Source organism: Bombina bombina, chromosome 4, assembly GCF_027579735.1.
Source record: "Bombina bombina isolate aBomBom1 chromosome 4, aBomBom1.pri, whole genome shotgun sequence".
NCBI classification, from domain to species: domain Eukaryota; kingdom Metazoa; phylum Chordata; class Amphibia; order Anura; family Bombinatoridae; genus Bombina; species Bombina bombina.
Window position 1 is genome coordinate 1,220,669,825 of NC_069502.1, and position 72,089 is coordinate 1,220,741,913.

Sequence of the window (72,089 nt, forward strand, 5' to 3'; positions counted from 1 at the left end):
ACACCCAGCAGCATGTGCCCAGGTTAGTACAGATGAGATGGCACTAGTCATGTTCCCCTGTACACCCAGCAGCATGTGCCCAGGTTAGTACAGATGAGATGGCACTAGTCATGTTCCCCTGTACACCCAGCAGCATGTGCCCAGGTTAATACAGATGAGATGGCACTAGTCATGTTCCCCTGTACACCCAGCAGCATGTGCCCAGGTTAGTACAGATGAGATGGCACTAGTCATGTTCCTCTGTACACCCAGCAGCATGTGCCCAGGGTAATACAGATGAAGTGGCACTAGTCATGTTCCCCTGTACACCCAGCAGCATGTGCCCAGGTTAGTACAGATGAGATGGCACTAGTCATGTTCCCCTGTACACCCAGCAGCATGTGCCCAGGTTAGTACAGATAAGATGGCACTAGTCATGTTCCCCTGTACTATTCTTCGCACTTTCAGCCCTGTAACTCCCCCTATTGGTGGAGGTCTATATGGCGGTTATGATTACCCTGACAAAGTATAACAACAAGACACGCGGTCTGGGACCCATGGTAATTTTGTTGTGTTAAGTAAAACTTTTCTTATCACTTGAATCCCTCTTACCCCCCTTTTGTTGGAGCTCTATATGGCCTGCATGATTAGCCTGACAAAGTATAATAATAAAACATCTGGTCTTGCGGGGCTGCTGAACCCCCCCCCCCCTTCCTCCCCACCGGGGTCTGAGAGGAGAGCTACGGAAGAGACATGGCTTCTGTCTTCAGGGAGGAGGAACCGCTGCAGCACAGATCTACCGTTCACTACATTGATCTCAAACAGAGCTTTCAGGCACTTATAGATCTAGCCCAATTCATACCGCAAGCCCGGGAGATTCCGCAGCGTAGAAGCACTCAAGTTCCCTCTGACCGGAATAAAAAGAGCCACGTGGGGGATAAAGAAATACCTGCTACACATCACGACTCAGAGATAGTGAGTATGCCACTTCGTGATGAGTCTCTGTGCTCCGGGACGCTCTCTGGCTACCGCCCTTCGACTGAGTTATCCTTGAAGGCTGCTAATAATGAGGCATATATCCCTTACCCCCGAGCATCCTCCAGACAAGACTCAGAGAAGTTTCTCAAAAGGGGAATCATTACAATACAAGTCAGAGTACGGGTCAGGGCACAGGCTTACCCAGGACTTCCCCACCTCCCTGTTAATGTATAAGTACAACCCGGGGGAATTAAGGAACCAACTTTCTGCTTTGATTATATGCTGTCCTGCCTCATCCAGATCGAGCATAGGTTAAACGTTTGTGCCCACATATATAGAGCTTGCTGAGTACAGGCCTGTTAGCTGACAATTTTCTTCTAATATGCTCTGACTGTCCTCCCTTTAGTAAGTGTGCTACAAGACTTGATACTGGAAGATAATTCAGAAGGGAGACCTAACGCCTCAAACTCGTAGTGGGAACCGTTAAGCCATGTTATAAGATATGAAACTATTATATTTATGAAGTCTTTTTTATGGATGCCTAGATAATAGTCGCAGGTTACTCATGTTCATTTAGAAGATTTACTTTTATGTTTTATATAAACCTCTAGGGCCTGGCAATCATTTGTTTCTTATGTCATCTTCCTGTCTGCTTTGTCTTTTTTTTTGTGTTTGAATTGGTCAGTTGTTTTTAACTAAAACTAACACTAAAATATATCCTTATAGGCCATTTCACATGGACTGGCTCGTCACATACTATGTTAGGCTTCAGGAGTCAAACTTGTCGAACTTATCCTTACTCTATCTCATTTAGATATATTGACTGCATAACGCATGAATATTGCCCTTAACTAAAGCTTGCTTATATAATATGTGCCTTCCTAGAGGCCTGGCTATTGCCGATTATCTACACTGTTCCTTACCTATAAGTCTCAGCAAAAACCACCATATTTGAGGTGAAAGAATATTAGTAAACTCCCAACCCCTTATATTCCAAGCAGATACCCAGAAAACTCCCTAGGCTCAAAGTCTCCCTGTTTTCACCACTTACATTGCATTTAGTCCAATTTATTATAGCTCCGCCTCTCTCCCCCCCCCATTTCTCCCATTATACTGGGTTCTTTACCCATTCTTCTTTATCCAAGCGGCTCTTGTCCGCTGAAATCTTGCCTTTCTCTCACATTACTTCTATTGATTATATCTCTTTATTGACACAAGTCTTTTGAATACTCCACAGTTGTGCTATCTTACTATGTTACCACTCTGTACTCACTATAGTTTACAGAGAAAGACCCTTTTGGATTAATTCTCCACAAAACAGAGATATAGTTATGGCAATTTATACTTAGAATTTTCCTCATAACAGTAAAATGAGACAGTATATTCACACCCGAGAAACTTCACCTCTATACCTCTTAGCAAATGAAGAACTATGTATGTGTTAAGTGTCAGAACCTATTATAGCACTACTGTATAAGACTTATTGTTTACCTTTCTATGTCTGTAATTTTTGTGCACATACCAATGTGGAGTTGAACTATCTTATTTTATTTTGTTTGTCTCAATAAAAAATTAAAAAAACAAAACAAAAAAAAAACATCTGGTCTTGGACCCATGGTAATTAGGTTGTGTTTAAGTAGTACAGGTAGCCCTCAGTTTACGCCGGGGTTAGGTTCCAGATGGAATGGTTGTAAATCGAAACCGTTGTAAATTGAAACCCAGTTTATAATGTAAGTCAATGGGAAGTGAGGGGGATAGGTTCCAGGCCCCTCTCAAAATTGTCATAAGTAACACCTAATACATTATTTTTAAAGCTTTGAAATGAAGACTTTAAATGCTAAACAGCATTATAAACCTAATAAAATAATCACAGAACACAGGCTTCACTTGCATTTTTCTGCAAACAGTTCTTTCTATGCATTCCAATCTGGACTGATTTATAGACAGGAAGATCTTGTTCCTTTGAAATCTGCTTGATAGCTCAGGTCTGGTTAAACTGATTAATTTCAGCTTGCTTGGTTTGCTGCAACACAAGCGGACAGCTCCACCTACTGGCTATTTTAATAAATGAACTGCTTCTCAGTGCTTTTCCAGAGCAGTCACATGACTGGAAAAAAGGTTGTTATTCTGAAACGGTGTAAATTGAACCGTTGTAAAACGAGGGCCACCTGTACTATTCTTATAACTGTAATCCCTGTTACTCCCCCTATCAAGGGACGTCTATATGGCCTGCTTGATTACCCTGACAAAGTATAACATCAAGACACACGGTGTTGGACCCATGATAACTTGCTTGTGTTAATTAGTACTTTTCTTAGCAGTTTAATCCCTGTCCCCCCCCCTATCGGGGGTGGTCTATATGGCCTGCCTGATTACCCTGAAAAAATATAATAATAAGACATGCGGTCTGGTACCCATTTTAACTAGGTTGTGTTTTAAGTACTACCATTCTTAGCACTTTAATCTCTGTAACTCCCCCTATTTGGTGAGGTCTATACGGCCTGGATGATTACCCATACAAAATATAATAATAAGACATCTGCTCTTGGTCTGCGACCCATGGTAACTATGTTGTGTTAATTAATAATGTCCTTAGCATTTTAATAGCTGTTACTCATACTCACCCTATCAGTGGAGGTCTATATGGCCTGCATGATTACCCTTACAAAATATAATAACCAAACATATGCTCTGGGACCCATGGTAAGTAGGTTGTGTTAAGTAGTACTGTTCTTTGCAGTTTAATACCTGTTACAACACCAAATGGTGGCAGGTTTATCTAGCCTTCATGATTAGCTGCACCCAAACCCAAAAAAAAACCGAGTGGTCTTAGACTAACACCCATGGCTAACTCGGTTGTTTCAATTAGTACTATTCTTAGCACTTTCATCCCTGTTACGGGTGGTCTACATGGCCATCATGATTAGCCGAACAAAATACTACAATCCAACCTTTGCTCAGTCTTCATAGGCCCTTCATTGGCTGTATTTTGATAGTACAGTTCTTATTATTTTTATAGCTGATACAACACCGAATGGTGGCAGCTCTATATGGCCTGCATGATTAGCCGCACCCAAAACAAAAATAAATCCAAGCGGTCTTGGATTAACACCCATGGCTAACTCTGTTGTTTCAAGTAGTACTATTCTTAGCACTTTCATCTCATCATCCCTGTTACTTCCAGGACTCTCGGTGGTGGTCTACATGGCCATCATGATTAGCCTAACCAAATACTACAATCCAACCTTGGCTCAGTCTTCATAAGGCCCTTCATTGGCTGTATTTTTTTTTCAAAAAAAAATATTTTTATTTTCATTAGAAAGTAAGCTTGATATCAACAATTACAGAGTAATTAACTTGTTTTATACATAGAGATTCAACAGAAGTCTTAGTAAAAGTGTCTCCATGGATAAATACAGGTAATATCAGGTATATAACAAGGTTCTCCAGGTTACAAAAGCATAGAAAATGGACAGAATGCATTAGCTGGACCTGAATGCTGTGGTTGTTGTATTACTACAATCTATTCCTGAACATAACAGTGCAATAATTTCAACTATTCAGTTTAAGGAAAACCTTTACCATGGTTGTCTTAGCGACCCAGGGGGTCATTCGTGATGTATGTCTCCAGGCGGGGCAAAGAACCCCAGAAAAAGAGGGTTAGAGGGAGGGGGGGGGAGCAGGGGATGTGGAAGGGATAGTAGGTTACATATTATGGGGGGGGGAGGAGATTGGGGAAGGGAAAAAAGGTGCAGAGAAGGAGGGAGAGAGAATGCAAGCCGGCAAGCCCAGACCAGAGGAAGCAGATATGAACCCTTCCTCAGTGGTCGACGTGGATATGCATTAGCTGGACCTAAAAGTTATGTTTGGAGTAGCATAATGATCTTAGGTATGGACACCACAGTGCATTAATTTCAACTATTCCTCTTAAATAAAACCTTTACCATGTTTGTCTCAGCGGCTCAGCGGACCATTCGTGGTGTGCATCTCCAGGCGGGGCAAACAACTCCAGTGAAAGAGAACTAAGTGGGGGGAGGGGAGTAGGGGGTGGGGGAAGGGTAGTAGGTTGCACATTATGGGGAGGGAGGGAGAAAGAGGAAGGGGAAGAATAAACAGAAAGTAAGGAGTGGGAATGAAGGCCGACGACCACAGACCAGTAGAAACATATGTGGGACAGTCATCAGGGGTCCGAGTACTATCATACTGTAGGGTTAGGATCTATTGGTGTGGGTGTCTGGGGGCCCCCTCTCACGGATTTCCCTGCCTACACTCTTCCCGATAGTGAAACCAGGGTTCCCAAATTTGCCAGTAAAGATCTTCTCTATCAGCATTAAAGTAAATTAAAATAGCCCTGCTCCATCTTAGCATAGACTTGTATTATGGCTGTGATAGCTGCAATGTCTGGGGGTTGCGTCTGTTTCCAGGCTCTCGCTATCGCCAACTTCGTGGCCGCGAGTATGAAGATTAACAGCTTAGTTAAAGGGGTCGGGATATTACGCGGGAATATATGTAGTAAGGCAATTTCAGGGGTTAGTGGTATTTTCATCCCGAGACTGAGGCAAAGAGTAGATACTTGAGTCCATGTGGGTTTTAAATTAGGGCAATCCCACCATATGTGCATGTCTGAACCTCGTAGTTTGCATCCTCTCCAACATATAGAGGTTGCTGTAGGGAAAATCTGCGATAGTCTGGAGGGAGTGTAGTACCATCTCAAGAACAGTTTCATATAAGATTCGAGAGTGTTCGCACAGTGTAGAGTCTTTTTGGTTAGTGTCATAGCGGTGTGTAGGGTTTTATCAGAGATTGGTCTGGATAGATCTCCTTCCCAGGCTCTAAGTTGTCAGGGTCTGTCTTTATTTGTGGATGACTGTAGCAGGTTGTAGTGGAATGATATGAGTCTAGGGGTTTTAACCTGGAGCTGCCACAATTTCTCCCAGTTGGTCAGGGGTCTATTAGGGACTCTAGGAAACCCCCAAGAAATCAAGAAGGCATATAGTCTGGAGTATTCAAAAGTAGTCCACGTGGGGGGATCTTGTATGGCAGATCCAATCATCTCTGGGGTGAGCAGAGTGCCCGAGGGGTATAACTGGGAGACCAGCTTCAGGTCCCAATCTCTCCAGTGCTGGACATGCGTATCAGGTAAGGCTGCAAGCAGGGTGGGTAGGGAGTGTATCATTGGCTGTATTTTGGTAGTACTGTTCTTATTAGTTTAATACCTGATACAACACCGAATGGTGGCAGCTCTATATGGCCTGCATGATTAGCCGCACCCAAAGCCAAAAAAAAGCCAAGCGGTCTTGCACTAACACCCATGGTTAACTCTGTTGTTTCAAGTTCTACTATTCTTAGCTCTTTCATCTCATCCCTGTTACTTCCAGGACTCTCGGTGGTGGTCTACATGGCCATCATGATTACCCTCACCAAAATATAACAAGAATACGTGCGTGCAGGGAACCATGGTAAGGTTACTTCCTTTCGCAAAATCGAGTATAACAGTTGCAGGCAGAGGTTCTGACCCTGCATTATGGCTGCACCTCTCCCTAAAAGAGGCATGCGTAACAGAATCTGTGGGCATGTATGCAAAGAGCTGGCCTGTCTAAAAAGAGGAGCAAGGCTGTACAGGTTGTTCTCCTTCAGCCGTTTTATACACTGTCCCACGGCCATGACCCTCAACAACCACAACAGAATGAAACACCACATATGCCATCCTTTTGAACAACAGAGTACAGGTATGACATTGATTTTAGTTACACGGCGATATTTATTATGAACCGTGAAATTGAAAACAAAAACATGATTGGACACCCAGTACAGTACAGGTCGTTCTCCTTCGGCCTTTTTAGAATAGTGTTCTGGATCCCCAACAAAAACAACAGCAGGAAAGAGGACATATGGCATCCTTTTGAACAATAGATGACAGGTAAGGCATAGATTTTAGAAAGCCATAGATAATTTTTTTGCAACTTTGAAATAAAAAAAAACATTGATTGGACACCCAGCACACTTCTTTATCCTTGGGCCTTTTTATAAGAGGCTCCCGGAGCCTCAACAGAAACAACAGCATGAAAGAGGACATATTGCATCCTTGTGAACAATTGATTACAGTTAAGGCATTGATTTTAGAATCCCAGAGATCATTTATATGACCCAGGAAATAGAAATAAACATTGATTGGACACCCAGTACACTTCTTTATCCTTAGGCCTTTTTATAAGAGGCTCCTGGAGCCTCAACAGAAAAAACATCATGAAAGAGGACATATGGCATCCTTTTGAATAATAGATTACAGGAAAGGCATAGATTTTAGAAACCCAGAGATCATTAGTTGCAACCGGGAAATAGAAAAAAACATTGATTAGACACCCAGTACATTTATTTATCCTTAGGCCTTTTTAATTAGAGGGTCCCGGAGCCTCAACCAAAACAACAGCATGAAAGAGGACATATGGCATCCTTTTGAATAATAGATTACAGGAAAGGCATTGATTTTAGAATCCCAGAGATCATTTATATGACCCGGGAAATAGAAAAAAACATTGATTGGACACCCAGTACACTTATTTATCCTTAGGCCTTTTTAATAAGAGGGTCCCGGAGCCTCAACCGAAACAACAGCATGAAAGAGGACATATGGCATCCTTTTGAATAATAGATTACAGGAAAGGCATTGATTTTAGAATCCCAGAGATCATTTATATGACCCGGGAAATAGAAAAAAACATTGATTGGACACCCAGTACACTTCTTTATCCTTAGGCCTTTTTATAAGAGGCTCCCGGAGCCTCAACAGAAAAAACATCATGAAAGAGGACATATGGCATCCTTTTGAATAATAGATTACAGGAAAGGCATAGATTTTAGAAACCCAGAGATCATTAGTTGCAACCGGGAAATAGAAAAAAACATTGATTAGACACCCAGTACACTTATTTATCCTCAGGCCTTTTTAATAAGAGGGTCCCGGAGCCTCAACCGAAACAACAGCATGAAAGAGGACATATGGCATCCTTTTGAATAATAGATTACAGGAAAGGCATTGATTTTAGAAACACAGAGATAATTAGTTGCAACTGGGAAATAGAAAAAAACATTGATTAGACACCCAGTACACTTATTAATCCTTAGGCCTTTTTATAAGAGGGTCCTGGAGCCTCAACCGAAACAACAGCATGAAAGAGGACATATGGCATCCTTTTGAATAATAGATTACAGGAAAGGCATTGATTTTAGAAACACAGATGGCTAGATTTGGAGTTTGGCGGTAGATGGAGTGCTAACGCTACACGTGGTTTATGTCTAACGCACGGCATTGTTTGACTCCGGTATTTAGAGTTCAAACAAAACCTTCTAACGATACTCCTAACGCGTGTATTTCACACGCGGAATCATGCCCGCGTTAGACAGTCTCCCATAGAGATCAATGGAAAAACAAACAAACACGCTTTTTTCACCTAACACTCGATCTCGCGAGAAATACGCACAGCTCGGTCATATGACGCATACCACATCATGCACAACAATAACACGCCGCAAATGTCACAACAACAATCACTAAACAAAGCACATAAGCATTACACATTCACAAGCGGGGGGAATTTTAATAAAATAAAATACAGGGAATACGCATATACTTTAAGATGCGGAAATACGCAAAATAACAACAAGGGAAAAAAAAATTACATACACTAGCAAAATACTCGCATTCAATATCACTATATATTAGGACAAACATACATATACAACACTTCACTAATACCACACCATCGCAAATTAACATTTAAACATAATACTATTGGTCAATGTTATAGAAAACGAGCACTATGACATCATCGCATTCTACACATTCCACAAATACTAACTCAAAATGAGCATGCGCAAATTCACACACCTAATACACATTGCACAAATAATAAGTAAGAATAAAGCACACCTGAACACAATTTACAAAGCAAACCGGTACATCATTAAACATTTACACAGGGTATATAAGCACCACACAAGCATGGCTTCTTTCACTGTGTTGCTGGTGGGTTTTTGGAGATTGGAGCTTAGAGATTTTGTGCATTATTGTGAGTCAGTTAGTGGTATTGTGAGTGAGTTATTGGTAGTGGGAGTTATTGAGAGTTAGTGGTAGTGTAAGTTAGAGAGTTAGTGGTAGTGTGAGTTAGAGAGGTAGTGCTAGTGTGAGTTAGAGAGGTAGTGGTAGTGTGAGTTAGAGAGTTAGTGGTAGTGTGAGTTAGAGAGTTAGTGCTAGTGTGAGTTAGAGAGTTAGTGCTAGTGTGAGTTAGAGAGTTAGTGCTAGTGTGAGTTAGAGAGTTAGTGCTAGTGTGAGTTAGAGAGTTAGTGCTAGTGTGAGTTAGAGAGGTAGTGGTAGTGTGAGTTAGAGAGTTAGTGGTAGTGTGAGTTAGAGAGTTAGTGCTAGTGTGAGTTAGAGAGTTAGTGCTAGTGTGAGTTAGAGAGTTAGTGCTAGTGTGAGTTAGTGAATGACAGTTGGTTTGGGTGAGTGTGCGAGTGCTTTTTCTGTACACTTAACACATTTACACGCAAACACATTCAATACATACATACACTTATCAATAACACTACATACACTCCATACCCCATACCCTCTCATACTACACTCCATACCCCATTCCCTGTAGTCCCATTCCCTTTCATCCCATTTACTCTTATCCCATACCCCATCCCATACCCATCCCCTAGTTACATTTAGTTTACATATCCTCCTTTTAGTCTTCTTCTTCATTTTGTTCATTTAAATACTCCTTACCCTCTTTTATTTATATCCCTTTCACACTTTCAGCACTTTTTTTGGTCTTTTTAGTTCTTTATTTTGACCCCCTTTCATTTGATCACACTCACTTTTTGTTTGCTTAGTTGGGGTTTAGTTTAGGGAAGAGATGGAGGGCAGGCAGGGGAGAGGTAGAGGGGGGAGGAGAGGGAGGGGGAGAGGAACAGGGCAGGAAGGGGGGCAGGAAGCGGGGGTGGAAGCGGTGTGTGGACCCAGCCACTTGGTTCAAGATGAACAAGTGGCTGGGCCCAGTGGCGGACAGAGTAGGGCTTCACAGTCCGGGAAACAGAGGGCATCGTCACAGGGGAAGGCCAAGGCGACTAGGGAGGCGAGGTTTTCGATGGAGGAGAAGGAGGCCCTCGTAGAAGCCTATATGGCCAGGTATAGGAGGCTGCAGCATCAGAAGACCACCCCGACTGAGAAGAGGAAGCTCTGGCATGAGATAAGGAATGCAGTCAATGCAGTGGGATATGGACTCTATTAAACATCGATACCGGGACTGCAAGATGGATCTTAAGAAAAAGTTGAGCCTGGAGGCCCGACATGCCGCAGGAACCGGTGGCGGCCCTGCACTGGAAATCGCTTACTGCCGATGGGAGGAAATGTTGCGTCCCAGCATCTCCGAGGTGGATGTAGTCAGTATCGGAGGAATTGATACCGGGAACCTGCCATTCTCATCTGACGGTAAGCTCATTTAAGAATAAATTCACATACGAATGTATTTCAAGGGACACTATACGTAGGACCGTCTTTAACACAGGGCAAAAGGGGCAGCTGCCCAGGGCCCAGTTTCTGTTGAGGGGCCCAAGAGTCCTAAAGAAATTTTTTTTTATTTTTTTTATTTTTTTTAATGGTTCATACCAGACTGGTGATGTGACATGGGGAACACACACATTCAATCCTAATACTGTCACAGTCAAAAGTACTCTGTTTATATATATATATATTTTAAAACTGTGCTTGTGTCTTGTGACATGCCAAGCTATTGCCATGTGCTGTTTTAGATGTGCACTGTGCAGCACTGAATGCAAAGCCCTAACTCGGCATCCAGCCATTCCCACTGTGTCAGAAAAGGTCCTACTGGCGTTACCACTGTTACCAGGTAACTGCTCTGGTGGTGGGGATTGTTTCTGGGTAAGGCTGACTGTAGGCGCATGCAGCAGAAAGCTGGAGCGGCAGGCACGTGAGAATTTGAGCATCTGTGCAGCTGCATACACTGCTCTCTTCAGTCTTGAGGCTGTGTGACTCATCTCACACTGTATCCATGCAGCCTTGGACAGACAGCATCCAGTCTGCTGGTCCCCTTAGCCCTGCTCTTTCTGCTGTGGCCCTAAGATCAACTAACTGAAGTTTGTTAGGGGAACAGTGCTTTGTAGAAAGGTGTCAGTGGGAAGAAAAAAGTGAGTGCACACACACCCCTCCCCATGCAGCATTGTCTAGTGCAAGGTGAGAGGGAACTTGTTCCTAGCAAAGAAGTGACATGTGCTGCTGTGGCTGATGTATAGTGTCATGCTGATACTTCACACATTAATGTAAGGTTTATTTTTATAGTTTTTGTTTTCTCTCTGTCTCAGATTTTACAGCTTACCATAGTTGTTCTGCTGTTCCAGTCAGTAAACTTACACTGCACCTCCATGCTTCCTCCTCAGTCTTTACCTTGCTTTGCTCCTGTTGGCTGCCCTAAATCTCTTTAACCAACTAACCTCACACCAGAATCACATTCAAAAGAATATTAAATGAATCCACAGTGGAGGAATTTATATATTTATTTACTTATTAGTATTGCAATTTATTTCATTTTTTTAAATGATTAGCTCAGTAGTGGATAATCCACTGCTGGGCTAATAATTAAAAAAAAATTGATTTAGTTGTTTTTTGGGATGTTGGGTTGGAGAGCGAAATTGCATGGGGGGGGGGGCCCAGAAAATTTTCGCCCAGGGTCCAGTCAATATTAAAGACGGCCCTGACTATAAGCAAACCTTTACTTTCATGATTGAGGTAGAGAATACAATTTGACAAAACATTCAAATTTACTTATATTACCTAATTTGATTCATTCTTTAGATATACTTTAATGAAGAAATAGCCATGCACATGGTGAACCAATCACAGGAGGCAGCTATATTCAGCTACCAATCAGCATCTTCTAAGCATATTTAGATATGCTTTTCAGCTAAGAATATCCAGAGAATGAAGCTAATTAGATAAGAAAAGTACATTAGAAAGTTGATTATAATTGTATGCTTCTAAATCATGAAAGATAAAACATTGGGTTTCATGTCCCTTTAAGGATCAGATTAATGCTATAACGTTGTTTACACGCATTCACAATTACTTTGCGGTTACATCAGTATCTAGGCTATAGGTTAGGTGTGCATTTAAACAGACTGAAAACAAACGCTAAAACATTCAGATTGACCAGAGATATCACAAACACGGTTTAGAAAATGCGGAAATCGTATTGATTGTTAGATTTCAAAGTGGATTAATGAGGCTGCATTTATAATTGTATCGTAAGCTAAGTCATTTAAAGCTTTATTTGGAAATATGCTAATATATACATTTCTTTCTTTTTCAAATATACAGAGTCTGGGGAGGAGGCAGCACAGCAAATACAGGCTCCTCCTTTTCCCCGGGATGAGAGTGGTGGGGATGAATCTCCACCTCGGAGGGAAGAGGCCCCCCGTGACGAAGAGGCCACGGAAGCAGAGGAAGAGGCCCCGGAACCAGAGGAAGAGGCCGCGGAACCAGAGGCCCCTCAAGGACCCGCACCCCGCCGTGCACGGGCACCCCGCCAAGCACAACAAGAGGAAATAGCGGAGGTGCGGGTTCTACTAGACTACATTGACCAGATGCGTAACACCCGGATACAAAATATAGAAGGCAGAACTAGAATTCTTGAAGGACAAAACAAAATCATTGAAGGCCAAAACCAAATAATAAACATCCTTACTCGAATAGAAGAACCTTTAATCTCCAACAAGAGATGTTTAATTTCTTCTGGGAGGCGCATGCTGGTCTACCTCCTGCTGCTGGGCCTCCTGCTGCCGGGCCATCTTCTCCTGCCGGGCCATCTTCTCCTGCCGGGCCATCTTCTCCTGCCGGGCCATCTTCTCCTGCTGGGCCATCTTCTCCTGCCGGCCCATCTCCTCCTGCCGGGCCATCTCCTCCTGCCGGCTCATCTCCTCCTCCTCACCTTGGTCGTCCCAGTACTCTTCCTTCCACTCTTCCCACAACATATCCAATGAGAACTCGTCGGAGTCGGCAGTTGACCCTCCCAGAGCCTCAGCCCCGTGGGAAGAGGGGAAGGAAGAGGAAGTAAGTATTTGTTTTCATGTTTAATGTTATTTTTATTTAATGTGTAATGGATAGGTATGTAATGATGTGGTTTTCATACACTTGTGGACCACACTCTGTATATAATCTACTTCTATGGGACCGGGTCCATGGAGGCAGATTGTTTGCAGAGTGTGGGTTATAAGTGTGTGAAAACCACATCACATACCTATCCTTGTTCATGATATTGATTGGTTTCTGTGATGTGATATCCAAACTGTTTCCTGAATCGCAAACAAAATTACCATTACAATTATCCATGATGGCATATTACTGTTTGAATGCCAATAACACAGCTTAAAGGGACAGTCAGAAAATTATTGATTACAAAGAAAACACTGTATTATGCATTATCAAGTTGGAAACAACAAAACATGGAGAAATACGTGTGACTTATGTGCTTACCCTTGTATCTATGCCTATGAAAAATGACCACTTATTTGTTGTTCTGACATAACAACATTTTAGACATCAATGATCAATACATGGTAAATATGCTGTATGAGCACCAGGTTTTAGATATACAAATGCTATCCAAATGCCCTCTAGTGGTCAAATTGCATAATGATTACATGCACTCTTCAAGCTCTAAGAAATGAGCCCACGAACCTCATAGGTTTAGCTAGCAAATTAAAATAAACACAGACAAATGATTAATTGGTGAGAAACCTTTGATATCATTGATATTACAAAATTGACTTTTATAATAATGCAAAACATGATTTGTTTTCTAAACTGTCCCTTTAACAAAATTACATATGCTAACATATATTTGAAGATTGTTGGTATATCTACATGTACTTGTTCAAACAATAAATATTGAAATCAGATTTATATTGACGTGTTAAATAAAGTCTATTTTCTTAAAGAGACATTATTGTGTTAATTTATTTTTATAAAGACATTTGTTTTAACAATGAATATGGTTTAAAGTCCTTTTAGGAGTGGGGGGTGAAAATATGCTAACAATAATATATTTGGAGATTAACCAATGTGGAACTCATACATGATACAAAAATAAACATTTGCATTAAAGGGACAGTATACTATATTTTTAACAGAACTGTATGTAATAGACACTACTAGAAACAACAAGATTAACATATACTGATATCAATATTACAAAGCTTTAAACACTTTCAAAGAAAATCGGGTTAGCTCTATTGAAAATATAGATGAACCCCCATTACAACCGTAAAACAAGACAATACCCCATCATTAACATATGAAAAGACCCTTTACACAAACAGGAGAAAGCTGGAGATGGTACTCACATGAAACTTAGAGGCTTGGCGAGGAGTCTGAAAATTACTTACATTTTATTTGAACAGAAGCAAAATGAGACGTGTATTTGTTAAACAATGGACTATCTAACTAGAGACCAAATAAAATATTTTGATTTATAATGTGAGTGTCTAATGATCCTTTAATAAAATATACAACGAAATTACATTTAGAAGAAGTCGGCATCATATATTTAGCATATGATAAAGATAAATGCATATTGATTACTTTATTCTAACACAATAGCGCATATTTATGAATTAGATATCTTTAACATTAAACACAACAGTAATTTTTCATAAAAAGGAACATATTGTTGACAAACATATTAAACAACATGGACTATAGAGATTTGCACTTGCCTCAAAATATCTTATGCATGAAAACATTTTGCTTTCGTTCGTTTATTCAACCAGACATCCAGCAAAAGAGAATGTGGTGGTCTTTATCAGCTATGGGTCAACAATGTAACATGATGCAAACAATCCATATTCGACATGTTTTTAAACTTGGCTTCATTCACAAACGTGTTTAACGTGCACAAACAAATATTGCGGGACTACGTAATACAATCAGACGTTTTTTTACCTTTGCATGTGACGTCTTAATTAACATGGCGCTTCCTTAATCACGTAAGAATGCAATCCAATAAAAGGCACATTCTTGATCACGTAAGAACGCAAACCAAAAAAAGGCGCATCCTTGATCGCGTAAAAACGCCATCCAATAAAAGGTGCATCCTTGATCGCGTAAAAACGTCAGTCAATACAAGGAATCATTGGACAGCCTGGCAGGTGACGTCTTAAGCAACATGGCGCATCCGAGATCGCTGAAAAAACGCAGCCAATACAAGGGGGGCTAGTTATCAAGCCGTCTACTTTTCTGGCTTCGCCGGCCCAATACGTCCGCCTAAGCTCGCCTACCTTCGCCGCCGCGGACCTTGAATACGTTCGCCTAAGTTATCAAATAAAGCTGTCAAAAAGCCGCGGGGCGATGAGCAGCGGACTGTGACAGTTATCACTCATCCGATCTCGCTGCCCTTCGGCTTTTTCCCAGCTTTATTGTTAGCCTGTCACTAAGCACTCACACTAAACTGCACTGTTCTGCCCCCTATACCGGCGCCCCCGGAGCCCCCCGCAACTAAATAAAGTTACTAACCCCTAAACCGCCGCTCCTAGACCCCGCCGCAAGTCTTATAAATGTATTAACCCCTAAACCGCCGCTCCCGGACACCGCTGCCACCTACATTATACCTAGTAACCCCTATCCTGCCCCCCCTATACCGTCGCCCTCTATTATAAAATTATTAACCCCTATCCTGCTGATCCCGCACCTCTCCGCAACTAAATAAATAGTTTAACCCCTAAACCGCCGCTCCATGAACCCGCCGCAACCTATAATAAATTTATTAACCCCTATCCTGCCCCCCACTACGCCGCCACCACTGTAATAAAATGATTAACCCCTAAACCTAAGTCTAACCCTAACCATAACGCCCCCCTAACTTAAATATTAATTAAATAAATCTAAATAAATTAACTCTTATTAACTAAATGAATCCTATTTAAAACTAAATACTTACCTTTAAAATAAACCCTAATATAGCTACAATATAAATAATAATTATATTCTAGCTATCTTAGGATTTATATTTATTTTACAGGTACCTTTCAATTTATTTTAACCATGTACAATAACTATTAAATAGTTATTAACTATTTAATAGCTTACCTAGCTAAAATAAAGAGAAATGTACCTGTGAAATAAATCCTAACCTAAGTTACAATTACACCTAACACTACACTATACTTTAATAAATTATTCCTATTTAAAAATAAATACTTACCTGTAAAATAAACCCTAAGATAGCTACAATGTAATTAATAATTATATTATAGCTATCTTAGGATTTATATTTATTTTACAGGTAACTTTGTATTTATTTTAGCTAGTTAGAATAGTTATTAAATAGTTATTAACTATTTAATAACTACCTAGCTAAAAGAAATACAAAATTACCTGTAAAATAAATCCTAACTTAAGTTACAATTAAACCTAATACTACACTATCATTAAATTAACTAAATAAACTACCTACAAAGAACTACAATGAAATACAATTACATAAACTAACTAAAGTACAAAAAATAAAAAAAGCTAAGTTACAAAAAATAAAAAATTAAGTTACAAACATGTTAAAAATATTACAACAATTTTAAGCTACTTACACCTAATCTAAGCCCCCTAATAAAATAACAAACCCCCCCAAAATAAAAAAAATCCCTACCCTATTCTAAATTACATAAATTTCAATGCTCTTTTACCTTACCAGCCCTTAAAAGGGCCATTTGTGGGGGCATGCCCCAAAAAGTTCAGCTCTTTTGCCTGTAAAATAAAAATACAACCCCCCCCCAACATTAAAACCCACCACCCACATACCCCTAATCTAACCCAAACCCCCCTTACAAAAACCTAACACTAATCCCCTGAAGATCATCCTACCTTGAGTCGTCTTCACTCAGCCGAGCCACCGATGGAACTGAAGAGGGCATCCGGAACGGAAGAAGTTAATCCTCCAAGCGGCGCTGAAGAAATCTTCCATCCGATGAAGTCATCATCCAGGCGGCGCTGAAGAAGTCTTCGATCCGGCCGATGTCATCTTCAAAGAGGCGCTGAAGAGGTCTTCTATCCGGGCGAAGTCATCTTCCAAGCCGGGTCTTGAATCTTCCTTCCGCCGACGCGGAACCACCTTCTTCACCAACGGACTACGACGAATGACGGCTCCTTTAAGGGACGTCATCCAAGATGGCGTCCCCTCAATTCCGATTGGCTGATAGGATTCTATCAGCCAATCGGAATTAAGGTAGGAAAATCTGATTGGCTGATGGAATCAGCCAATCAGATTCAAGTTCAATCCGATTGGCTGATCCAATCAGCCAATCAGATTGAGCTCGCATTCTATTGGCTGTTCCGATCAGCCAATAGAATGCGAGCTCAATCTGATTGGCTGATTGGATCAGCCAATCGGATTGAACTTGAATCTGATTGGCTGATTCCATCAGCCAATCAGATTTTCCTACCTTAATTCCGATTGGCTGATAGAATCCTATCAGCCAATCGGAATTGAGGGGACGCCATCTTGGATGACGTCCCTTAAAGGAGCCATCATTCGTCGTAGTCCGTCGGTGAAGAAGGTGGTTCCGCGTCGGCGGAAGGAAGATTCAAGACCCGGCTTGGAAGATGACTTCGCCCGGATAGAAGACCTCTTCAGCGCCTCTTTGAAGATGACATCGGCCGGATCGAAGACTTCTTCAGCGCCGCCTGGATGATGACTTCATCGGATGGAAGATTTCTTCAGCGCCGCTTGGAGGATTAACTTCTTCCGTTCCGGATGCCCTCTTCAGTTCCATCGGTGGCTCGGCTGAGTGAAGACGACTCAAGGTAGGATGATCTTCAGGGGATTAGTGTTAGGTTTTTGTAAGGGGGGTTTGGGTTAGATTAGGGGTATGTGGGTGGTGGGTTTTAATGTTGGGGGGGGGTTGTATTTTTATTTTACAGGCAAAAGAGCTGAACTTTTTGGGGCATGCCCCCACAAATGGCCCTTTTAAGGGCTGGTAAGGTAAAAGAGCATTGAAATTTATGTAATTTAGAATAGGGTAGGGATTTTTTTTATTTTGGGGGGGTTTGTTATTTTATTAGGGGGCTTAGATTAGGTGTAAGTAGCTTAAAATTGTTGTAATATTTTTAACATGTTTGTAACTTAATTTTTTATTTTTTGTAACTTAGCTTTTTTTATTTTTTGTACTTTAGTTAGTTTATGTAATTGTATTTCATTGTAGTTCTTTGTAGGTAGTTTATTTAGTTAATTTAATGATAGTGTAGTATTAGGTTTAATTGTAACTTAAGTTAGGATTTATTTTACAGGTAATTTTGTATTTCTTTTAGCTAGGTAGTTATTAAATAGTTAATAACTATTTAATAACTATTCTAACTAGCTAAAATAAATACAAAGTTACCTGTAAAATAAATATAAATCCAAAAATAGCTATAATATAAGTATTAATTACATTGTAGCTATCTTAGGGTTTATTTTACAGGTAAGTATTTATTTTTAAATAGGAATAATTTATTAAAGTATAGTGTAGTGTTAGGTGTAATTGTAACTTAGGTTAGGATTTATTTCACAGGTACATTTCTCTTTATTTTAGCTAGGTAAGCTATTAAATAGTTAATAACTATTTAATAGTTATTGTACATGGTTAAAATAAATTGAAAGGTACCTGTAAAATAAAAATAAATCCTAAGATAGCTAGAATATAATTATTATTTATATTGTAGCTATATTAGGGTTTATTTTAAAGGTAAGTATTTAGTTTTAAATAGGATTCATTTAGTTAATAAGAGTTAATTTATTTAGATTTATTTAATTAATATTTAAGTTAGGGGGCGTTAGGGTTAGGGTTAGGTTTAGGGGTTAATCATTTTATTACAGTGGCGGCGGCGTAGTGGGGGGCAGGATAGGGGTTAATACATTTAATATAGGTTGCGGCGGGTTCAGGGAGCGGCGGGTTAGGGGTTAATACATTTATTATAGTTGCGGTGGGCTCCGGGAGCGGCGGTTTAGGGGTTAATATGTATAGAGTAGCTTGCGGTGGGCTCCGGGAGCGGCGGTTTAGGGGGTAATAACTTTATTTAGTTGCGGCGGTGTAGGGGGGGTCAGATTAGGGGTGTTTAGACTCGGGGTACATGTTAGGGTGTTAGGTGTAGACAGCTCCCATAGAAATCAATGGGATGTCTGTCAGCAGCGAACTTGTACTTTCGCTATGGTCAGACTCCCATTGATTCCTATGGGATCCGCCGCCTCCAGGCTGGCGCTTTGAAAACCAGGTACGCTGGGCCGTAAAAGTGCCGAGCGTACCTGCTAGTTTTTTGATAGCTAGCAAAAGTAGTGAGAATGTGCCGCACTTGTGTGCGGAACATCTGGAGTGACGTAAGAATCGATCTGTGTCGGACTGAGTCCGGCGGATCGAAGCTTACGTCACAAAATTCTACTTTTGCCTGTCTCGAGCCTTTGATAACTAAGGCGTATCAGCCTCGCCACAAATACGCTGCGGAATACGCAGCGTATTTGAGGTTGACGGCTTGATAACTAGGCCCCAAGGACTCAGTTGACAGCTTGGCATATCACTAAGAAACTTATTTATATTTTAGTAACTAGTATGTGTCTAGATTGCTATCTAGGAATGTCACGAAATCATGAATCATCTTTTCGGACTTGACTGTCCCTTTAACTATAGCTATGGTGTATATCTTTAACATTTAAAAGATACACATGAGAAATACATATGCCATTGATGTTTTAAGATATGTTTAGATTGTTTTGGAATAACAATAATGACACATGTATTGATCAAACGTGTCATTTATTCAAGTTGAAATATGGTCAGCCTACCTATAGCCATATATGGGAGGAGAAGTATTTTTTAACAATATTTGGAAAAACATATTCCTCATCTAAAATATGCGCATTACACACAGAGATTGATTTGGTTACACTTTTACAATAAGATAGAATTGAAAATGAAATACATGTGCTGTCAACATTACAATAAGATTGTTTATTAATAAGATTATATGTCCTTGTTCATGTAAAAAGGACAAAAACGCTTTAGAAATGGAAATCCATTCATTAACAATTGTGCTCACCATCACCTAAAGGGACATGATTTTTATTTTTAAAAAGAGGATACACAGAGACAATACTATTTCAATAAAATAAACACTTTACAGGGATTATATCATTGTATCAATCCTCAGATCATTTGTTAAAGGTGCATCAATTCATGCAGAGTTTATAAATACACACATGGATGTGAAATTTGAAATATACATATACAACAATCTATATATACAATCTATATATACATATATAAAAGAATTACTATGCTAATCATAATCATGCAATGATAAAGCTTTTAGAAAAATATATAAAGACAAAAATTAAAATTACATTGGAGATGTTAATCTTAAAGTCATTTACAATTGTATTACATATATGATTCAGGAAACACCATTATTTTTGGTAGGTCCCTTTAAGGATCAACAAGATAAACTAGAGATTTCAATCAATGACATGAATAAGGAGGACAAAGAATCGTGCAATGACATGTCTTTTATTAGTATGTCAGAAAACATCAACAACGTTTATAAATAATCTGGTAAAGATCAGGAAAATTGGAGCCATATGACAAGGTAACAGAGTGCATCACAGTCCATGAAGAGAGTTGCCAAGGGCCAGCATAGCCCCATTGGAGACATCTGACAAGGTAACAGAGTGCATCACAGTCCATGAAGAGAGTTGCCAAGGGCCAGCATAGCCCCATTGGAGACATATGACAAGGTAACAGAGTGCATCACAGTCCATGAAGAGAGTTGCCAAGGGCCAGCATAGCCCCATTGGAGACATATGACAAAGTAAAAGAGTGCAACAGGCACAACAATAAACAGAAAAAAAAGGCCAAATGGCAACCATAAAACCAAACATCAACATGTGGACGGAGGATTCTTATCAGCGCCCTTGGAGCATCTCGAGATCCTCCACTTACTGGTCATCCCCTTCATCGTCCTGTGCCTGTCCAGCTACAGATTCAAGCATTGAGTTCCACTGCCTCATCTGACGTAGAGTCATATGCTGAACCTGTAGCTGGGCCTGCATGGTGTCGGCCATCCCTCTCAGGACAGCTGCGTTCCTCAACACGGCCTGCTCTATGCGTGATAGACCTTCGAGCATGAGCCATGTTGAGTCACAGCCTAAAATAAAGAAAAGAACAAATATTAATGATAATTACACAACAGACAAAATAAAAAGCAAAGATACATTGTCATCATAAAGACAAATCATTCTTTAAATTAATTTGTTGACATTGATTATTTACACATGAAATATGTTCTTCAGACAGACCTAAACCATTAAATGGACATTTTAATCCAAAATGTTGTCCCCTTTAATTGGTTTTTGACGATCCACTTTTACAGCTTGAGTGTCTAAAATCTTGTTAAAGGATTTACATTGTACTTACATTAGCAATTTAAAGATTTTTGTTATACTGTGGTAGGCACACCTATCCTTAAACATTTTGGCGTTGAGGACAAGCTGTGTAAACATAGCAACCAGAAGAAATTACATTCCCACTGGGTTATACAAGAGATAATGTATGAACATTTGTACATACATTGTTGGATCCAAATAGTGGTGATTGGTATATGTAGTGATATCAAATTAAAGGGACAGTAAACCTAAATATTTTAGTTACTGATTCAGATAGAGCATGACATTAAAAAAAATAAAAAATGTACTCGTATTCTTTAAATGTTAGAATTCTCTAGCTATATTTTAAATGCAAGAATGTAAGTTTTTAGGGCAGGCCATTTTTGGTTATCAACTTTGGTTGTCCCTGCTGATTGATGGATACATTCATCCAACAATAAAGAAAGATGTCCATATTTTATTGGAATAAAAAAAAATATAGGCATTTCTTTGTTTCAATAAAGATAGCAAGAGAATGAATAATAATTGATAAGAGTAGTAAATTATAAATTTGATTAACATTGAATGCTCTATTTGAATCACAATTGAAAATTTTTCATTCAGTGTACCTTTAAGTATCTTATAATGTTGATTTTGAATGATACTTACAGCTGTGCCTGGGAAGGACAATCCGACACCCAGGACAATGAAGGTTGAGACGGGGGGAGGGATGGGATTGGGTTGTGGAGGGATGGGATTGGGTTGGGGAGGGATGGGATTGGGTTGGGGAGGGATGGGCTGCTGCTCTGGGGTAGCCCGTACAGCTGGGGAGTGGTGAGTTGGGGGCTGGGCAGCTGGGGTAGCTGTACGGGCCAAGAGACGGGGAGAGCGGCGAAGGGGGACAAAGGGGCGTTTTTTGGGAGGTATAGAACAGGACAAATGGGAAGGGCCGGGAGGGGCAGGGGGCTGGGCAGTGGGCTGGGCAGGGGGCTGGGCAGGGGACTGGGCAGGGGACTGGGCAGGGGGCTGGCCAGGGGACTGGGCAGGGGAGGAACAATGATGACCAGAAGCGGAGGATCCATCTGAAATAAATATAATAAATATTTTAACATCTCATACATAATGAAATCAAATCAACGCATTTCAAATTGATTATGTTTGCAATATACTTAGAAGTGTGTTTGAATTTCTAAACAATGATGACATGAGGATATGTATGCATATAGGCACTCAGATGAATAGCAATGACTGTCTGTACAATTATAAAATTATTATTGTGGTTTGGCCTAGAATATGCATGTGACATCATGATGGCATGAATTTCAAATCCAAATATTTAAAAAAAATCCAAGCATATCTTCATGATGCCTGATATATAAAGGGGGCAGTAGTGTATTTGAACAGACAAATAATATTCCTTTTTAAAGTGCAAAAGCTGTAGACTTTGAATGTCTTCAATAAAATGATTTCCAATAAAGCAACATGTTGGAAACATGTAAGATATATTTCACATACCATCAGACTTCAAGAGAGTCTCTTCCTCCTCCGTCCCACATGTTAAATCAATCTCTGTAAAACATAACATGTTGTGTACACGTTAAGATCAGATATTATAACATATGTTACTGTTGCTCAAAGACACATATCAATGTTGCATTAAAGATATACACACCCAAAGTTATGATTTACATCATTTTGATGGAGCATACAAATGACATTAGATTTGTTATTCTCAATTATTCAGATTTTCAATTTATTGTTTGTATTAATTTTTAAATCATAAAAGCATAGTACATTGAACATTTAAGATTTCTCATGTGTGTATCACTTGATGATTGTTGTCAAAAATGAACATGGAAACAAACATATGCTATACATCTTCTGAATAACAAAGGTGTAGACTAAGAAAGTTTTAATTATTAATCTTTCAATATTCAAATAAAATGAATATATTATCAGAGGAGTAAATTATATGTTTGTTTCAAATATTATGCTTCATCAGAATCATGTTCATAATATTGATTAACAATACACCTTCAATGACATATAAATGAGTCAATGGACTTACCAGAAGACCGCAAGGGCATCTCTGCGTCAGTGCTGGATTCCTCTGGACTCCCCACACCAACTCTCTCTATGAATGATATAGATATATATTAGTGAACACATTTGGGATATCACTAAATCACATCTGTATTGATTTATACGAATAATCAACTTGAAAATGTGAAGAATAGAGCAGTCATTATAAAAAAAATGCTTGATTGAATCAAGGGGATTCTGTAAAAAATGATGTATTGAACATATGTTTAATTTCTGACTATATTAGACATCAAACTCATCTCATACGATGCTATTGCATATCTAAATATACCCATTGAGCAATGTTCTTAAAAGAATACACACAAACCACATTTTGAATAACAGCTGTTGACAAATATAAACAAAGACATGTGGCACATCGAGCCATTTGTGCAATGTACAGTAATCTTGTTTAGGACACAACACATATTGATCACAATACCAAACCAAATTGATTAGTACAAATATGTAATCATGGTGCTGTTAGAGTATGCTTATATCTATAAAGTAACTCCAACAGTGAATATGTGAATTATATATCAATATTGTCTAATCCAAAGAATGTAAGGATTAATTAATCTATTGTTTATTAAAGGGACACTGACATGATTTTTTTCAATCATTGATTTCACTGTTCAAAGTGTTCCAAATGATTTAACATTGACTCCTATTATAATTTTAATGTTGCTACATTTTAATCTTAAAGGCAGATAAGCAATATTGGATTCAATAAATATTGTTTGTTGAAGGTATCCACCAATCATCAATAAAAACCCAGGTTTGTCAACCAAAATTGAGCTGCAGATAAACGTACATTCTACATTTTAAAATACATTTAGCAATAGAATATTTCACATATGATTATAGTATTATATTTAAATGTTGCTTAATATTGCATGCTCTATCTGAATGACAATATTAATAATTTTAGATCAGTGTCCCTTTAATATAAAAATATATTGATTTGACAATGTTGGTGTTAATGAATTCTCCCTCATATGTTGATGTAATGAATGTGATTGAGCATGCAATTCCAATCTAATATGTTATTTAAGGATATCCTAGGAATTATTTAATTTTCATCTATTAAAGGGACATGAAGCTCTAAAAGTGTAATTGTATACTTTTTGAAACTATGTACTACTGTTATCTGAACACATGATTTTAACTTTTGACCCAATGCCAATTTATGCATAAAAAAGCAGGATAATACCAGTAATGCATTGTTTAACCTAAACCAAAATCAATATGTTTTTAGAAGAACTAAAACAATAGACTGAACCAATGTAGCTCATAAAATGTTTAAACAAAACAATAAAATCACGTTTAAAAATCATTCAATGTAAAATTTAGTTGGCATGTCATTTAAATGATGTGATCAATTTCAATAATGGAATCTATATTTTTAAAATCAAATCATATGCAAAAGTGTGTGAATTTTTTCAAAATGTATACAAATAAGATTAAGCAATACACAAGGGAAGAATATAAATTGGACATTCAAAGAATCTTACATTAAAATTAAGATATCCAGAATAGATGGGATATCTTAAATTTGAAAAAAATTCAGAGTAGTCTTACAATGTAATCCTATGTTTTTTTTTGTTTATTCTTATTTGTAAAGATTTTAATAATCCATTTTGCAGATACATATAAATATTGAACAATGTGGATTTATTATGTAATGTTCTGTCCATGTTTCTAAGACAAATGTCAATTAAAATGAGACATACCATAATGTGACAAGCCCTGGCTTGAGGATCCAGCACCAACATCCAGATCTGTAATATATTAAATGAGGATTGGATATCATTAATACAAATCATGCCATGTTTAAAATCTTTACATTATTAGCAAATCAATTAAAAACTATTAATCTTTTGGTAGTCCCATGAGTTAATTGTTTCCTCAATTAAATTCATGATAAATATATCCTGTACTCTTATTTTCAATCATTTGTGTTGTTTACTGTAGCTTTAATTATTTTTTAGTGTTATTTCATTCTCATCAATTGATGGGCATATGTTATTATTTTTTTGTATTCTGCTATTTTGTTTTTATTATGTATAATATTGAAAATAAGAATACTGTATTCTTCACATATATAATAATTCACATTTCATTTTGACCAACATGTATAAAGCAATGCCGCTTACAGCAAACCCATGTTAACGTGTATGCGCAATTCCATTTTCGCGATCATTGCGCAATGATTCCAAGCGGAATTACGCATCCGTCATTTGACCAACATGTATAAAGCAATGCCACTTACAGCAAACCCATGTTAACGTGTATGCGCAATTCCATTTTCGCAATCATTGCGCAATGATTCCAAGCGGAATTACGCATCCGTCATTTGACCAACATGTATAAAGCAATGCCACTTACAGCAAACCCATGTTAATGTGTATGCGCAATTCCATTTTCGCGATCATTGCGCAATGATTCCAAGCGGAATTACGCATCCGTCATTTGACCAACATGTATAAAGCAATGCCACTTACAGCAAACCCATGTTAACGTGTATGCGCAATTCCATTTTCGCGATCATTGCGCAATGATTCCAAGCGGAATTACGCATCCGTCATTTGACCAACATGTATAAAGGAATGCCACTTACAGCAAACCCATGTTAACGTGTATGTGCTATTCCATTTTCGCTCTGTGACGCATATTCTGTAGAGCGCAAGAAACATCATTCCTATTTCATGAGTCACTAATCTAAAATCAGATATCTAAACATCATATGTAGTGTATGTTGTGAGATCTGTATAGGTTTAGTATCTGACTATATACACATTTTCTAAAATTCTAATCAAATATTAAGATATTATATGAAGTTGTATAGTTACCTGGTTCAGATTCTCTTTCATCTCCTCCCAGGCCACCGGACGGAGAAGCAGCTGCCCTGGCCCCCGTGTCAGGACTTTCAGATCCCGCAGCTGGGAGGGAAGAAGAGGAGGCCGAGGATGGCGAGGATCGAAATCTTTTGGGGACCCGGAGAGTGAGGAGCTCGCATAAAGTCACCTCATAAGGGAGTAGGTATAGTTTCCGCGGGGCCTTTCTTTGGCCCCCTCTTTTATGGGCTTGTACCCAGTCCCTTATGAGGTTGACTTTTTTTGACAAGCGCAACCTCATATCTCCGAATCTCCTCATGATTTGATCCTGGCTCCTCTGGACGCCACACACCAATTTAACCACATTGGTGATAGACTCCCAGAGGGCCTTCTTAACAGGCGCATCTGTCGACCTCCTCTTGTTCCCAAACAGCTGGGGATAAAAGTCCTTGACGGCGTGGACCAGTGCAGTGCTCTCCTGCTTGGTGAACCTGGGAGATGACATGCCTGCTGGGTTGTATAATAAATCCCGGTATATTATAATTAGAATATATACTGCCTGCAGGCATTAGAGAACTGACAAAGATGGCAACGTGTAAAGGACTTTTATATGGTGAAGTAAACATGAGATGCACCATGGGACAAGTTATCTGTACATCTGATTGGATAAAAGTTTGAAATATTGTTAGAATGTCTGTGAGACCATCCTGACTCAAGTTGTGTTTGTGTGATGAACTCTGATTGGCCGTTCCTTAATGTTTCATATCTTAGTAACTTCCTTACACATACCTCCTGGTGGTGCTGTTACTTCATTTTTGATGTAGACTTATTTGTAACTCATGGGCCTGTCATGCGGATATGTGTGACGCAGATTTAATATCCGTGATCCATTAAATCTTAATGTTTAAATTAACTTTAAAATCTAATACTGTCACATTATTAAATGTTGTATAAATTTTTCGGTTTAATAACAGTCTGTTTCTTTAATACAAATACACATTTAATATTGTATGTCTTTATTGTTCATAAAATCAATTTTTTGACTTATTGTGAAGTATTGACATTGCTCTATTAAATGTATTTTAGAATGCACATTGATTGTGTGCTATTGCGTGACATTAGACTCTAATGTTTTAAGATGCAAATCTGGTGTTTCAAGATCCGTTTCCCACGCAACATTTCTGAATGTTCAAATTCAGGTTATAATGTCAGTAACTTGGATAATCTGTTTATAGATGTTAAACTACACGTTTGTTTGTTATTAGTAAATAAACCTCAAGCTTGTATTTGTCTGAACTGCTCATATATGTTATTGTGCAATGGCGTCTTTATTTTTAAATAGACATTACAAACAAACAATTGTATCAAATGATCTGTAGAGATATAAAATTGTTTAGACTTTAAAATGTAACTCAATTGATCTTTGTATTTAGATATCCTCAACAGAAGAAATTTAAATGCACATGGTTGAGCCAATCACATAAGGCATCTCTGTGCATCCACCAATCTTCATCTACTGAGCCTATCTCGATATGCTTTTCAAGCAAAGTATGTCAAGATAAGAAGAGAAGTAAATACACTCTTTAAATCTCTTAAAGGGACACTGTCCAAAAATTTTTTGCGTTCGTGATTCAGATTGAGCATGAAATGTTAAGCAACTTTATAATTTAATCCGATTCTCAAATGTTAAGAATTATCTTGTTATCTTTCTTAGCAAATCAATAATGATATTTTAGATTACGGACTATTTTTAAAAAAAACCTGGGTTGTCCTTGATGATTGTTGGAGAAATTAATCCAACCAAAAAAAAAAGTTCTGTCCAGAGTACTGAAGCAAATAAATAATCAATTGAATGCCTTATTTTTAAAGTAATGATAGCAACATCACGAGGAACATTGATAATATGAGACAATTTATAAAGTTGCTTAAAATAGAATACTCATTCTGAATGTATAAATCATTACTTTTTTAACTGTCTCCCTTTAAGTATATTTTGAGTTCATGTCCCTTTAAAGAGACATTTCACAATAATGCTTGAAAAATCAGAAACCTAGGCACCTTCCTTTTGCTAAATTAGTATAACATATGAGTAAAGCATATTTAGATTAACTTCTGGATTGTTTTACACACTGACTGAAATATATATTGTAATGGATGTATTTCGCAGTCTTCAGCTTAGAGGGACATTAAGCTATATGTAAATGTTAATGTTAAGCAACTTTATAATTTAATCCGATTCTCAAATGTTAAGAATTATCTTGTTATCTTTCTTAGCAAATCAATAATGATATTTTAGATTACGGACTATTTTTTAAAAAAACCTGGGTTGTCCTTGATGATTGTTGGAGAAATTAATCCAACCAAAAAAAAAAAGTTCTGTCCAGAGTACTGAAGCAAATAAATAATCAATTGAATGCCTTATTTTTAAAGTAATGATAGCAACATCACGAGGAACATTGATAATATGAGACAATTTATAAAGTTGCTTAAAATAGAATACTCATTCTGAATGTATAAATCATTACTTTTTTAACTGTCTCCCTTTAATTATATTTTGAGTTCATGTCCCTTTAAAGAGACATTTCACAATAATGCTTGAAAAATCAGAAACCTAGGCACCTTCATTTTGCTAAATTAGTATAACATGAGTAAAGCATATTTAGATTAACTTCTGGATTGTTTTACACACTGACTGAAATATATATTGTAATGGATGTATTTCGCAGTCTTCAGCTTAGAGGGACATTAATCTATATGTTATTTATGCATTTTGGATAAGATTATAATATTTGAACAACTTAATATGTTTTGGTATTCAATCATTAGATTGTAATTATATATATTCTTGGATTAAATACATATCTACATAGGCTACTTTGATGCTGATTGTTGGTTGCACATAGATGCCTTATGTAATTGAATAAGATATGTGCATTGATGTATATTTTTCGAAGTATATTTAAAGACTGAATGTAATTCTATAGTACTTTCTAAATATGTTTAAATTATTTTATGATTTTTAAAAAATCAATACACAATATATTTTGTGAATGTCCCTTTAAGGACAAAAACATTCGGAATGCTGATTTAACATTGTCGAAAGAAACTAAAGGGGAATGAAAATTATATATAGATATGTGATGTCTAACCCAAGAGGTAAGATTTTAAAAACTACATAATATTAATAACTATAGTTAAATGTCCCTTTAAATGACTCCACTAGAAAATAAAAACTATTAACATGGCATCCAATAACTAGCTTGTGCAAAATATGAAGTTAAATGACCTAACATTTATAAATTTAACAATTTATACATTTTATAAAATAATGTTTTGAGATACAAGATCTTATAAAATTAATTTTACATTCAACAACACTGTCACTTTAATGTAAGTGAACCACTTCCCCTTCTTAAAAGTGAAAAAAATAAATTTAGGTCAAATTCTGAATACATATCCGAAATTATTTTAACATCTAAGATTTTCACAAGAAAAGCATCGATGGATCTCACTCCCCAATTAATTTAAAAAAGATAGTTTAATTTAATATTATCTGAATCAGTGGATTTTCAAAAATTAATGCATAATTTGATCTTATGCATGTGCTTGTCAAATAGACAACTACCAGTCATGGGAGTCAAATTGTTTTTTATTGACAGATTATATGGATATTTATTATAATCTGTTCAAAAGAGGGTATTTAATAATAAAATGTTGATTATTACCATTTAAAAATAAAATGTTTTTTAAACAAAACCAAAAACAAAAAAATATTCCTGGAAGTCATCAGATGACAATCTGAAATTAAAAAACAAAATTTGACAAAGTTAATACACACTTCATAAAATATTCATAAAATACATTTACAATCATCTTGTGTCTATGCTCTAACTTTGTGCATAATTTTATCAAGATATTTCTGATTAAAATTTAAAAATTTATAAAACAAACATACACCATTATATTGTGTAATAATAAAAAAATTAAAATATCAGAATTTCTAATTATACATAATAATGTATATCACATTTCAATAATAAATATATATGTATGCTGAACATAAATGTAATATTTCATGTCCATTCAAATACCTCTATATCAACTATAATATGTATTCCTTTGTCTGATTGTGATACCTAAATATCTAATTATGAACTAAGTATGACTAATGTATGTAAGCTACTAATATTCAACATTCTTCCTGTGATTCTTAACTAGCATGCATTGGTAAACAAACCTGGATAATGCATGGTCTTTGAAAGTCAATTCAGGGGTAAACAGTTGATCTTCAATAGGTGTCTTATTCATCATTTCATAAATAGAGGACTGAAATACCAATCTAGAAATTAGAAAATCATCTATGTGTCTGATTGTGATACCTAAATATCTAATTATGAACTAAGTATAACTAATGTATGTAAGCTACTAATATTCGACATTCTTCCTGTGATTCTTAACTAGCATGCATTGGTAAACCAACCTGGATAATGCATGGTCTTTGAAAGTCAATTCAGGGGTAAACAGTTGATCTTCAATAGGTGTCTTATTCATCATTTCATAAATAGAGGACTGAAATACAAATCTAGAAATTAGAAAATCATCTAAGTGTCTGATTGTGAAACCTAAATATCTAATTATGAACTAAGTATGACTAATGTATGTAAGCTACTAATATTCGACATTCTTCCTGTGATTCTTAACTAGCATGCATTGGTAAACCAACCTGGATAATGCATGGTCTTTGAAAGTCAATTCAGGGGTAAACAGTTGATCTTCAATAGGTGTCTTATTCATCATTTCATAAATAGAGGACTGAAATACCAATCTAGAAATTAGAAAATCATCTAAGTGTCTGATTGTGATACCTAAATATCTAATTATGAACTAAGTATAACTAATGTATGTAAGCTACTAATATTCGACATTCTTCCTGTGATTCTTAACTAGCATGCATTGGTAAACCAACCTGGATAATGCATGGTCTTTGAAAGTCAATTCAGGGGTCAACAGTTGATCTTCAATAGGTGTCTTATTCATCATTTCATAAATAGAGGACTGAAATACCAATCTAAAAATTAGAAAATCATCTAAGTGTCTCCAATAGGATGCCTCCACAGCCTTATTCTATCAAATAGTTGGCACTTACCATGTGAACATGTCTTTGTATGGTTTTCAAGGTCAGCAGATTTGAAAGATAATGCCAGACATGATCCCATTGGTATTCTTCAATTTCAATCTTGTCTTTTCCACTGTCAGTCTGGGAATTCTTCACTGTCATTCTTCGAATTCTTCCCCTTTCAGTCTTTACATGAAGTCATCTCCCTAATGGCATAATTTATTTTTTTTTAAATTACTAATACAAGTGTGTGAATCAGTTCTGTACCCCTCTCCCACCCCCCATTTCTGAATCAATTTCTGTCACTAGCTTACTAAGCGTGTGTAGCATCTTGTGTTATGTTCTATGAAGTGTGAAGATGAGTCATATTGAGCAGAACTAACCTCTAATGTGTGACATTGAACCATAGTCATGCTAGAGGATAGTTATGCTAGAGCATCCCTTGCTGAGTATTTACATTTTAAGTAATGTGTAAACTAAATACTATTTTCGAAAATGTATGCCATATGATGTATTTGTGTACAATTCATGCCAGCAACAATCCATACATCTATACTTACCAGCTGATGTCCTCTTTAAAAACCAGGTGGCAAAGACTTGCTACAGGACCCAATGACCAGAGCATCACCTATATTAATACATGAAACACATTTTTAGCATTTGATGAACAATCCTAACATGTTTGCACAATTCTCTACTTGTCATTTCCCTAGAGTTCACATCTATTGACAATACTCCAATCTAACTTCTATTATTTACCGTCTAAAGTGGCGGTTGATGATGTCTGCTCTGACATTGAGCCCCTCGTCCCGGAATGGCCCCTCTAGAACAGGATCATCCTCCTCATCTCTGAGGAGGTTTCGGTGCGCCTGGACGCCCTGCAGCATCCCAGCCCGCTGTGCAATATTATGCAGGACACTACAGGCTATAACGATCTTAGCCACCTTCTTTGGGTTGTACTGGAAGGCTCCTCCCAACCTGTCCAGGCACCTGAACCTCATCTTCAGGAGCCCGAACATTCGTTCAACCACCGCCCTGGTTCTCTTATGAGCCCTATTGTAGCGCTCCTCAGACACATCAGTCGGGCTACGCAAGGGGGTAATAAGCCAAGGCCGGCTCATGTACCCAGAATCACCTATAAAAGATGAACAGAACATAATTCAAACTGAATCCTCAAAATAGTATTTTGAGTCCAAAAAAAGTTTGTTTACACGATAATCCACTAACAAATGTTTTATTTTTACAAGAATAATCTAGTTCAATATTATTATCTATCTTTCCATTTCAGCCAAGACATGCTACATATACGTATTTCTCCTAAACCAAACCTTGTGTAAAATAAAAACTAAATGGTTACATTGCATTCTCTGAGCATTTAAGGTAAGACATGCTACATATCTGCATTGAACTAAAACTAGACATTAGCGGAAAGAGACAATGACATGGTTAAATTGCATTAGCTAATATCTTCCCATTTCAGCTAAGACATGCTACATATGCGTATTTCTCCTAAACCAAACCTTGTGTAAAATGCCAACTAAATGGTTACATTGCATTCTCTATCTGAGCATTTAAGGTAAGACATGCTACATATCTGCATTGAAGTAAAACTAGACATTAGCGGAAAGAGACAATGACATGGTTAAATTGCATTAGCTAATATCTTCCCATTTCAGCTAAGACATGCTACATATGCGTATTTCTCCTAAACCAAACCTTGTGTAAAATAAAAACTAAATGGTTACATTGCATTCTCTGAGCATTTAAGGTAAGACATGCTACATATCTGCATTGAACTAAAACTAGACATTAGCGGAGAGAGACAATGACATGGTTAAATTGCATTAGCTAATATCTTCCCATTTCAGCTAAGACATGCTACATATGCATATTTCTCCTAAACCAAACCTTGTGTAAAATAAAAACTAAATGGTTACATTGCATTCTCTATTTGAGCATTTAAGGTAAGACATGCTACATATCTGCATTGAACTAAAACTAGACATTAGCGGAAAGAGACAATGACATGGTTAAATTGCATTAGCTAATATCTTCCCATTTCAGCTAAGACATGCTACATATGCGTATTTCTCCTAAACCAGACCTTGTGTAAAATGGCAAATAAATGGTTACATTGCATTCTCTATCCGAGCATTTAAGGTAAGACATGCTACATATCTGCATTGAACTAAAACTAGACATTTGCGGAAATAAAAATAAATGGTTAAATTGCATCCTATAGCTGAACATTACGCTAACATTTTAAAACTACAGTGGCAATTGTCAAACTAATTAACCATGTTATGCACAAATACTCACCAACGAGATAACCAGGGGGCATTTGTCTTTCCTCAAACGGTCTCCACAGGGACGACTGAGCGAGTATGCGGGCATCATGACAAGATCCTCCAAAATTCGCACACACATGCATAATCTTCATCTGTGCGTCACAAACATACTGCACGTTGAGGCTATGAAAATGTTTGCGATTTCTGAAGGGCAAGTCATCAATTGGAGCACGCAGCGCAATGTGGGTACAATCTATGGCTCCCAAGACATTGGGCAATTGAGCAATATCAAAGAATTCCCGCTTCAGGCGCCTCCAATCACCATCATTCTGTGGGAATCCTATGTATTGCTTACTGATACGTACCATGGCATCCAGAAAGTTATCAAACAGCACAGAGAATGTACCTTGAGCCAGGCCATGCATGTACATTTCTCCGGATTGAAAACTCCCGGAGGCCAGGACGTATAGACAACTTAGCATCTTACTCATGGCGGGAACAGCAGTCCTTATTCTTATACGTGGCTCCAAATGAGGTTTAAGAAGATCGTAAAGGCCAATGAGCTGTTCGCGATTGAGCCGATACTTATCATAAACCTCAAAGTCGCTCATGTTTTCCAAGGTGGGTCTCACCCTGTAGACAAGAGGACCTCGAACCAGACGAGCCCTTCGTCTCAGTCTGAGCCGCCGAGGCTGCCTGATTCGATCAACAGCTAGTTCGCCAATAGCAGCACCAGCAGTGTCTACCATGTCATCGTCATCCATCTTTCAAAACAGCGTAACAAGGTATGCACTTGATCTGATGTGGATCACAAGTGATGCATTGGCCATGTTGTTTGGGGCATTTATAGTACAATTAGTCCAATGGTAGTGAGTTTGTAATGATTGCTAATTGTATTCACTTGTTTGTATGTGAGCGGCGCGAATGCTTTCACAGTGGGCGTTTTTTTGTTGTTTGCTGAAATGTTATTTTCCCACAATGAATCTCAATGTGAAAGTGTACAATATCACACATACAGTGCATGTTTGTAATGTTTGATCATATGCGTAATTAATATTTCTTAAACGCGATCTTATAGTAACAAGCACACGTCCAGGCTAACATGAATGAAAGTGCATAGTTGTGTATAATGTGCATCAAATGTGATCGATCAATGTTGCTGCAACATTGTTTGTAAACGATAAAGTAACATCTGCCATCTGTAGTATTGTATATATAAGTGATTGCCGAGCTGTCAATATTGTATGCGTCCCTTTCAAATCGCAATAATAATTCAGAACTTCCCGTCTGCCATCTGTAGTATTGTATATATAAGTGATTTCCGAGCTGTCAATTTTGTATGCGTCCCATTCAAATCTCAATAATACTGAATAACTTCCGGCTGTCATCTGTAGTATTGTATATATAAGTGATTGCCGAGCTGTAAATATTGTATGCGTCCCATTAAAATCGCACTAATACTGAAGAACTTCCCGTCTGCCATCTGTAGTATTGTATATATAAGTGATTGCCGAGCTGTCAATATTGTATGCGTCCCATTAAAATGGCACTAATACTGAAGAACTTCCGGCTGTCATCTGTAGTATTGTATATATAAGTGATTGCCGAGATGTCAATATTGTATGCGTCCCATTCAAATCTCAATAATACTGAATAACTTCCGGCTGTCATCTGTAGTATTGTATATATAAGTGATTGCCGAGCTGTCAATATTATATGCGTCCCATTCAAATCTCAATAATACTGAATAACTTCCGGCTGTCATCTGTAGTATTATATATATAAGTGATTTGCGATCTGACAATATTTATTAATTGTCCCATTCAAATCTCCCTAATAATGCTGTTCCAAACTGTTATTTACGTATATGTTGTATTGTAGTATTGAGTGTTAAAGTTCAGAAAGGGGCGGTACAGTCGTGAATCTGTAATGTGTATGGTTGAATCTTCTAATGACGTCATGATATTATTAACCTGCCTATGTAGTTCTGAAATCCTCATTGTGTTGTTGTATTGTGCTACATTGTTATTGTGTGCTGAATAAAATCTAAATGTGTGCTTTGTGGTTGCGTGATGGGTGATGCGTGTTATGTAGATCTACGTATATATTGTGATTGTGTCCCACATATGCTGACTTCTATATAGCAGTCTGGCATTGTTGTTCCTTCCCATAAAGTGACATCTGTAATCTGGTGTAATGATGTTCTTCTTTTACGTAATTCCTAATGGTTTATTGTGATGGAATCATGATGTTAAAAGTACAGTAAAATCCATATGTTCTGTTTTGTGATTCCTAGAGAGAATGTAATGTGTTTTTCCCCCATCATTTGAATGCACATGTATGAGTGAATGCTAAAAGTTATGTATGTGCATCAATGACTGATCATGTGTTAAGCCTATGTAGATATGCAGTTGCTGCAAGCATATGAGTTGAATAAATGAAATGCAATAATAAAGGTAAACGAGAGGTGTTTCCCATTGTGTACTGTTTGTGAATCCTGAAATTTTAAAATTATTTTTGTGTCCGTTTAAATGTGATTTTTTGGTTTAAAATGTTTGTTACTAGTGATGTTGATTTGTAGTTGATGTAATATAAAAGTATGAAACAATTTAATGCTGTTGTGAATATTCAATAAGTACAATCCATAAGTCCACCATAGGGAAATAGTCATTTCTTGATCTATTTATCATAGCTGGGTCTAACGCAGAAAAGCATGTATTTTTTTCCTATTTCTAGCGCTGGTATTTGGAGTTTTCAGGTCTACGCTATTTGCGTGCGTTAGGGAAATCTGTCTTTCGCGTGCACGAGCACGTCTTCCCCATAGAAGTCAATGGAGGCTCTAAATTTTGGTAATTTTTTTTTCAAAGACTGGTTTTCCTTGTAAAGTGAGTGACGTCATGAGCTTGTGTAAAAAAGTAACTAAATCGTGTTCATTTTGTAATAAATAACTTTTTTGTGTATGTCATGTGGTGTATATTGTTTGTATGCATCGATGAGTGTATGTTTGTGATAATCTTATTAGTTAGATGTAGCTATATGAGGGTCTTTTCCCGTGTGTCAATGTAAGTCAATGGGAAAATAGATTTGTGTTGTTTTTTTTCTAACACCCGAGATCTCGCAACTTTGATCCTTTGTATTTTGATGAAAAATTATTAAATCTGAAAAAAATATAGTGTAGTGTTTGTATGAGTGTAAGTATACTTTGTGTAATATTTGTTTTGTGATTCGTGGATGTTTATTTTGTCGGTATATGTTAACTACTGGGTTTGAGCTGTCGGTAGAGATTTGAGCGTTGGGTGATTTTTGAGTGTCGGTAACTGAACTCTAAATACCGGAGTCCGTAAAAAACAAGCGTTAGGAGCCTCTAACGCTGGTTTTGACGGCTAACGCCAAACTCTAAATCTAGGCCAGAGATAATTAGTTGCAACCGGGAAATAGAAAAAAACATTGATTAGACACCCAGTACACTTATTTATCCTTAGGCCTTTTTATAAGAGGGTCCTGGAGCCTCAACCGAAACAACAGCATGAAAGAGGACATATGGCATCCTTTTGAATAATAGATTACAGGAAAGGCATTGATTTTAGAAACACAGAGATAATTAGTTGCAACCGGGAAATAGAAAAAAACATTGATTAGACACCCATTACACTTATTTATCCATAGGCCTTTTTAGCAGAGGCTCCAGGACCCTCAACAAAAACAACAGCAGGGAGCTGGGCATAGGAGTACAAGGGAGTGTGACAATAATAATGTGAAGGGGAAGATTGCAGAGTTGTGGAATTTTAATTTTGTTATCGTGGGAAGTACTTGCAATGACCTTGCTCTGGTGAATCCATATCACAAATGTCTTTTTTTAAGGCACTGTTTGTCTATTTTTTGAATATCAGCATTTGGTAAATGAAGCGCAACTTAAGGCTGGTGAGAACCGACCTTTCTTCTGGCTGTTTGCAAATGTTGTGGCTCTGGACAAACATGTGAATAAGGGGCCATCTGCCATATTCTGCACGCAACCCCTTTGATGATTGACGATAAACATGTGTCACCTGCAAGCAGAGCTTGTTACTTCTGTCTAAATCATCTTCCTGGTATGGACAGGCCACTGTTTCCCACAGCAAGTCCGAAGCTTGAACTACAAGATTGTCTTGAGTATGGTAGGAAACCAAAGTTTATTAAATTCTGTACTATCACCACAAAAGCTGAACTTCTTGAAGCAAGGAAAATGCCAGCAATTTCATGTGCTTATGGATGACAAGGACGTCCTGTCCTGTGGTGCACAGAGATGGAGAGGATTTTGGGCCTCCCTGTACACTACCCAGATGTCTCCAACATCACCAGAAACACAAGACAGCGACTCTTGGGAAGTTCCTGGAGTGTTCCGGTAGCCATCTCTTTGCGCCCCGAAAGGAATACTTTATCAGTGTTTTTGTATACATCTGACAAAAGCTTTGGAGACTGTGGTGACGCACATGTTATTTACTGTTGTTCCAGCTGTAGCAATATCAATTGGCATTAAAAAGGTAAGATTTGGAGACTAGTGACGCACATTTTATGCACCCTGTGGCAATTGCAATTTGCATTAAAATGAATCTGCTAACAACCACTACCTAGGACCACACCTGACTCCTGAAGTCATGCTTCAGTTAGTAACTCAAGTTAAATTAATTTTTTATTTTTTTTTATTATGCTCAGCAGATTCAAAACATACCATTCTTCTAGTCATATCACACGACATGTCAAAATGCTGCATGGAAAATGGCAGTGTGCAAAGTCCTAATCTTAGTGAACCTATAAGTGCATTAAATTTTCTAAAATAAACAAAAATACCGAGAATAAAAAAGAAAAAAAAAAGGAAAGAGGACATATGGCATCCTTTTGAACAATAGATTACATTTAAGGCATTGATTTTTAGAAACCCAGAGATAATTTGTTGCAATTGTGAAATCTAAAAAAAACCTTGATTAGACAACCAGTACACTTATTTATCCTTAGGCCTTATTAGCAGAGGCTCCAGGACCCTCAACAAAACCAGCAGCAGGAAAGAGGACATATGGCATCCTTTTGAAAAATAGATTTCTGGAAAGGCATTGATTTTAGAAACCCGGGGATAATTTGTTTCAACCGGGAAATCTAAAAAAACATTGATTAGACACCCAGTACACATATTTATCCTTAGGCCTTTTTAGCAGAGGCTCCAGGACCCTCAACAGAAACAACAGCATGAAAGAGGACATATGGCATCCTTGTGAACAATTTATTACATTTAAGGCATTGATTTTAGAATCCCAGAGATCATTTATATGAACCTGGAAATAGAAAGAAACATTGATTGGACACCCAGTGCATTTCTTTATCCTTAGGCCTTTTTATAAGAGGCTCCCAGAGCCTCAACAGAAACAACAGCATGAAAGAGGACATATGGCATCCTTGTGAATAATAGATTACAGGAAAGGCATAGATTTTAGAAACACAGAGATAATTTGTTTCAACCGGGAAATCTAAAAGAACATTGATTAGACACCCAGTACACTTATTTATCCTTAGGCCTTTTTAGCAGAGGCTCCAGGACCCTCAACAAAACCAGCAGCAGGAAAGAGGACATATGGCATCCTTTTGAAAATTAGATTACAGGAAAGGCATTGATTTTAGAAACCCGGAGATAATTTGTTGCAACCGGGAATTTGAATCAAACAAATGATTCGATGGACACCCAGTACACTTCTCTCTCCTTAGGCCTTTTTATAAGAGGGTCCAGGACCCTCAAACAAAACACCAGCAGGAAAGAGAATGTATGGCATCCTTTTGAACAATAGAGTACAGGTACAGCATTGATTTTACAAACCCAGAGATAATTTTGGGCAAATGTGAAATAGAAAAAAAAATTGAGTGGACACCCAGTACACCTCTTTCTCCTTAGGCCTTTTTATAAGAGTGTCCAGGACCCTCAAACAAAACACCAGCAGGAAAGAGGACGTATGGCATCCTTTTGAACAATAGAGTACAGGTACAGCATTGATTTTACAAACCCAGAGATAATTTTGGGCAAATGTGAAATAGAAAAAAAAATTGAGTGGACACCCAGTACACCTCTTTCTCCTTAGGCCTTTTTATAAGAGGGTCCAGGACCCTCAAACAAAATACCATCAGGAAAGAGAACATATGGCATCCTTTTGAACAATAGAGTACTGGTACAGCATTGATTTTAGAAACCCACAGATAATTGTTTGGAAAAGTGAAATTGCCCCAAAAACCATGCTTGGACTCCCACTCCAGGTCGTTCTCCTTCAGCATTTTTATAAGAGGATCCAGCGCCCTCAACAGAAACAACTGCAGGAAACACCACCACATATGCCATCCTTTTGCACTAGCAAGTACAGGTATGGCATCCATTTTTGAAACCCGGAGATAATTGAGAGGAACCAGGAACATTTTTCTAAAAATTTGCTGGGGCACCCATTACAGGTCGTTCTCCTTCAGTCTTTTTATACCATGGGCCACGATCCGCAACAGGCACAACAGCATGAAACACCACATATGCCACCCTTTTGCACAATAGAGTACAGGTATGGCATAGATGGAACACGGAGATAATTTAGAGCAACCAAGAGACGGATAAAGATGCTTGGTCGGTCCTCCTCCTTCAAATTTGTGGCATTTTGCGTTCAATTTAATGGTCCACCAGATATGAGTGGTGTGCTAAGTTGTACTATTCGTAACAGTTTAATCACTAGTGTTATGTGCCTTATTTTTTTTATTTGAGTTTTGTACCCACAGAGCTGCAGCAGAGGCCAGAAAAATTAGGAATGTACAAATGACTGAAAAATTTGGGTATTGTTGTAGCAACTGCTGTAGCAGCGGCCAGAAAAATTGATGTTTGTAAAACATTTATAAAGTGCCCTCTAAGCTTGTGGCTTGAACACTAGTTGTTGGCGGATAAGTCAAACAAGTCCTCCGGCTTTATAACAAAACAAAAAAAAAGGCCTTTTTTATTCAAATGTATCGCTCAATGTCAGTCCCTTCGGGATCCAGCCCTCATTCATTTTTATAAAAGTGAGATATTCAAGGCTTTTTTGACCTAGGCAACTTCTCTTCTCAGTGACAAAACCTCCTGCTGCACTGAAAGTCCTTTCGGACAGGACACTTGAAGCGGGGCAGGCCAGAAGTTCCATTGCAAATTGGGATAGCTCAGGCCACAAGTCCAGCCTGCACACCCAGTAGTCAAGGGGTCCATCGCTCCTGAGAGTGTCGAGATCTGCAGTTAAAGCTAGGTAGTCTGCTACCTGTCGGTTGAGTCTTTCTCTAAGGCTGGATCCCGAAAGGCTCTGATGGTGCATGGGAGTTAAAAAGGTACGCATGTCCTCCATCAACAAGACGTCAGGAAAGCGTCCTGTCCTTGCCGCCGTGGTCGTAGGAGGAGGAGGATTAATTTCATCTCTTCCCCTGTTACATTCCTGTGGTGCTGTGACATCACCCTTATACGCTGTGTAAAGCATAGTTTTTAATTTATTATTAAAATGCTCCTTCCTTTCCGACTTGCGGGAATTTGATAACATTTCAGGCACTTTATGCTTATACCGGGGGTCGAGGAGCATGGACACCCAGTACAGGTCGTTCTCCTTCAGCTTTTTTATACGAGGGTCCCTCAATGTAAGATTCTCTTATGTTTTTCTTAAGCAGGATCGCAACTGCCGAATCTGTTACTTTTATATGTATCACTCTAATCAACAGACTATTGTATTAGCATAGGCTGTGGTTTTTTAGAGTGAAATTTTATCAAAAATGACTCGTTGGTCAAAAGTAGGAATAAAGTACTATTCACTAAAAGATATTATTCCTTTAAGTCCCACTGTAATAGGCAATCAAATAATATCAACTTTCACTGAATAATCCTGTGTTTGTCTGTAACGTCTTGTCAAGAGCAGCTGCTGACAGGCTACAGTGTAACTTGGAAGCGGAGCAGTGTAACTTGAGACCGCAGGTAGAGGCGTGACTGATAGCAGGGGGATTCCCTTTCGGTGACGTCACACTAGCAGCGTAGAGATGTAACGGAGCTGGTATTTCAAGTAATTAACTCCGGATTTAAAATTAGTTGAAGGTATGCAGTTAAATAAGCAAAACTGTATAGCATGAGAGTAAAATGGAAAATAACTCACTTAGTAGTTGCGGTGGAAGTTCCGGTAGTTTCCAAGTTGAAAGTAACTTGCAGAGTCGATATCCTCAGATTAAATGGCAGAAGTACTGCAGTTAGCAGGCAGTGGAACTAAATGGATACTGCGCGAACAAACAGGCAAGGTTGTAGAAATATAGCAACCCAGGCTATATACGAAGGAGCAGACCAGTAATAACCCAGATAGAAGTTATATTTGTAATCCAAATGTTTGCTTATAATCTGTTAGTAAATTATATAGGCAAAAGGTACTCTTTTAAGAATAGAGCAAACAGCTTAGCTGTACTGAACACAATAACTAAGCACTTGTTTAGGGCGGAGACATGACTTAAATACAGGTGTGTGTAGGTGAGCTGCTGTAGCAAGGAAAACCAGGAATGGAATCCTTACAGTACCCCCCCCTTCAAGGAAGCCGACCACGGCTGCATGTTTAGGTCTGTGTGGGAAACGTCTATGGAAACGTGCAACCAACCTTGCAGCATTTATGTGATTATGAGGTTCCCAGGAGTCCTCATCTGCAGAAAAACCCTTCCATCTGACAAGATACTGAAGTACTCCATTAGAATATCTTGAATCCAGAAGATCTTGCACTTCATAGACATTACTGTCCAGGCTTACAGGATCAGGAGGAAGAAGGGGTTTAAAAGGGACCTGGCCAACATAAGGTTTGAGTAATGAGACGTGGAATGTGGGGTGAATTCCTAATGAATCAGGCAGGTCCAAAGTAACAGCATTCTTATTTATGATACATGTAATTTTGAACGGTCCGATGAATAGACTGGCCAATTTTTTCTTTGGAAGGTGTAATTTGATGTTCTTTGTAGATAACCATACGAAATCTCCTATGACATACTTTGGAGCGGGTCTTCGTCTTAGATCATAGTATTTTTTCTGGGAAGCTTGTGCTAGCTGTATATTGGTGCGTATATGTTGGAAGTTTTCGGCTAACCGTTGTATTAATTCATCAACAGAAGGTGTATCCTCTGAGGAGGAATGTTGAATACTAAATCTAGGGTTAAATCCGAAAGATGCAAAAAAAGGAGAGTATTTGGTGGTACTATTGATAGTGTTATTGTATGAAAACTCAGCCATAGCAAGAAAGAATGTCCATTTATTTTGATGGTAAGAACAGTAACAACGTAGATATTGTTCGAGCCATTGATTTAGCCTTTCAGTTTGTCCGTTCGTCTGAGGGTGAAAGGCTGAACTCAAACGTTGTTCTATTTGGAGAGACTTAGTGAGTGCTTTCCAGAACTTTGAAGTGAACTGAGTACCTCTGTCAGTGGTTATAACAGTTGGTAAGCCATGATATTGTACTACGTGGTTTAAGAACAAATGGGCAGTTTCTGCAGAAGTAGGCAACTTGTGGTAAGGAATAAAATGAGCCATTTTAGTGAAGTGATCTGTTACTACAAGAATGGTTGTGAGTCCAGAACTTGGTGGTAAGTCTACTATGAAATCCATACCTAAATGAGCCCAAGGTGAAGAGGGGATTTCCAAAGGCAAAAGATGACCGTATGGAGGTTGTCTCTCAGGTTTGGATACTATACAACTGTTACATTGCTGAAGGTATTCTTTGATAGTTCTTTCCATAGATGGCCACCAATACGTTCTGTTTATGAGCTCTTTGGTGCGTCTGATTCCTGCATGACCTAATAATGGAGGGTCATGGTGTTCCTTAATGATCTGTACTCTAAGTTTTTCTGGAATATATAAATTAGAGCCATGGTAATAAAAGCCATCTTTCTTAACCAAAGAGTTCAATGGTGTATGTTTGTCAGAAGAAAAGGCAGCTTCATAGTCTTGAACTGAGATTGGAAGTAAAGCGAGGAATCTTGAGGGTGGCAAAATACAGCTAGGTGCCACTTGTTGAATGGGTCTTTGGTCTCTACGAGACAGTGCATCAGCTTTTCCGTTTTTTGATCCTGGTCTGTACATGATTTGAAAATCAAAACGACTAAAAAAAAGACTCCATCTCACCTGTCTGGCAGATAACGTTTTGTTGTTTTGTAGGAATTCAAGATTTCTGTGGTCAGTATAAATAATAATAGGACTGGAGGTACTTTCCAAAAGGTGTCTCCAAAATTCCAGTGCTCTTTTTATAGCCAATAATTCTTTATCTCCTATGGAGTAATTCATCTCTGCTGTAGACATAATCTTGGAATAGAACCCAATAGGGAATAGAGGGTCCTTAATCGTTTTGCGTTGTGAGAGGACTGCACCAAGTGCATAGTCAGAAGAATCAACTTCTAAAACGTACTGAAGGTCTGGATCAGGGTACTTTAGAATAGGAGCGGATGAAAAAGCTTGTTTTAGAAAACTAAAAGCAACATCAGCTTCTTTTGTCCAACAGAAGGTAGAATTAGGACTGGTAAGGGTAGTAAGTGGCTTGGAAATTCTAGAAAAGTTGCGAATGAATTTCCTATAATAATTACTGAATCCTAGGAATTTTTGAAGGTCCTTTCTAGTGAGAGGAGTAGGCCAATTTTTCACTGCATCAACTTTGCCCTCTTGCATCTGAATACCCTCGGGGCTGATGGAATAACCTAGGAAATCTATAGTTCTAGTGTGAAAAATACATTTTTCCAATTTGGCGTAAAGACGGTGGACCTGGAGTCGTGACAGAACCCAACTAACATGTTTTATATGGTCAGTTGTATTAGAGGAATAAATTAAAATGTCATCTAGGTAAACTATGACACAGATATCGAGTAGATCATGGAAGATATCATTTACAAAAAACTGGAAAGTAGCAGGTGCATTAGTGAGGCCGAAAGGCATAACCAAGTATTCGTACAGCCCATATCTGGTTCTGAAGGCAGTGAGCCATTCATCACCCTCTCTGATGCGTACTAAATTATAAGCTCCCCTTAGATCCAGTTTAGTGTATATAGTAGCATGACGTAATCTCTCAATGAGCTCTGGAATGAGTGGGAGTGGATATCGGTTTTTAATGGTGATCTTGTTTAGTTGTCTGAAATCGATGATAGGACGTAAGGACTGATCCTTGTTACGGACAAAAAACATCCCAGCACCTGCAGGAGAGACAGATGGTCGAATAAAACCTTTCTTCAAGTTCTCATCCAAATAAGTTTTAAGGTAGTCTAACTCAGATTGACATAGTGGATATAAATGGCCAATAGGTGGGGATGTTCCAGGTTTTAATTCTATAGGACAGTCATAAGGTCGGTGAGGGGGAAGTGTTTCAGCCTCCTTTTTACTAAAGACCTCCGAGAAGTGAGTATATTCACTGGGAATAACAGACTCAGTAGTAGGGTTTATAGAAAGTAAAGACTGTCTAACACATGTTTGTTGGCAATACTTTGAATTCAACTGTATTTGGAGAGATTTCCAAGAGATCTGGGGTTCATGTAGTTGCAGCCAAGATAAACCCAGAACTATTGGAAATAGAGGGGATGTAATCACATCAAAAGAGAGATGTTCATGATGATTTTTCAGGGTAGTTACTGAGAGTGGGATAGTGTGGTGTGTAATAGGTCCAGAGGCAATCTCTGAGCCATCAACAACTCAAAGTGAAATTGGAGACAATTTTTTTATCAGAGGTATTTTATTTTCAGATACTATAGAGCTGTCGATGTAGTTCCCCTGAGCTCCAGTGTCCACGATGGCTGGGATGTTCATCTGCTTACTTGCCCACTGTAATGACAAAAGTAGAGAACAGTGAAGTGGTTTGTTACGTACTATCTGAGAGATAAAGTCAGTGTGGCACTTACTGTTCTTTTTCTGAGGTATAACAGGGCAATCCTTGAGAGTATGGGAAGCAGTACCACAATACATGCACAGGCCCCTGGTCTTCCTTCTTATCCGTTCCTCTGGAGAAATGGGACCCCTGAAGATGTTAATGTCCATGGCTTCAGCTCTGCCAGAACTAGGACTGTTAGGTCTGCGAATAGGCGTACCAGGAGTGGAGACTTTTTTGTACCCCTGATCAGAGTATGGCCTTTCTGATCTTCTCTCTCTCAATCTTCTGTCAATTTGGCTACTTAGTCTCATAAGAGCTTCAAGGGAGTCTGGTAACTCGGTTCTTGCTAATTCGTCCTTGACAGCGTCAGAGAGACCAAGCCGGTATTGATTTCTGAGGGCTATGGCATTCCATTGAGAGTCGATTGCATATTGTTTGAACTCTGTTATGTATTGTTCCACGGGTCTAGAACCTTGTTTTAATTTCCTCATTTTACTCTCAGCAGTCAACTGCAGGTTGGTATCGTTATAAAGTTCATCCATAACGTCAAGAAAAGATGAGAAAGATGACAGAACCGGATTGTTACTCTCAAAAAGAGTGTCAGCCCATATTCGTGGTTCTCCCCTTAAGTAACTAATCATAGTAAGAACTTTTACCCTATCATTAGGATAGGTTTTGGGTTTAAGACTGAAGTTAAGGAGGCAAGCATTCTTAAAATGACGATATTGGTTTCTGTCTCCATGGAAGAAATCAGGTGGAGCCACGAAAGGCTCAGGAGATGACTCTAAAGATGTTTGTTTTGAAGTGATACTGTCTTTTATAACTTTTCTAAGTGTCTCATTCTCCAGTTGTAAGTCTCTTAGTCCCTGACTGAGTTGGTCTACTCTTTGGGACAAGTTGTACACAATTTGAGGGAGTTCGGCTGGATCCATAATGTGGCTTAGTTATTCTGTAAGATTCTCTTATGTTTTTCTTAAGCAGGATCGCAACTGCCGAATCTGTTACTTTTATATGTATCACTCTAATCAACAGACTATTGTATTAGCATAGGCTGTGGTTTTTTAGAGTGAAATTTTATCAAAAATGACTCGTTGGTCAAAAGTAGGAATAAAGTACTATTCACTAAAAGATATTATTCCTTTAAGTCCCACTGTAATAGGCAATCAAATAATATCAACTTTCACTGAATAATCCTGTGTTTGTCTGTAACGTCTTGTCAAGAGCAGCTGCTGACAGGCTACAGTGTAACTTGGAAGCGGAGCAGTGTAACTTGAGACCGCAGGTAGAGGCGTGACTGATAGCAGGGGGATTCCCTTTCGGTGACGTCACACTAGCAGCGTAGAGATGTAACGGAGCTGGTATTTCAAGTAATTAACTCCGGATTTAAAATTAGTTGAAGGTATGCAGGTAAATAAGCAAAACTGTATAGCATGAGAGTAAAATGGAAAATAACTCACTTAGTAGTTGCGGTGGAAGTTCCGGTAGTTTCCAAGTTGAAAGTAACGTGCAGAGTCGATATCCTCAGATTAAATGGCAGAAGTACTGCAGTTAGCAGGCAGTGGAACTAAATGGATACTGCGCGAACAAACAGGCAAGGTTGTAGAAATATAGCAACCCAGGCTATATACGAAGGAGCAGACCAGTAATAACCCAGATAGAAGTTATATTTGTAATCCAAATGTTTGCTTATAATCTGTTAGTAAATTATATAGGCAAAAGGTACTCTTTTAAGAATAGAGCAAACAGCTTAGCTGTACTGAACACAATAACTAAGCACTTGTTTAGGGCGGAGACATGACTTAAATACAGGTGTGTGTAGGTGAGCTGCTGTAGCAAGGAAAACCAGGAATGGAATCCTTACACTCAACAGGCACGACAGCATGAAAGAACCCATTTGAACAAGCTTGGATGCCGAGCTAATCATGTCCCGTTCCTCCTCCTCACTGATCTCACTGATGGTATCTTCTTCCCCCCAGCCATGTACAACACCACGGGTACCAGAGAGGTGACAACAACGAGCACCCTGGGATGCCTGTTGTGCTCGGTCTTCTTCCTCCTCCTCCTCCTCCTCAAAGCCACATTCCTCCACATTCCTCCTCTGACTCCTCTTCCTCACAATCCTCTTCCTGCGTCCAGCAAGTGATGCTGATTCGGCTGTTTGTGGGGGTGATGGACACCACAACTATTCCGCTTCCTCTTCACGCTCATCTACTGCCTGATCCAGCACTCTTCGCAGGGCACGCTCCAGTAAGAAAACAAATGGTATGATGTCGCTGATGGTGCCTTCGGTGTGACTGACAAGGTTTTTCACCTCCTCAAAAGGATGCATGAGCCTACAGGCATTGCGCATGAGCGTCCAGTAATTTGGAAAAAATATCCCCAGCTCCCCAGAGGCTGGCCTAGCACCCCGGTCATACAAATACTCATTAACAGCTTTTTCTTGTTGGAGCAGGCGGTCAAACATTAGGAGTGTTGAATTCCACCGTGTCGGGCTGTCGCAAATCAAGCGCCTCACTGGCAGGTTGTTTCGACGCTGGATATCGGACAAGTGCGCCATGGCCGTGTAGGAACGCCTGAAATGGCCACACACCTTCCTGGCCTGCTTCAGGACGTCCTGTAAGCCTCGGTACTTATGGACAAATCGTTGTACAATTAGATTACACACATGTGCCATGCACGGCACATGTGTCAACTTGCCCAATTTCAATGCCGCCACCAAATTACTTCCATTGTCAGAAACAACCTTGCCAATCTCCAGTTGGTGCGGAGTCAGCCACTGATCCACCTGTGCGTTCAGGGTGGTCAGGAGTGCTGGTGCGGTGTGACTCTTCGCTTTCAGGCAAGTCAACCCCAAGACGGCGTGACACTGCCGTACCCGGGATGTAGCATAGTACCTGGGGAGCTGGGGGGGTGCCATAGATCTGGAGCAAGATGCAGAAGTTGAAGAGGACTCAGCCGAGGAAGAGGTTATGGAAGAGGATGGAGTAAAGGAGGTAGCAGCAGGCCTGACTGCAAGTCGTGGCAGTGTCACCAACTCTTCTGCAGAGCCACGCATTCCATGCTTGTCAGAAGTCAGCAGGTTTACCCAATGCGCAGTGTAGGTGATATACCTGCCCTGACCATGCTTTGCAGACCAGCTATCCGTGGTCATATGGATCCTTGCCCCAATGCTGTGTGCCAGACATGCCATAACTTCCTTTCTCACAACAGAGTACAGGTTTGGGATTGCCTTTTGTGAAAATAAATTTCTGCCAGGTACCTTCCACTGCGGTGTCCCAATAGATACAAATTTTTTGAAAGCATCAGACTCCACCAGCTTGTATGGTAAAAGCTGGCGGGCTAAGAGTTCAGACAAGCCAGCTGTCAGATGCCGGGCAAGGGGGTGACTTTGAGAAATTGGCTTCTTACGCTCAAACATGTCCTTGACAGACACCTGACTGTGGGCAGATGACCAGGAACTGCTACGTAAGAGAGACTGAGTGGAGGATGGTTGAGAGGGGGCAAGGAGGACAGCACTGGTTGACGTGGCTGAAGATGCTGGAGCAGGAGGAGGAGGGCGGCTTTCACTTTGTGTGCTGCTTCTACTCATGTGTTCTTCCCATCGGCCTTTGTGATGGGAGACCATGTGCCTTCGCAAAGCAGTTGTACCTAGGTGGCTGTTGGACTTCCCACGACTCAGTTTCTTTTGGCACAGGTTGCAAATGGCATCGCTGTTGTCAGAGGCAGACACACAAAACAAATGGCACACTGCTGAGCTCTGCGATGACGGCATTCTGGTGGTGGCAACAGCATGCGTTGATGGGCGTCGGCGTGCTGTCTGGCTGACCCCTGGTGATGATGCATGCTGTCTGACTGTGCCACTAGCTCCTTGAGACGACCTCCCCATGCTTCCAAATTGTCTCCTCCTCCTCTTCCTCTCTGTCTCCCCATCTGAACTTTCCCCCTCTTCTTCTTCTCTTCTAGCAGGCACCCACGTGACATCCACCGACACATCATCATCAACCGCTTCACTTGTATCTGAAACATCAAGAAAGGAAGCAGCAGCGGGTACAACATCATCATCATCATCACACCGTACCTCCATGTCGGTAATGCTGCCTGACTGAGACTGATCACTATTATCTACATCCTCTGTCAATGATGGTTGCGCATCACTCATTTCTTCCAAATGATGTGTCAATAACTCCTGTGACAGATCAAGTGAAGCGGCTGTGGTGCTAGTGTTGGTGGTGGCGACAGGCGGGGGAGTGGCACTGGTCACTTGAGACCTGCCCAAAGCACAGCTGGACTTAGATGGTGCGTCAAGGTTAGGAAGACTAGCAGCGGAAGCTGAAGAAGATTGGGTGTCCTGTATTAGCCATTCAACTAGGTCCTCCTCAGAAGTTTTTGCGTCCCCCCTGGCACCCGGCATCTGAACAATGTGCATATTTGTAGGGTCTAAAGGAATCACAGCACCATGACCACGATCACGGAACCTGCGGGGTGGCCTGCCTCTGCCTGTCATTTTTTTTAAAATGGACACTAACAATACTATTACACCAATTGAGTGGTGGCACTGTGAAAGTGGGCACAGTATACGCTGTGAGACTGACAACAACAAAAAAGACATATGTTTTAAAAATCACAAATTGTTATTTTTTTTAAATATTACAAGTATTGTGACAACAAATATGATTGTTTCGCACTAGTTGGCAAATGGGCCTGTCTGGCACACACGCTGGGAGAAAGGAAACTGCAATTCAATGGCACTAGGAGACTGAAGAATCACAGTCAAAACAGTTATGATTAACAAAAAATCCAATCCTGTTACAATAAATATGATTGGTGGCACTAATTGGCTAGTTGGGACTGGCACACAGGCAGGCAGGAGGAAAATTAAATTCAAGGGCACTAGTAGACTGCAGATTGACAGTCAAAACAGTGATGATTGACAAATTTTGCAATACTGTTAAAAGAAATATGATTGCTGGCACTAATTGGATAGTTGGGCCTGGCACACAGGCTGGCAGGCAGTAGAAAAGTGCAATTCAATGGCACGAGCAAACTGAGGTTTAAGATCAACAATCAAATTTTTTTTAATTTTAATTAGTAACTATACTGTGACAGCAATTATGATTGGTGTAAATAGTTGGCAAGATGGCCTGGCACAAAAGGCTGGCAGGCAGGAGGTAAATGCAATTCAATGGCACCAGCAAACTGAGGATTCACAAAAACTATTACCAAAAATTTTAATTTTTAATTATTAAGAATACTGTGACAACAAATATGATTGGTGTAAATATTTTTCAAGTAGGCCTGGCACACAGGCTTGGAAGGCAGTAGAAAAGTGCAATTCTAGGGCACGAGCAAACTGAGGATTAAGATCAACAATCAAGAATTTTTTAATTTTAATTAGTAACTATACTGTGACAACAATTATGATTGGTGTAAATAGTTGGCAAGACGGCCTGGCACAAAAGGCTGGCAGGCAAGAGGTAGATGCAATTCAACGACACTAGGAGACTGATTACTGACAGTCAAAACAGTGATGATTGACAATTTTTGCAATACTGTTAAAAGAAATATGATTGCTGGCAATAATTGGCTAGGTGGGCCTGGCACACAGCAGGCTGCAAGGCAGGAGGAAAGTGCAATTCAATGGCACCAAATTACTTCCATTGTCAGAAACAACCTTGCCAATCTCCAGTTGGTGCGGAGTCAGCCACTGATCCACCTGTGCGTTCAGGGTGGTCAGGAGTGCTGGTGCGGTGTGACTCTTCGCTTTCAGGCAAGTCAACCCCAAGACGGCGTGACACTGCCGTACCCGGGATGTAGCATAGTACCTGGGGAGCTGGGGGGGTGCCATAGATCTGGAGCAAGATGCAGAAGTTGAAGAGGACTCAGCCGAGGAAGAGGTTATGGAAGAGGATGGAGTAAAGGAGGTAGCAGCAGGCCTGACTGCAAGTCGTGGCAGTGTCACCAACTCTTCTGCAGAGCCACGCATTCCATGCTTGTCAGAAGTCAGCAGGTTTACCCAATGCGCAGTGTAGGTGATATACCTGCCCTGACCATGCTTTGCAGACCAGCTATCCGTGGTCATATGGATCCTTGCCCCAATGCTGTGTGCCAGACATGCCATAACTTCCTTTCTCACAACAGAGTACAGGTTTGGGATTGCCTTTTGTGAAAATAAATTTCTGCCAGGTACCTTCCACTGCGGTGTCCCAATAGATACAAATTTTTTGAAAGCATCAGACTCCACCAGCTTGTATGGTAAAAGCTGGCGGGCTAAGAGTTCAGACAAGCCAGCTGTCAGATGCCGGGCAAGGGGGTGACTTTGAGAAATTGGCTTCTTACGCTCAAACATGTCCTTGACAGACACCTGACTGTGGGCAGATGACCAGGAACTGCTACGTAAGAGAGACTGAGTGGAGGATGGTTGAGAGGGGGCAAGGAGGACAGCACTGGTTGACGTGGCTGAAGATGCTGGAGCAGGAGGAGGAGGGCGGCTTTCACTTTGTGTGCTGCTTCTACTCATGTGTTCTTCCCATCGGCCTTTGTGATGGGAGACCATGTGCCTTCGCAAAGCAGTTGTACCTAGGTGGCTGTTGGACTTCCCACGACTCAGTTTCTTTTGGCACAGGTTGCAAATGGCATCGCTGTTGTCAGAGGCAGACACACAAAACAAATGGCACACTGCTGAGCTCTGCGATGACGGCATTCTGGTGGTGGCAACAGCATGCGTTGATGGGCGTCGGCGTGCTGTCTGGCTGACCCCTGGTGATGATGCATGCTGTCTGACTGTGCCACTAGCTCCTTGAGACGACCTCCCCATGCTTCCAAATTGTCTCCTCCTCCTCTTCCTCTCTGTCTCCCCATCTGAACTTTCCCCCTCTTCTTCTTCTCTTCTAGCAGGCACCCACGTGACATCCACCGACACATCATCATCAACCGCTTCACTTGTATCTGAAACATCAAGAAAGGAAGCAGCAGCGGGTACAACATCATCATCATCACACCGTACCTCCATGTCGGTAATGCTGCCTGACTGAGACTGATCACTATTATCTACATCCTCTGTCAATGATGGTTGCGCATCACTCATTTCTTCCAAATGATGTGTCAATAACTCCTGTGACAGATCAAGTGAAGCGGCTGTGGTGCTAGTGTTGGTGGTGGCGACAGGCGGGGGAGTGGCACTGGTCACTTGAGACCTGCCCAAAGCACAGCTGGACTTAGATGGTGCGTCAAGGTTAGGAAGACTAGCAGCGGAAGCTGAAGAAGATTGGGTGTCCTGTATTAGCCATTCAACTAGGTCCTCCTCAGAAGTTTTTGCGTCCCCCCTGGCACCCGGCATCTGAACAATGTGCATATTTGTAGGGTCTAAAGGAATCACAGCACCACGACCACGACCACGGAACCTGCGGGGTGGCCTGCCTCTGCCTGTCATTTTTTTTAAAATGGACACTAACAATACTATTACACCAATTGAGTGGTGGCACTGTGAAAGTGGGCACAGTATACGCTGTGAGACTGACAACAACAAAAAAGACATATGTTTTAAAAATCACAAATTGTTATTTTTTTTAAATATTACAAGTACTGTGACAACAAATATGATTGTTTCGCACTAGTTGGCAAATGGGCCTGTCTGGCACACACGCTGGGAGAAAGGAAACTGCAATTCAATGGCACTAGGAGACTGAAGAATCACAGTCAAAACAGTTATGATTAACAAAAAATCCAATCCTGTTACAATAAATATGATTGGTGGCACTAATTGGCTAGTTGGGACTGGCACACAGGCAGGCAGGAGGAAAATTAAATTCAAGGGCACTAGTAGACTGCAGATTGACAGTCAAAACAGTGATGATTGACAAATTTTGCAATACTGTTAAAAGAAATATGATTGCTGGCACTAATTGGATAGTTGGGCCTGGCACACAGGCTGGCAGGCAGTAGAAAAGTGCAATTCAATGGCACGAGCAAACTGAGGTTTAAGATCAACAATCAAATTTTTTTTAATTTTAATTAGTAACTATACTGTGACAGCAATTATGATTGGTGTAAATAGTTGGCAAGATGGCCTGGCACAAAAGGCTGGCAGGCAGGAGGTAAATGCAATTCAATGGCACCAGCAAACTGAGGATTCACAAAAACTATTACCAAAAATTTTAATTTTTAATTATTAAGAATACTGTGACAACAAATATGATTGGTGTAAATATTTTTCAAGTAGGCCTGGCACACAGGCTTGGAAGGCAGTAGAAAAGTGCAATTCTAGGGCACGAGCAAACTGAGGATTAAGATCAACAATCAAGAATTTTTTAATTTTAATTAGTAACTATACTGTGACAACAATTATGATTGGTGTAAATAGTTGGCAAGACGGCCTGGCACAAAAGGCTGGCAGGCAAGAGGTAGATGCAATTCAACGACACTAGGAGACTGATTACTGACAGTCAAAACAGTGATGATTGACAATTTTTGCAATACTGTTAAAAGAAATATGATTGCTGGCAATAATTGGCTAGGTGGGCCTGGCACACAGCAGGCTGCAAGGCAGGAGGAAAGTGCAATTCAATGGCACCAGCAAACTGAGGATTCACAACAACTATTACCAAAAATTTTAATTTTTAATTATTAAGAATACTGTGTCAACAAATATGATTGGTGTAAATATTTTGAAAGTAGGCCTGGCACACAGGCTTGGAAGGCAGTAGAAAAGTGCAATTCTAGGGCACGAGCAAACTGAGGATTAAGATCAACAATCAAGAATTTTTTAATTTTAATTAGTAACTATACTGTGACAACAATTATGATTGGTTTAAATAGTTGGCAAGACGGCCTGGCACAAAAGGCTGGCAGGCAAGAGGTAGATGCAATTCAAGGACACTAGGAGACTGATTACTGACAGTCAATGATGATTGACAATTTTTGCAATACTGTTAAAAGAAACATGATTGCTGGCAATAATTGGCTAGGTGGGCCTGGCACACAGCAGGCTGCAAGGCAGGAGGAAAGTGCAATTCAATGGCACCAGCAAACTGAGGATTCACAACAACTATTACCAAAAATTTTAATTTTTAATTATTAAGAATACTGTGACAACAAATATGATTGGTGTAAATATTTTTCAAGTAGGCCTGGCACACAGGCTTGGAAGGCAGTAGAAAAGTGCAATTCTAGGGCACGAGCAAACTGAGGATTAAGATCAACAATCAAGAATTTTTTAATTTTAATTAGTAACTATACTGTGACAACAATTATGATTGGTGTAAATAGTTGGCAAGACGGCCTGGCACAAAAGGCTGGCAGGCAAGAGGTAGATGCAATTCAAGGACACTAGGAGACTGATTACTGACAGTCAAAACAGTGATGATTGACAATTTTTGCAATACTGTTAAAATAATTATAATTGCTGGCAATAATTGGCTAGGTGGGCCTGGCACACAGCAGGCTGCAAGGCAGAAGGAAAGTGCAATTCAATGGCACCAGCAAACTGAGGATTCACACAACTATTACCAAAAATTTTAATTTTTAATTATTAAGAATACTGTGACAACAAATATGATTGGTGTAAATATTTTTCAAGTAGGCCTGGCACACAGGCTTGGAAGGCAGTAGAAAAGTGCAATTCTAGGGCATTAGCAAACTGAGGATTAAGATCAACAATCAAGAATTTTTGAATTTTAATTAGTAACTATACTGTGACAACAATTATGATTGGTGTAAATAGTTGGCAAGACGACCTGGCACAAAAGGCTGGCAGGCAAGAGGTAGATGCAATTCAAGGGCACTAGGAGACTGATTACTGACAGTCAAAACAGTGATGATTGACAATTTTTGCAATACTTTTAAAAGAAATATGATTGCTGGCAATAATTGGCTAGGTGGGCCTGGCACACAGCAGGCTGCAAGGCAGAAGGAAAGTGCAATTCAATGGCACCAGCAAACTGAGGATTCACAACAACTATTACCAAAAATTTTAATTTTTAATTATTAAGAATACTGTGACAACAAATATGATTGGTGTAAATATTTTGAAAGTCAGCCTGGCACACAGGCTTGGAAGGCAGTAGAAAAGTGCAATTCTATGGCACGAACAAACTGAGGATTAAGATCAACAATCAAAATTTTTTTAATTTTAATTAGTAACTATACTGTCTGTGACAACAATTATGATTGGTGTAAATAGTTGGCTAGACGGCATGGCACAAAAGGCTGGCAGGCAGGAGGTAAATGCAATTCAATGGCACTAGGAGACTGAATATTTGCAGTCCAAAAAATTATGATTTTTATTTTTTAATATACTGTTACAAGAATTATGATTGGTGCCACTAATTGGCTAGTTGGGCCTGGCACACAGGCTGGCAGATATGAGTCGTGTATGGTAGGTAGGGCAGCAATTTAAATAGGTAGAAAAAAGGAAATTATAGGCGCTAAAGGACAGTACCCAGCTTAACTAGTGAATTCCCCTCCAAGAATACAAAGTGGCAAAAGCAATGTGAAAAAGTGAAGTTAAGCGCTCAAAGCACGGGTATATCTAGGAGATGTGTATTTAAATAAAGGGACCAGTGTCCAGTATGTAATCAGCGAAAAAATATATTCATCAAAGTATTTATATGTGATAATATATAGGAAGGAATATATATATATGTACCAGAACAGAGACAGAGGCGTAAATATAGTTCAAATGGAAAATTTCCAAGGCAATTTATTATACTAATAAAACAGAGGTGTCAAGATGTCTAAAATGATACAAAATGATACAATGTAAAACAAAGGGACGTCTCCCTTAATAAATGTATAGATACATAAAATAAGCATAAAAGAACAATAAGAAAAAGTACTTGCGCTTTAGCGAAAAATGTACTGATGTCCCAAGATATTGACTTGCCAAGTGACAAGAAAGTAACTGTCCAGTTGTAGGCTTAAATTGCCTGTATATGGTGGTTGGCGTTACTGGATGAGAGAAAAGGGCGCCTTTTTGTGTAAAGGTGACGTGACTGAATATTTGCAGTCCAAAAAATTATGATTTTTATTTTTTAATATACTGTTACAAGAATTATGATTGGTGCCACTAATTGGCTAGTTGGGCCTGGCACACAGGCTGGCAGATATGAGTCGTGGATGGTAGGTAGGGCAGCAATTTAACACAGTATGCTGTGTAAGTGACAAAAACACAGGCCTGATAGAAAATTAAGTTAGATTACACTAGCAAAATATTTTAAAATTTTAGATTTTAATATTAAAATTATGTTAAGAAGTGCAATGCACATATGAGTGGTCGCACTGTCTGGCTGCTACGTAGGGCAGCAATTAACAACAGTATGCTGTGTAAGTCAAATAGACAGTTAGACACAGGCCTGATAGAAAATAAAATTAGATTACACTAGCATAATGATTTAAAGACTTTTTTGGGGAAATTGAAAGAAAAAGGTTAAGCACATACATATGAGTCGTGGCTGATAGCCTTGGATGGGCAGCTATTAAAAACAGTAGGCTCTGTAAGTCCGATACACACACGCCTGATAGAAAATACTATTAGATTACACTAGAAAAATTATTTAAATTATTTTTTCGGGGGGGGGGGGGGGAATTAAAAAAAGGTTAAACACATAGGAGTCGTGGCTCATAGACTAGGGAGGGCAGCAAGTAAACACAGTAGGTTCTGTATGTCAGCAAAACACACAGGCCTGATAGAAAATTATATTAGTTTACACTATCAAACAAATTTAAACTTTTTTTTTTTAATATTTAAATTAAGGTGAAGAAGATATGAGTGCTGGGTGGCTGCCTGGCACAGACCAATTAACCAAAAGACTGAAAAAAATGGGGTATATTAATGCTGAGTGAGCCTGACAGACACAGGCCTGATAGTAAATGTAATTAGATTAAACTAGCAAAATATTTTTTTTTTTTTAATTTAAAATAATGTTATAAACGGATATTAACACTGGTGGCTGGCACAGAGCAATGAACCAGAGTATATGCTGTGTGACACAGGCCTGATAGAAAATGAAAAAAAATTACACTATCAAAATAATTAAATTTTTTGGTTAGTTAAATTTAAACTAATGTTGTTAGGGAGATATCAGTGGTGGCAGTAATCACAGCATATGCTGTGAGCCTTAAACACACAGCCTGAAAGCCAGGCAAATGCTAATAAAAAAAAACGGGAAAAAAAAAAAAACGGCACGAAATATAGCCCTAAAAAGGGCTTTTTTGGGGTGCTGTGCATGCAGCAGAGATGAGTGGAGTCCTTCTGGACTGTAGTGGACACTAAATACACTAGCCTAGCTATGTTTTTCCTATTAATGTCAGGAGCAAAAACACAACACGTCCTCTCATTAAGAAAGCAAGGTCGTTATGACCTAAGATGGCAGATTCCGAGTAGCTGGGAGGGTCTGTGAGGGAGTGTCTGATGTTGATTGGCTCTAATGTGTCAGACGGCTGTGACATAAAGGGTCAAAGTTTCCTCAATGATGACACATAGGGGCGGATCGAACATCGCCATGTGTTCGCCCACAAACACGAACAAGCTATGTTCGCTGTGAACCGTTCGCGGGCGAACAGTTCGGGACATCACTAGTCATGTTCCCCTGTACACCCAGCAGCATGTGCCCAGGTTAATACAGATGAGATGGCACTAGTCATGTTCCCCTGTATACCCAGCATGTGCCCAGGGTAACACAGATGAGATGGCACTAATCATGTTCCTCTGTACACCCAGCAGCATGTGCCCAGGTTAGTACAGATGAGGTGGCACTAGTCATGTTCCACTGTACACCCAGCAGCATGTGCCCAGGTTAGTACAGATGAGATGTCACTAGTCATGTTCCCCTGTAAACCCAGCAGCATGTGCCCAGGTTAGTACAGATGAGATGGCACTAGTCATGTTCCCCTGTACACCAGCAGCATGTGCCCAGGTTAGTACAGATGAGATGGCACTAGTCATGTTCCCCTGTACACCCAGCAGCATGTGCCCAGGGTAATACAGATGAGATGGCATTAGTCATGTTCCCCTATACACCCAGCAGCATGTGCCCAGGTTAGTACAGATGAGATGGCACTAGTCATGTTCCCCTGTACACCCAGCAGCATGTGCCCAGGTTAGTACAGATGAGATGGCACTAGTCATGTTCCTCTGTACACCCAGAAGCATGGGCCCAGGGTAATACAGATGAGATGGCACTAGTCATGTTCCTCTGTACACCCATCAGCATGTGCCCAGGTTAGTACAGATGAGGTGGCACTAGTCATGTTCCCCTGTACACACAGCAGCATGTGCCCAGGGTAATACAGATGAGATGGCACTAGTCATGTTCCTCTGTACACCCAGCAGCATGTGCCCAGGTTAATACAGATGAGATGGCACTAGTCATGTTCCTCTGTACAACCAGCAGCATGTGCCCAGGTTAGTACAGATGAGATGGCACTAGTCATGTTCCTCTGTACACCAGCAGCATGTGACCAGGTTAGTACAGATGAGATGGCACTAGTCATGTTCCCCTGTACACCCAGCAGCATGTGCCCAGGGTAATACAGATGAGATGGCACTAGTCATGTTCCTCTGTACACCCAGCAGCATGTGCCCAGGTTAGTACAGATGAGATGGCACTAGTCATGTTCCTCTGTACACCCAGCAGCATGTGCCCAGGTTAGTACAGATGAGATGTCACTACTCATGTTCCTCTGTACACCAGCAGCATGTGCCCAGGTTAGTACAGATGAGATGGCACTAGTCATGTTCCCCTGTACACCCAGCAGCATGTGCCCAGGGTAAGACAGATGAGGTGGCACTAGTCATGTCCCCCTGTACACCCAGCAGCATGTGCCCAGGTTAGTACAGATGAGATGGCACTAGTCATGTTCCCCTGTACACCCAGCAGCATGTGCCCAGGGTAATACAGATGAGGTGGCACTAGTCGTGTTCCCCTGTACACCCAGCAGCATGTGCCCAGGGTAATACAGATGAGGTGGCACTAGTCATATTCCTCTGTACACCCAGCAGCATGTGCCCAGGTTAGTACAGATGAGATGGCACTAGTCATGTTCCCCTGAACACCAGCAGCATGGGCTCAGGTTAGTACAGATGAGATGGCACTAGTCATGTTCCCCTGTACACCCAGCAGCATGTGCCCAGGGTAATACAGATGAGATGGCATTAGTCATGTTCCCCTATACACCCAGCAGCATGTGCCCAGGTTAGTACAGATGAGATGGCACTAGTCATGTTCCCCTGTACACCCAGCAGCATGTGCCCAGGTTAGTACAGATGAGATGGCACTAGTCATGTTCCTCTGTACACCCAGCAGCATGTGCCCAGAGTAATACAGATGAGATGGCACTAGTCATGTTCCTCTGTACACCCAGCAGCATGTGCCCAGGTTAGTACAGATGAGGTGGCACTAGTCATGTTCCCCTGTACACCCAGCAGCATGTGCCCAGGGTAATACAGATGAGATGGCACTAGTCATGTTCCCCTGTACACCCAGCAGCATGTGCCCAGGGTAATACAGATGAGATGGCACTAGTCATGTTCCCCTGTACACCCAGCAGCATGTGCCCAGGGTAATACAGATGATATGGCACTAGTCATGTTCCCCTGTACACCCAGCAGCATGTGCCCAGGGTAATACAGATGAGATGGCACTAGTCATGTTCCCCTGTACACCCAGCAGCATGTGCCCAGGTTAGTACAGATGAGATGGCACTAGTCATGTTCCCCTGTACACCCAGCAGCATGTGCCCAGGGTAATACAGATGAGATGGCACTAGTCATGTTCCCCTGCACACCAGCAGCATGTGCCCAGGTTAGTACAGATGAGGTGGCACTAGTCATGTTCCCCTGTACACCCAGCAGCATGTGCCCAGGTTAGTACAGATGAGATGGCACTAGTCATGTTCCCCTGTACACCCAGCAGCATGTGCCCAGGTTAGTACAGATGAGATGGCACTAGTCATGTTCCCCTGTACACTCAGCAGCATGTGCCCAGGTTAATACAGATGAGATGGCACTAGTCATGTTCCCCTGTACACCCAGCAGCATGTGCCCAGGGTAATACAGATGAGGTGGCACTAGTTATGTTCCCCTGTACACCCAGCAGCATGTGCCCAGGTTAATACAGATGAGATGGCACTAGTCATGTTCCCCTGTACACCCAGCAGCATGTGCCCAGGGTAATACAGATGAGGTGGCACTAGTTATGTTCCCCTGTACACCCAGCAGCATGTGCCCAGGGTATTACAGATGAGATGGCACTAGTCATGTTCCCCTGTACACCAGCAGCATGTGCCCAGGTTAGTACAGATGAGATGGCACTAGTCATGTTCCCCTGTACACCCAGCAGCATGTGCCCAGGTTAGTACAGATGAGATGGCACTAGTCATGTTCCCCTGTACACCCAGCAGCATGTGCCCAGGTTAACACAGATCAGATGGCACTAGTCATGATCCCCTGTACACCCAGCAGCATGTGCCCAGGTTAGTACAGATGAGATGGCATTAGTCATGTTCCCCTGTAAACCCAGCAGCATGTGCCCAGGTTAATACAGATGAGATGGCACTAGTCATGTTCCCCTGTACACCCAGCAGCATGTGCCCAGGGTAATACAGATGAGATGGCACTAGTCATGTTCCCCTGTACACCCAGCAGCATGTGCCCAGATTAATACAGATGAGATGGCACTAGTCATATTTCCCTGTACACCCAGCAGCATGTGCCCAGGGTAATACAGATGAGATGGCACTAGTCATGTTCCCCTGTACACCCAGCAGCATGTGCCAAAGGTAATACAGATGAGATGGCACTAGTCATGTTCCCCTGTACACCCAGCAGCATGTGCCTAGGTTAATACAGATGAGATGGCACTAGTCATGTTCCCCTGTACACCCAGCAGCATGTGCCCAGGTTAATACGGGCGAGGTGGCACTAGTCATGTTTCGCTGTACACCCAGCATGTGCCCAGGTTAATACGGGCAAGGTGGCACTAGTCATGTTCCCCTGTACACCCAGCAGCATGTGCCCAGGGTAATACAGATGAGATGGCACTAGTCATGTTCCCCTGTACACCCAGCAGCATGTGCCCAGGTTAATACAGATGAGATGGCACTAGTCATGTTCCCCTGTACACCCAGCTGCATGTGCCCAGGTTAATACGGGCGAGGTGGCACTAGTCATGTTTCACTGTACACCCAGCATGTGCCCAGGTCAATACGGGCGAGGTGGCACTAGTCATGTTCCCCTGTATACCCAGCATGTGCCCAGTTTAATACAGCCGAGGTGTCTGGCACCTATGTACTGTACAGACGTAGTGTAAGCTCTACTGACAAAACATGCAATTTATTGATATAAAGAGCCGATGTTGCCCAGTTTTCTTTATAGTGGAATATGGGAGACCCAGTGCCAAGGATTTTACAGACATACAACAGGAGGATATAAGATTAATTTCAAAAATATAATCTATGAAAAGATTACCTGTAAAACACTTGTGTTGTAATGTCTCATTAACCCCTTCAATTTCACCGTAATAATGTGTCAAACTCCCTCCCTAGAATTTCTATTTAAAGTACGTTGCTATTCAGATTACCTTGTCCTGGTTAACTGTTTCGCAAAACAAAAACTCATCACAAAACACATTAAAAAAAAAATTACACCATCTAATACAAATTTATGAAAACAGAGAGGGGGGGGGGGTCACACCCAAAATTGGAATTTTATAAGGTTTACTTATATCAATTTTCCTACAGCCATAAAAAATAAAAAATTGTTATATAAGAAAAGAAGCTACGCTATAAATTCAAAAGAAAGGAAAGTCCTGTTTACACTGACTCTTTAAAGTTGCAGTAACCCTGTGAAACCGGATAAGCATTTGCCTGCTTGCATTGCCATAGTTTTGGAGGATTCTGGAACCTGTTGTTAACACTAAGTGCCCAGCGACTCTGAGTGGACTGATATGTTTGCTACTTTGAGAGCGTGCTGTGGCATTATATTCTCTCTGTAGCAATGGTTCTAACCCTCTATGTGTTTATGCATATGAATATGTTTCAAGGTTTGACCTTGTTCTTACTAGCAGCAATTGCTATTATCTGTCGATACTTTGTTGCAATCTGCTAGGTGGATACACAGTATTATTGGTATCTAATTAATCTGAAACATCCAGTGCACACGTGATAAATACACACAAATTAAAGTCATTTATTTAGCTCTGGTGCAACCTGTGTCATACTTTAAGGGTTATTTTATATCATAGCTTCTTTTCTTATATAATAATTTTTTTATCTAATAAAAATTGTTTAAAAAGTTATAAGGACTCAAAGATATGAGGCAAGGGGCTTTAAAGGGACACTAAACCCAAATGTTCTCTTTCATGATTCGAATAGAGCAGCAATTTTAAGCAACTTTCTAATTTACTCCTATTATCAATTTTCTTCATTCTCTTATGTAAGTTTAGGAGCCGACCCATTTTAGGTTCAGAACCTGGGTAACACTTGCTGATTGGTGGCTAAATGTAACCACCAATTAGCCAGCACTACCCAGGGTGCTAGACATTTATAAGTTTATAAGTTGGCAAGCTTTCGGAAGAATTCCTTCCTTTCTCAAGTCTAAGGCAATACTGACCAATTCAATGGAATTTACAGATAATGGGGCCGAATTATCAAATGGCTGTAGCGAATCATGTCTGCCTTCCATCACTAAATTCTGACAGCATACGCTGTCTGCATTTAACATTGCACAAGCATTTCTTGTGAAATGCTTTTGTAATGCCGCCGCCTGCACATTCTCTGCCAATCAGCCGCTAGCAGGGGGTGTCAATCATCCTGATCATATCTTACAACCGCTGCTTCTTATGTTTTTGGCAAGCTGGAAACATCGGGCGAAGCAAGCAGCATCGACTGCTTGATAAATCTCCCCCTATATCTTAAAACACAGGATGGCTAAAAAGGACAGAAAGTGTAACAGAGGTCTGAGTGCAGGGGGAGGAGGGGATGACGTAAAAATCATGAAGGGGGTTTAGATGACAGATCCAGACAGTGTCCAGTGTAGAAGAACAGACAGGGGAAAAATATAGTGAAGCCAGGGAACCCAGTGAGACCAATAATAACTGGCATGGACTCTCTGACTGAGCAAATATCGGGCCTAGTGGAGAATATTTTAAAGCCCTTAGTTATTAACACCACTAGCTTTATAAAAGACACCACTGATTTTCTTAACAAAATCAGCCAGATAACAGAATTGCCAGAGGATACTATACTTGTGACAATGGATGTGGAATCCCGGTACAGCAATATTCCACATAAAGATGGTATGATGCCGGCCTAAACTTTCTTTCCGCCGACAGCCCTAACCGGACATATAGTGCTTCAACAGTCAGTAAACTTACAGAATTTATACTTACTCACAATTATTTCATCTTCAACCACTCCATCTACTTACAAACCATGGGAACAGCCATGGGCACCAAAATGGCACCACAGTACGCAAACCTCTTCATGGCTGACTTAGAACAGAGATTCATAGCCACTCACCCTCAAAAACCTTTCAAATACTTTTGCTACATAGATGATATTTTAATCATATGGACAGAAGGAGAAATAAAATTAGAACATTTTCATAAATCATTTAATCTATTTCATGCAACAATCAAGCTTAAAATTGACTTTTCTAGAGACTGTGTCAGTTTCGTGTATACAACAATATCCATCACAAATGGCAAATTACACTCATCTGTATAAAGGAAACCAACAAATAGATGCAGATACCTCCACAGCTCCAGCTCCCACCCCAATCACATTAAACAATAACTACAGTCAGGCTACAAGATACCACAGAATTTGCTCAGACACCAAGGACCATAACAAACACCTCATCACACTGTCGTAATCATTCAAAGAAAAGGTTACAAAACAAGGGTTATAAACAAACAAATTAACTTTGCCCTCAATACCCCACGTGAACAGTTACTACAATACAGGGAGAAGAAAAACATATGGCGTATCCCACTAGAAGTCAAATTTAACCCTGATGGGGAAGGAAAATGAAAAATCATAAAAGACTCTACGCCACTTTTTAGAACTATAGCCCAATTTAGTAACCTAAAGCGTTTCTAAGTATTAGTACTTACTTTTGTCTCGCCTGGCTGTTTAAAATGTCCGCCTGCCACCTCCCATATTTCCTCACAAGTATCTTCATGGTTGTGCAGCGCTAACAGCTAATTTTCGCCCGTACAAAAATTGTGGAAGGAATAGGACATATTTTGTCGGGACAGGAAGGTAGAAGCGGCTGAGACATCGTAAATCCCCTTATATGATTGGCTGGTGAGTTTGTGGAATGACAGTGCTCAGCAAGGTGCCATTCATTCTTGCCTAGCGGCTCTGACCTTTTTCTACTGCACACTTTCCCTACCCGATCCTACTAACTCTTTCTTTGTTCGTCAAGTGGTAAAGGGCTGGGGTCGTTCTCAACCGCAGCAGAAAGATGTTAGGGAGCCTATCACCTATGACTGCTTGCAGAATTTGGTTATTGCTTTAGAAGTTGTATGCTCTTCTCCATATGAACTTCTTTTGTTTCGCACAGATTTTGTACTGACATATTCCACGGCTTTCCGTATAGGTGAGCTAGTGTCCCCGTCCAAGCAGCATACCAATAGAGGTGTCCAGCTCCAGCATATTAAAGCCTCTCCAGAGTTGTTATTGCTTTTTCTCCCCCGGTCTAAAACAGACCAACAAGGTAAAGGTCTTTGGCTGACCATACATAAGATGCAAGGCAGCTGTTGCCCTGTTCTCATAGTTAATCAGTTTTTAGGAATCCGCCCCAAGGTTTCAGGCTCTTTCCTCATATATAAGAATGGTACATCGTTATCCCTTTATCAGTTCCGTAGGGTCCTGGCCCGAGTGGCTTCCCTGGCCGGTCTAGATACTTCCAAAATTGCCCCACACTCCTTTCGCATAGGCACAGCGGCTATGTCAGGTGCTTCAATAGACTCAATCAAGAGCTTAGGCAGGTGGCGCTCTGCCAAATACAAAGGTTATGTTCGTCCAATCGTTTAAAATGTTGTTTTTGATGCCTGGTTGCAGGTTGTTTGTTTTTTGAGGAGTACCCCAAGGCTCTAGGCGGATATGGATCGTGGGGCACTCATATGTGCATTGGGCTTCAATCCGTTCTCTGTCCCTTCCCGGGGGTCAAAACCTGTTGTTTCCCACTGCCAAAGCGTCAGGTGGTTAGGTGAGAGGGAGATGTGTTGGCCTAGACTCCCATCTCTTTTATCCGAGGCCCTGGTACATTGGGGGAAACCTCATATTGTCATCTTGCATTTAGGGGGTAATGATTTAGGTGCCCTCCCGGTTCTGCAGCTTATAAAAATCATGCAGGCAGATATTAGCTGTATCAGGACCCATATTCCCAATGTCATTCTGGGCTGGTTTAATATCATCCCGAGATTAGAATGGAGGCACATGTCATCCCACAGTGCAGCGTACAGGGTGAGGAAAATAATTAATCTATCAGTAGGAACGTCATAGAGCAGGGAGGTTTCGTGGTCAGACACAATGCCTTAACGGCCGACAAGTCAGAATATTACAGGAGAGATAGGGTTCATTTACAAAATGTGTCCGATATATTTATTCATGTTATTCAAAGGTCTCTTGTACCCTTCCTGTAAGTTAGGTTGGTTATGTTTTTTTATGGTGGCGGCAAGAATATAATCTAAAATGCTATCTTGTGGCTGGAGGTAGCGGCCCTGTTGGGTGGAGAGGGTGCACGGGGGGGAGTGGTGACCAATCTAAAAATGGGAGGGGCGGATAGCCTCAGGTGCCCATGAGGTGCCCCTCTTTCCTCTCGTGGGTTGGCCACATGATCTCAGCAACCCCTTAGTAGCATTTCCTTTGAGCAGAGGGGACCCCCCTCTGCTGCAGTTTCCATTTTGGGCTGCTGACCTCCAGTAGCGCTTGGTTAGTTAGCTCTTGCTTGCCACCATCCTAGCCTACTTATCGGTTCTATAGTTATGCTTATTAATGTTTAATAAAATTTTAACCTGTGACGATTAAACATTTCCCACAAAGATGTTGTGTTTTTATTTATTATTACAGTTATAAGTTTATTTATGAGTATGGTTATATATATATAAATATATATATATATATATATATATATTAATTATTATTATTATTATTATTCCCTCTCTGCTGGTAACGAGTGGTAAATCTATAATCCCTTAATACTGTATCCCTGTTGGTCACCATTTCACCCAACCTGACCACTCCATCCAAAACCTCAAAATCAAGATTCTCAGAGGAAACTTCAAAAAACACCATGGAAAGAAAAACCTTTGAAATGAAAATGATAATGCACTTCAACTTGTTTAATTCTGGACTAAATGCGGACTCTGGGTTCTTAACACTTTATTAAACATTTTTGTAATGTACTTTGATATAGTCAATTACATTGTATATTCCTCACTCTCTATGCATAGGTACGCAGGTAAGCCTACGTTCACACTTTTTTCATTATTATTATTCCCTGTTTTTCTTTCTTCCCTTTCTCCTTTTTTGACTATCTTATATTCCCCCTGTAAACATAATTTCACATTTTTACACATATACACCTAGATTTTGAGTTCTGCGTTAGCCTTAAAAAGCAGCGTTAAAGGGTCCTAACGCTGCTTTTTAACACCCGCTGGTATTATGAGTATGGCAGGTACAGGTGTACCGGTCACTTTTCTTCTGCGACTTTTGACTACCGCAAATCCCCTTACGTTAATTGCATAGCCTATCTTTTTAATGGGATTTGCCTAACGCTGGTATTACGAGTCTTGGAAGAAGTGAGCGGTAGACCCTCTCCTGGCAAGACTCCTACTGCATATAAAAGTCAGTAGTTAAGAGTTTTATGGGCTAACGCCGGAACATAAAGCTCTTAACTAAAGTGCTACAAAGTACACTAACACCCATAAACTACCTATGAACCCCTAAACCGAGGCCCCCCACATCGAAAACACTATAATAAACTTATTTAACCCCTAATCTGCCGACCGGACATCGCCGCCACCTACATTATACCTATGAACCCCTAATCTGCTGCCCCTAACATCGCCGACACCTACATTATATTTATCAACCCCTAATCTGCCCCCCCCAACGTCGCCTCCACCTACCTATACTTATTAACCCCTAATCTGTCGACCGGACATCGCCGCCACTATAATAAATGTATTAACCCCTAAACCGCCGCAATCCCGCCTTGCAAACACTATAATACATTTATTAACCCCTAATCTGCCCCCCCAACGTTGCTGCAATTTACCTACAATTATTAACCCCTAATCTGCCGCCCCCAACATCGCTGCTACTATAATAAAGTTATTAACCCCTAAACCTAAGTCTAACCCTAACACCCCCCTAAGTTAAATATAATTTAAATAAAACAAAATAAATTTACTATAATTAAATAAATTATTCCTATTTAAAAATAAATGCTTACCTATAAAATAAACCCTAATATAGCTACAATATAACTATTAGTTACATTGTAGCTATTTTAGGATTTATATTTATTCTACAGGCAACTTTGTATTTAGTTTAACTAGGTACAATAGCTATTAAATAGTTAATAACTATTTAATAGCTACCTAGTTAAAATAATTACAAAATTACCTGTAAAATAAATCCTAACCTAAGTTACAAATACACCTAATACTATACTATCAATAAATTAATTAAATAAATTACCTACAATGATCTAAACCAAAATACAATTAAATAAACTAAACTATATTACCAAAAAAAACCCACTAAATTACAAAAAATAAAAAAATATTACAAGAATTTTAATCTAATTACACCTAATCTAAGCCCCCTAATAATATAAAAAAAGCCCCCCAAAATAATAAAATTCCCTACCCTATACTAAATTACAAAAGTAATCAGCTCTTTTACCAGCCCTTAAAAGGGCTTTTTGCAGGGCATTGCCCCAAAGTAATCAGCTCTCTTACCTGTAAAATAAAATACAAGTCCCCCATAACATTACAACCCACCACCCACACACCCCTACTCTAAAACTCACCAGATCCCCCCTTAAAAAAACCTAACACTACCCCATTGAAGATCACCCTACCTTGAGCCGTGTTCACCCAGCCTGGCACCGATGGGCCAGAATAGGACATCCGGAGCGTCAGAAGTCTTCATCCGATCGAGGCAGAAGAGGTCCTCCATCCAGCAGAAGTCTTCATCCAAGCGGCATCTTCTACCTTCATCCATCCGGTGCGGAGCGGGTCCATCTTCAAGACATCCGACGCGGAGCATCCTCTTCTTCCCGACGACTAACAACGAATGAAGGTTCCTTTAAATGACGTCATCCAAGATGGCGTCCCTCGAATTCCGATTGGCTGATAGGATTCTATCAGCCAATAGGAATTAAGGTAGGAAAAATCCGATTGGCTGATGTAATCAGCCAATCGGATTGAAGTTCAATCCGATTGGCTGATTGGATCAGCCAGTAGAAAGGCAAAAACACACACAAATGTATACACACATATACATACACAAGCAGATATACACTACACACACATATCCTTTGAAAAGCATATCTAAATATGCTCTGTAGCTACTGAGCATATTTAGATATGAATTTCAACAAAGGATATCTGATTTTCTTCATTCTTTTGATATCCTTTGTTGAAAAGCATATCTAAATATGCTCAGTAGCTATTGAGCATATTTAGATATGAATTTCAACAAAGGATATCTGATTTCCTTCATTCTTTTGATATCCTTTGTTGAAAATCATATCTAAATATGCTCATTAGCTACTGAGCATATTTAGATATGCTTGTCCACAAAGGATATCAAAAGAATGAAGGAAATCAGATATCCTTTGTTGAAATTCATATCTAAATATGCTCGATAGCTTATAAGCATATTTAGATATGCTTTTCAACAAAGGATATCAAAAGAATGAAGAAAATCATATATCCTTAGTTGAAAATCATATCTAAATATGCTCAGTAGATACTGAATGGTGGCTGCATATAGATATTGGCTCGCCCATGTGCAATTGCTATTTCTTCAACAAAGGATATCTAAAGAATGAAGGCGTATCCGATTCCTAGACACTGCCTCACCAGCCTCTGAAGTCACCGCACATCACTGGTGTGTTCTGCACTATGTGTGTATAAAGAGGCCAGCTGTGTGTATGTGTACTGCACTATGTGTGTATAAAGAGGCCAGCTGTGTGTGTGTTCTGCACTATGTGTGTATAGAGAAGCCAGCTGTGTGTATGTGTTCTACACTATGCGTGTATAGAGAGGCCAGCTGTGTGTGTGTTCTACACTATGTGTGTATAGAGAGGCCAGCTGTGTGTATGTTCTGCACTATGTGTGTATAAAGAGGCCAGCTGTGTGTATGTGTACTGCACTATGTGTGTATAGAGAGGCCAGCTGTGTGTGTGTTCTGCACTATGTGTGTATAGAGAGGCCATCTGTGTGTGTGTTCTGCACTATGTGTGTATAGAGAAGCCAGCTGTGTGTATGTTCTGCACTATGTGTGTATAGAGAGGCCAGCTGTGTGTGTGTTCTACACTATGTGTGTATAGAGAAGCCAGCTGTGTGTATGTGTTCTGCACTATGCGTGTATAGAGAGGCCAGCTGTGTGTGTGTTCTGCACTATGTGTGTATAAAGAGGCCAGCTGTGTGTGTGTTCTGCACTATGTGTGTATAGAGAGGCCAGCTGTGTGTGTGTTCTGCACTATGTGTGTATAGAGAGGCCAGCTGTGTGTGTGTTCTGCACTATGTGTGTATAGAGAGGCCAGCTGTGTGTGTGTGTGTTCTGCACTATTTGTGTATAGAGAGGCCAGCTGTGTGTATGTTCTGCACTATGTGTGTATAGAGAGGCCAGCTGTGTGTGTGTTCTGCACTATGTGTGTATAGAGAGGCCAGCTGTGTGTGTGTTCTGCACTATGTGTGTATATAGAGAGGCCAGCTGTGTGTGTGTTCTGCACTATGTGTGTATAGAGAGGCCAGCTGTGTGTTCTGCACTATGTGTGTATAGAGAGGCCAGCTGTGTGTGTGTTCTGCACTATGTGTGTATAGAGAGGCCAGCTGTGTGTGTGTTCTGCACTATGTGTGTATAGAGAGGCCAGCTGTGTGCGTGTTCTGCACTATTTGTGTATAGAGAGGCCAGCTGTGTGTGTGTTCTGCACTATTTGTGTATAGAGAGGCCAGCTGTGTGTGTGTTCTGCACTATGTGTGTATAGAGAGGCCAGCATTGTGTATGTTCTGCACTATGTGTGTATAGAGAGGCCAGCTGTGTGTGTGTTCTGCACTATGTGTGTATAAAGAGGCCAGCTGTGTGTGTGTGTTCTGCACTATGTGTGTATAGAGAGGACAGCTGTGTGTGTGTACGGCAGTATATGTGTGTATAGAGAGGGCAGCTGTGTATGTGTTCTGCACTATGTGTGTATAGAGAGGCCAGCTGTGTGCGTGTTCTGCACTATGTGTGTATAGAGAGGACAGCTGTGTGTGTGTACTGCAGTATATGTGTGTATAGAGAGGCCAGCTGTGTATGTGTTCTGCACTATGTGTGTATAGAGAGGCCAGCTGTGTGTGTGTTCTGCACTATTTGTGTATAGAGAGGCCAGCTGTGTGTGTGTTCTGCACTGTGCATATAAAAGGCCAGCTGTGTATGTGTACTGCACTATGTGTGTATAGAGAGGCCAGCTGTGTGTGTGTTCTGCACTATTTGTGTATAGAGAGGCCAGCTGTGTGTGTGTTCTGCACTGTGCATATTAAAGCCAGCTGTGTATGTGTACTGCACTATGTGTGTATAGAGAGGCCAGCTGTGTGTGTGTTCTGCACTATGTGTGTATAGAGAGGCCAGCTGTGTGTGTGTTCTGCACTATGTGTGTATAAAGAGGCCAGCTGTGTGTATGTTCTGCACTATGTGTGTATAGAGAGGCCGGCTGTTTGTGTGTTCTGCACTATGTGTGTATAAAGAGGCCAGCTGTGTGTATGTTCTGCACTATGTGTGTATAGAGAGGCCAGCTGTGTGTGTGTTCTGCACTATGTGTGTATAGAGAGGCCAGCTGTGTGTGTGTTCTGCACTATGTCTGTATAGAGAGGCCAGCTGTGTGTGTGTTCTGCACTATGTGTGTATAGAGAGGCCAGCTGTGTGTGTGTTCTGCACTATGTGTGTATAGAGAGGCCAGCTGTGTGTGTGTTCTGCACTATGTGTGTATAGAGAGGCCAGCTGTGTGTGTGTTCTGCACTATGTGCGTATAGAGAGTCCAGCTGTGTGTTCTGCACTATGTGTGTATAGAGAGGCCAGCTGTGTGTGTGTTCTGCACTGTGCGTATAAAAGGCCGGCTGTGTATGTGTTCTGCACTATGTGTGTATAGAGAGGCCAGCTGTGTGTATGTTCTACACTATGTGTGTATAGAGAGGCCAGCTGTGTGTATGTGTTCTGCACTATGTGTGTATAGAGAGGCCATCTGTGTGTGTGTTCTACACTATGTGTGTATAGAGAGGCCA